At 47.3% G+C, this 70,691-nt stretch overlaps 4 protein-coding genes across 4 annotated transcripts in view; 2 read left to right on the top strand and 2 right to left on the bottom strand.

Moving 5' to 3' along the window:
- The first annotated feature begins 18,737 nt into the window (after positions 1-18,737).
- LOC124670332 lies at positions 18,738-24,451 on the top strand. Its single transcript, XM_047206847.1, has 7 exons — positions 18,738-19,506; positions 19,851-19,979; positions 20,444-20,580; positions 20,743-21,333; positions 22,270-23,041; positions 23,531-23,916; positions 24,058-24,451. The coding sequence occupies exons 5-7, from the start codon at positions 22,401-22,403 to the stop codon at positions 24,189-24,191; spliced, it is 1,161 nt and encodes a 386-aa protein (XP_047062803.1). The 5' UTR covers positions 18,738-19,506; positions 19,851-19,979; positions 20,444-20,580; positions 20,743-21,333; positions 22,270-22,400; the 3' UTR covers positions 24,192-24,451.
- A 3,299-nt stretch (positions 24,452-27,750) lies between these two features.
- Positions 27,751-35,424, top strand: LOC124677891. Its single transcript, XM_047213837.1, has 12 exons — positions 27,751-27,877; positions 28,780-28,932; positions 29,016-29,186; positions 29,399-29,481; positions 29,582-29,780; positions 30,362-30,483; positions 30,999-31,065; positions 31,142-31,192; positions 31,380-31,432; positions 31,745-31,955; positions 32,231-32,401; positions 35,124-35,424. The coding sequence occupies exons 1-12, from the start codon at positions 27,797-27,799 to the stop codon at positions 35,214-35,216; spliced, it is 1,455 nt and encodes a 484-aa protein (XP_047069793.1). The 5' UTR covers positions 27,751-27,796; the 3' UTR covers positions 35,217-35,424.
- Positions 35,425-35,715: 291 nt separating this feature from the next.
- Positions 35,716-38,047, bottom strand: LOC124677890 (two-component response regulator ORR1-like). The gene is made up of 6 exons (XM_047213836.1): positions 37,917-38,047; positions 37,551-37,609; positions 37,013-37,090; positions 36,837-36,907; positions 36,214-36,415; positions 35,716-36,115 (listed from the first exon to the last, which is right to left on the bottom strand). Exons 1-6 carry the CDS (start codon positions 38,038-38,040, stop codon positions 35,978-35,980), a joined length of 672 nt encoding a protein of 223 aa, XP_047069792.1. The 5' UTR covers positions 38,041-38,047; the 3' UTR covers positions 35,716-35,977.
- A 29,741-nt stretch (positions 38,048-67,788) lies between these two features.
- The window catches only part of LOC124670252 (chloride channel protein CLC-c-like), an 8,488-nt gene continuing 5,585 nt past the window's right edge, over positions 67,789-70,691 (bottom strand). Inside the window, exons 5-8 of the mRNA XM_047206747.1 lie at positions 70,563-70,691; positions 69,447-69,716; positions 68,232-69,363; positions 67,789-68,078 (exon numbers count right to left, since the gene is read on the bottom strand). The exon at positions 70,563-70,691 is cut by the window's right edge and continues 134 nt beyond it. Coding sequence (XP_047062703.1) covers positions 67,989-68,078; positions 68,232-69,363; positions 69,447-69,716; positions 70,563-70,691 — 1,621 coding nt within the window. The 3' untranslated portion in view covers positions 67,789-67,988. The remainder of the gene's footprint in view (positions 68,079-68,231; positions 69,364-69,446; positions 69,717-70,562) is intronic.

The following is a 70,691-nucleotide window of genomic DNA, read 5'->3' as shown; positions in this document are numbered from 1 at the left end:
GTGGGGGTCGACCTTGAACACTTGTGTTCATGTCTGCGAAACCAAAACAATTCTTTCCATGGAAGCTTTTCATTAAAAACTTGTAAATTGTGTATATAGTGTATATAGTGTATATATCCCGCTGTAAATAGAATGTATAGATAACCCCTAGTTTTTTATGCAAGTTTGTCACTATGCTGCGTAGAAAACAGATTTCCTGTGCTCCACTGTAGAAAATTTTAAAAATCACCAGAATGTGATCTTGATCTGAAATTTCTTGAGTGCATAGTTGTGCTTGCTATCTAACTTTCGTTAGTTCTGACTTTTCTGATTTGAGGTACGTAGACAGATCTAATAATTCAATCTTTACGGACTGATTCTGTTGAGACAGATTTCCTGTGCTGTGCTGCAAAAATTCATGAAAAATCTCAGTATGACATTTTGATCTGAAATTTTTTGTGCATAGACCTGAGGTTATGATCTGTCTTTCATTAATCATGAGTTTTTCGATTTGAGCTACGTAACTATCTCATTGAGTGACATCTTTACAGAGTGTTCAGTTTTGACAGATTTCTATTCTCTTTGTTTAAATATTGTACTTAGGATTCAAAAGTTTCCTTCGTTTTCGACGTACGATTGAAATAATAAGAAACCTCAGTATTAAAGTGGCTAAATATTTGATAGATTTTATAGAAATTAGTGATACTTGAACACTTATGGATTTTATTTAATGAGTACTAACCTACTAATGAGTTTTGTGAAGCTTTATGTGGATGCAGTTTTTAAGTTCCAATCAATATGGTGATATGAGATGAGCAAGAGGTTGCAAGAGCTCAAGCTTGGGGATGTGTAGATGGATCCCAAGAGAATATTCAAGAAGATGCAAATATCTAAGCTTGGGGATGCCCAAGGCATCCCCTATTCATCAACCAACATGAGGTTGTCTCCTTCAAACTCAATATTACCCATCCACATGTAAGCATTGTATATAGTTGCTTTTATTATCTTTAGTTTTATCCTATTTAGTTTTATTAGGTTCTTTATTTGGTTCTTGTTTCTTTGTCAGTTTCACTTATAATTGGAAAACAACAAAAAAAGGGGGTTTGAGAACTCCATCAAATAATCATGCCCATCTTAAATGGCTATAAAGAAAGAGCTTTATGGGAGACAACCCAATATATTTATATTTCTGTTATTTACTACTTTGTTGAGTCTTGGAAGTCATTACTACTGTAATGACCTCTTCTTATCATGTTTGTTTTATTTTTGTGCCAAGAATTGCCTCTAATGGTAAGAAAGTGGTATTTGGGAGATTTGCAATCTTGTTTACTGTTTCTGGTTCGTCACAAGAAAAATCGCCAAAAATCACCAGAACGTAAGTTTGAGCTGCCAATTTACGATCATCTTCCCCAGGTATTTATCTAACTTTCATTAGTTCAGAGTTTTTCGAGTTACGCAGCGTAACTATTTTAAAAAAATCGATTTTTACGAACTGTTCTGTTTTGACAGATTCTTCCACTGTTTTGCATTTGCATCTTTTTGCCCACCTTTTTGAGTTCTCTTGATCAAAGAACGTTATTGAAGTTGTGCTACAGTAGCTAATGCTTATTAAATGCTTTTCATATGTCATACTGAACTTTGTAGATTTGATTAATATTATCATTGCACTAACGCTGCTAATGAGATTTGTGATGAGTTTTGTATGAATGAAGTTTTCAAGTGTAGGAAATAAGAATGGACAAAAGCTCAAGCTTGGGGATGCCCATGTCACCCCAAGATATATTCAAGAAGTACAAGCGTCAAAGCTTGGGGATGCCCAAGGCATCGCCTTCTTCATCAATAAAAATATCAGGTCCTGTTTCTGTTCACTATATTTTTATTGCTTCATATACTATGTGTTATTCTTGGAGTGTCTTTATTTTATGTTGTGTATTTTATTTTCAATAAAGTGGGCACCATCATACCATGTTTGTTTGGGAGAGAGACACGCTCCGTTTTAATTGTATGAACGCTCTAGTTTTCACTCTTATTGTTCAACGAGCGTTTTATTTTTGCTAGTACTGCGTTTAGCTCTGTTTTTTCACTCCTATTTTGTTCAGAGCTTGTTAGAATGCTTCAGTTATATATGATTAGCTCTCTGATCTTTAATGAATATTATAAATGAGAGTTGTTTCAAATAAGTTGATTGGTGTTGGATACGAGTAAAAAGGTTTCATATTAATAGTGATGCAAATGGAAGATCTCCTCTGATGTTTCAATTGGGTTGAATTGATCATTTAGTTTAGACTTTTAATATCACCATATGCTTTAATTAATAAGTTTTGTCGCTATGCATGACCATTATTGCTCTCTTAGTTGGTCGCTATCTTTCTTTTTGCTAGCCTTCATTCTGTAGTGAGTATGATCTCTACTCGTGCATCCAACCACCAAAAACCAAAATATGCCAAAAGTGTCCACCATACCTACCTATATGTGGTATTTCACCGCCACTCCAAGTAAATTTACATGTGCTACCTTTAAAACCTTCAAAATAATTCCTTGTTTTTGCAATACATAGCTCATGGGAAAGTAGCCTAAAAAAATATTATGGTGAGGAATATGTCACTTATGTATATTAGTTCTTATAAGCTGCTTGTTGCGTGGCAACCATGCTGACATGGGGACACCATCATCATATTTTTGATAAATATCATGTGAGTTACTATGCATGTCCGTCTTGTCTGAAGTAAAGAAGATAACCATGATAAAATATTAGAGTATGCATATTGTTAGAGAAGAACATTGAGCCGCTAACCAAAGCCATGTTTACATGGTGGAAGTTTCAGCATGGACATTAAAACCTCAAAAATCGCTTATGAGAAATTTATGTTGCCAAAAGCTTTAAGCTTAAAGAGGAGTCCATTTGTCTGTTGTCCATGTTGTCCCGGTATGGATGTCTAAGTTGAGAATAATCAAAAGCGAGAAATCCAATGCGAACTTTCTCCTTAGACCTTTGTACAGGTGGCATGGAGGTACCCTTTGTGAAACTTGGTTGAAACATATGTAATGCGATGATAATGCATGGAAATCCGAGCTAATTAGGACAAGGTGCGGGCACTATTAGTATTCGATGCATGAGGCTTGTAACTTATAGGAAGTTTTATACATAACCTATATTACTTATTGCTACCGTTGACACAATTGCCTCTCTTCAAATTTTATATCTCTATGTTTTCAAAATAAAAAGCTCTAGCACATGTTTAATCTCTGCTTCCCTCTGCGAATGGTCATTCTTTTACTTTTATGTTGAGTCTTCATCTTCTAAGTTATATGCACCGTCTTATGAGAGCATAGTTGTCATTCTTAGTTCTATGTGCATGGTCCCAAAATTATTATTGATTGAATCATGAATGTGTTATTAATTGTTCTTAAATTATTTGTATCTAGTCATCCTTTGAACTTTGAAGGTGCATGTCACCTCAAAAATTATTCTTTTTATCACTTACCTACTCGAGGACGAGCAGGAGTTAAGCTTGGGGATGTTGATACGTCGCAAACGTATCTATAATTTTTGATGTTGCATGCTTGTTTTACACCAATTACTATATTTTTTAAGGGACTAACCTATTAATAGTTGCACAAGTTCTTGGTTTCAACTTTGTTGTGCAGGAAATAGGCAAATATGGAAGGAAATAGCTCATTATGGTGAAATCTGGAATTTCCCGGAATCTGTCCCTGCTGAACACTTTTCAAAGATCGCTTCGAAACTCCATCAAAATGACGTCCAATGGAAAAAGTCGTAAACTACAAAGTTGTAGAGAATTTCAAGACGAACAATTTGAACATCTTATTCGTTCAGAACCGACAACGGATGCATCCGGCAGAGCAGAATTACTGCGGAGGTTCGTGCAGTTTCGGGAGTCCGAAAGTTGGTGACGTATTTGACACAAACTCTTTCCATACCTGGATATTTCGGCCCAGCCACGAGTTGTGAGGCTCATGAAGGACAGAGGGAGTCCTAGGAAGGTTCTAGAGATGCCCAAGAGCCCTTGGATCAAAGGGGCATCCATCACATGGCCTAGATTGCATCACCAACACTATATATTGATGGGAAACCCTATTTTTGAAGGCCCCCAAGCATTGTCACGAAAATCCTCCTCCTTGGCAGCAGCCAAGGAGGGGGAAACACTCATCTACATCAGCACCAACTCAATGAAGAAGAAGGCTAAGGGCCGGCGCTCCCCCATGATGCCGGCGGCGGGGAAGGAGTCCCCCGCGCCGCTGCCGGCGCCGCCCACGCCTCCGCCTCCCAGCGCTCCTCGCTGAGCCCTTCAACGTCTTCACCGCCATCTCCATCACCAACTCCTCATTATATTCAGTGGTCCATCCTCTCACAAACCTCTGTACCGCCCTATGTAAACATGGTGTTTGATGCTATAAGTTATAATCCTATGATCTATGTCATGTTGCCATAGTTTATTTGTTCTTTGATTGATTGGTTGTTTATTTTTGGTTCATTAGAGTTGTATGTTGATATGTTACCGTCCTTGGTGCCCAATATATTTGTGCGCGCATGGATCAAGCACCATAGGGTTGGTAGTACTTGTATACTAAAAGTGGGAAGTTCTGCCGGAGTGACAGAAACCTAAGGACGCGAACCGGATAGTTGCATGTATGGGAGCAAGAGGACCATTTACTTCAGGCTATGGTTGGGGAAACCTTAATGCTTGCTAGTATTTACGGATGTTTGCTAGCAAGCCAATCATATAGTACTTGTAATCCCGGAGGGAGAGCATGTATATTTAGCCTCTCCTACATAGAAAGCTGCATCGAAGACATTGAACCCAAGATCTTCACTAATTGATCTTGGACAAAGCCACCACTATTACCACCGCCTTTCCACACTCATGGTACTGTTAGTTTAGTTTGTCTTATTGCTGCAGCACTAACATTTATTCCGTGTATTTTATTGTTCTGCAAATTCACCTCTCATACCCGTTATCGCTCTAGTTTTATTTCCTAGATATTGCAAACGCTTAGTGTGCGTAGAGTTGTATCGGTGGTTGATAGAACTTGAGAGAATGTTTATCCTACCTTTAGCTCCTCGTTGGGTTCGACACTCTTACTTATCGAAAAGGCTACACACGATCCCCTATACTTGTGGGACATCAATGACTACTATGAGATTTAATCAGGGCACTACGACAAAGTACATAGACCGCTATCCAGCATGCATCTATGCCTAAAAAGTCCACCTTCGGGTTAGCATCCGCACCCCTTCCAGTATTAAGTTGCAAACAACAGACAATTGCATTAAGTATGGTGCGTAATGTAATCAACACAAATATCCTTAGACAAAGCATTGATGTTTTATCCCTAGTGGCAACAAGCACATCCACAACCTTAGAACTTTCTCATCACTCGTCCCGCATTCAATGGAGGCATGAACCCACTATTGAGCATAAATACTCCCTCTTGGAGTTACAAGTATCAACTTGGCCAGAGCCTCTACTAGCAACGGAGAGCATGCAAGAACATAAACAACACATATATGATAGATTGATAATCAACTTGACATAGTATTCCATATTCATCGGATCCCAACAAACACAACGTGTAGCATTACAAATAGATGATCTTGATCATGATAGGCAGCTCACAAGATCTACCATAATAGCACAAGAGGAGAAGACAACCATCTAGCTTCTGCTACGGACCCATAGTCCAAGGGTGAACTACTCACACATCAGTCCGGAGACGATCATGGTGATGAAGAGTCCTCCGGGAGATGATTCCCCTCTCCGGCAGGGTGCCGGAGGCGATCTCCTGAATCCCCCGAGATGAGATTGGCGGCGGCGTCTCCGGAACTTTTTCCGTATCGTGGCTCTCGGTAATAGGGTTTTCGCGACGGAGAGTTTAAGTAGACGGAAGGGCAGAGTCGGAGGAGGCACGAGGGCCCCCCCACTTCGTATGCTCTTCGGTCTTCTGGAAGCTCCGTGGAAAAATAAGACCCTGGGCGTTGATTTCGTCCAATTCCGAGAATATTTCCTTTGTAGGATTTCTGAAACCAAAAACAGCAGAAAACAAGCAATCGGCTCTTCGGCATCTTGTCAATAGGTTAGTGCCGGAAAATGCGGAATAATGATGTAAAGTGTGTATAAAACATGTGAGTATTGTCATAAAAGTAGCATGGAACATAAGAAATTATAGATACGTTTGAGACGTATCAAGCATCCCCAAGCTTAGTTCCTACTCGCCCTCGAGTAGGTAAACGATAACAAGGATAATTTCTGAAGTGACATGCTATCATAATCTTGATCAATACTATTGTAAAGCATATGAGATGCATGAAGTGATTCGAAGCAATGGTAAAGACAATGATTAAACAACTGAATCATATAACAAAGACTTTTCATGAATAGTACTTTCAAGACAAGCATCAATAAGACTTGCACAGGAGTTAACTCATAAAGCAATAAATTCTTAGTAGAGAGTTTTGAAGCAACACAAAGGAAGATATAAGTTTCAGCAGTTGCTTTCAACTTCAACATGTTTATCTCATGGATAATTGTCAACACAAAGTAATATGATGAATGCAAATAAGCAAGTATGTAGGAATTAATGCACACAGTTGACACAAGTGTTTGCTTCTAAGATAGAAAGAAGTAGGTATACTGACTCAACATAAAGTAAAAGAATGGCCCTTCGCAGAGGGAAGCATGGATTACTATTTTTGTGCTAGAGCTTTTCATTTTGAAAACATAGAAACAATTTTGTCAACGGTAGTAATAATTCATATGTGTTATGCATAAGATATCCTATAAGTTGCAAGCCTCATGCATAGAGTACCAATAGTGCTCGCACCTTGTCCTAATTAGCTTGGATTTACATGGATTATCATTGCATAACATATGTTTCAACCAAGTGTCACAAAGGGGTACCTCTATGTCGCATGTACAAAGGTCCAAGGAGATAGATCACATTTGATTTCTCGTTTTTGATAGATATCAACTTAGGACATCCATACCGGGACAACATAGACAACAGATAATGGACTCCTCTTTAATGCATAAGCATTCAACAACAGATAATATTCTCATAAGACATTGAGGATTAATGTCCAAACTGAAACTTCCACCATGATTCATGGTTTTAGTTAGCGGCCTAATGTTCTTCTCTAACAATATGCATACTCAAACCATTTGATCATGATAAATCACCCTTACTTCAGACAAAACGAACATGCATAGCAACTCACATGATATTCAACAAAGGTGTAATAGTTGATGGCGTCCCCGTAAACATGGTTACCGCTCAACAAGCAACTTATAAGAAATAAGACACATAAGCTACATATTCAATACCACAAAAGTTTTTAAGGCTATTTTCCCATGAGCTATATATTGCAAAGACAAGGAATGAAGTTTTAAAGGTAGCACTCAAGTAATTTACTTTGGAATGGCAGAGAAATACCATGTAGTAGGTAGGTATGGTGGACACAAATGGCATAGTTTTTGGCTCAAGGATTTGGATGTACGAGAAGAATTCCCTCTCAATACAAGGCTTTGGCTAGCAAGGTTGTTTGAAGCAAACTCAAGTATAAACCGAGTACAAAGAAACTTACATAAGAACATATTGCAAGCATTATAAGACTCTACATTGTCTCCTTGTTGTTCAAACACCTTAACCAGAAAATATCTAGACTTTAGAGAGACCAATCATGCAAACCAAATTTCAACAAGCTCTATGGTAGTTCTTCATTAATGGGTACAAAGTACATGATGCAAGAGCTTAAACATGATCTATTTGAGCACAACGATTTCCAAGTATCAAATTATTCAAGACATTATACCAATTACCACATGAAGCATTTTCTGTTTCCAACCATATAACAATGAATGAAGCAGTTTCAACCTTCGCCATTGAACATTAAAAGTAAAGCTAAGAACACCAGTGTTCATATGAACGAGCGGAGTGTGTCTCTCTCCCAAACAAAGAATGCTAGGATCCGATTTTATTCAAACAAAAACAAAAATAAAAACATACAGACGCTCCAAGTAAAGCACATTAGATGTGACGGAATAAAAATATAGTTTCACTAGAGGTGGCCTGATAAGTTGTCGATGAAGAAGGGATGCCTTGGGAATCCCCAAGCTTAGATGCTTGAGTCTTCTTAAAATATGCAGGGATGAACCACGGGGGCATCCCCAAGCTCAGACTTTTCACTCTTCTTGATCATATTGTATCATCCTCCTCTCTTGATCCTTGAAAACTTCCTCCACACCAAACTCAAAACAAACTCATTAGAGGGTTAGTGCATAATCGAAAATTCACATATTCAGAGGTGACATAATCATTCTTAACACTTCTGGACATTGCCAAAGCTACTGAAAGTTAATGGAACAAAGAAATCCATCCAACATAGCAAAACAGGCAATGCGAAATAAAAGGCAGAATCTGTCAAAACAGAACAGTCCGTAAAGACGAATTTTTCGGGGGCACTTAACTTGCTCAGATGAAAAAGCTCAAATTGAATGAAATTTGCGTACATATCTGAGGATCACGCACGTAAATTGGCATATTTTTATGAGTTACTACAGACGGGGCTACTCAATTTTCGTGACAGCAAGAAATCTGTTTCTGCGCAGTAATCCAATTCTAGTATCAACCTTACTATCAAAGACTTTACTTGGCACAACAATGCAATAAAATAAAGATAAGGAGAGGTTGCTACAGTAGTAACAACTTCCAAGACTCAAATATAAAACAAAAGTGCAGAAGTAAAATAATGGGTTGTCTCCCATAAGCGCTTTTCTTTAACGCCTTTCAGCTAGGCGCAAAAAGTGTGAATCAAGTATTATCAAGAGATGAAGCATCAACATCATTACCAGGGGAGTTGGGAGTTTTCTCAACAATGCATTGCATCTTATCTATGTAAGTTTCAGAGGCTCCTCTTTCATTACTCTTAGGCTTGCTATTTTCATCAAACAAATTTTCAGGAACAAGCCAATAAAAATTCTTTTCTAGTGCTTCATGCATTCCTAAGAGCTTACAAGGTATTGGTACTTTAATCTCCCCCTCACAATTAACTTTATTAGTGTACTTTAATCTATCTGTTTCCATCTTTTCAAGGGTATTTGCAAAATTGGTATAAAAGCCAAGCATCTTATGTTGAATAAAGACTTTCCTAGCTTCTCTTGCTACATCACCAAATTATTTAAGAAGGGTTTCTAAAACAAAATCTTTCTTATCTCCTTCTTCCATATCAAAGAGTGTAAGAAACATATGCTGCATTATGGGGTTGAGATTAACAAATCTAGCTTCCAGCATGTGTACTAAAGAGGCAGTAGCAATTTCAATAGTAGGAGCAAGTTCTACCAAGTGTCTATCTTCAAAATCTTCAACCATACTAACATGAGTGAAAAATTCTTATATATTATCTATTCCAATGATAGACCCTTGTCCTACCGGTATATCTTTCAGAGTGAACTTAGGAGGAAGCATGATGAAATAAGTAAAGTAAATGCAAGTAACTAATTTTTTTTGTTTTTAATATAGAGAATGCAAACAAGACAGTAAATCTAGTAACTATTTTTTTTGTGTTTTTGATATAAAGAACAAACAAAGCAGTAAATAAAGTAAAGTTAAGCAAGACAAAAATAAAGTAAAGAGATTGGATGTGGGAGACTCCCCTTGCAGCGTGTCTTGATCTCCTCAAGCAACGGCGCCGGAAAATATCTTGTCGGCGTGTAGTTGACACACGTCCGTTGGGAACCCCAAGAGGAAGGTGTGATGCGTACATCAGCAAGTTTTCCCTCGCAAGAAACCAAGGTTATCGAACCAGTAGGAGTCAAGGGCCACGTGAAGGTTGTTGGTGACGGAGTGTAGCGCGGCGCAACACCAGGGATTCCGGCGCCAACGTGGAACCTGCACAACACAATCACAATACTTTGCCCCAACTTAACAGTGAGGTTGTCAATCTCACCGGCTTGCTGTAAACAAAGGATTAAACGTATGGTGTGGAAAATGATGTTTGTTTGCGAAGAACAGTAGATAACAGAGTTTGCAGTATATTGTATTTCAGATGTAAAAGAATGGACCGGGGTCCACAGTTCACTAGTGGTGTCTCTCCAATAAGAAATAGCATGTTGGGTGAACAAATTACAGTTGGGCAATTGACAAATAGAGAGGGCATAACAATGCACATATGATACGTCCCAAACGTATCTATAATTTCTTATGTTCCATGCTACTTTTATGATGATACTCACATGTTTTATACACATTATATGTCATTATTATGCATTTTCCGGCACTAACCTATTGACGAGATGCCGAAGAGCCAGTTGTTGTTTTCTGCTATTTTTGGTTTCAGAAATCCTACAAAGGAAATATTCTCGGAATTGGACGAAATCAACGCCCAGGGTCTTATTTTTTCACGAAGCTTCCAGAATACCGAGGGAGATACGAAGTGGGGCCACGAGGCGACGACACGCCAGGGCGGCGCGGCCCAGGCCCTGGCCGCGCGGCCCTAGCGTGTGGGGCCCCCGTGACTCCTCCGACTCCGCCCTTCCGCCTACTTAAAGCCTTCGTCGCGAATACCCCAGTACCGAGAGCCACGATACGGAAAACCTTACAGAGACGCCGCTGCTGGCGTGCAGTTGACGTGGGAGTTAGAAATCTTTGTGGAGTAACTTTTCTTCAGTTCCCCGGCAACGGCGCCAGAAAAAGAGCTTGATGGCGTGTAAGACACACGTCCGTTGGGAACCCCAAGAGGAAGGTGTGATGCGCACAGCAAGCAAGTTTTCCCTCGCAAGAAACCAAGGTTATCGAACCAAGTAGGAGTCAAGGAACACGTGAAGGTTGTTGGTGGCGGAGTGTAGTGCGGCGCAACACCGTGGATTCCGGCGCCAACGTGGAACCCGCACAACACAACCAAAGTACTTTGCCCCAATGTAACAGATGAGGTTGTCAATCTCACCGGCTTGCCGTAAACAAAGGATTAGATGTATAGTGTGGATGATGATGTTTGTTTGCGAAGAACGAAGAAAGAACGAGTTTGCAGTAGATTGTATTTCAGATGTAAGGAATTGGACCGGGGTCCACAGTTCACTAGTGGTGTCTCTCCCATAAGATAAATAGATGTTGGGTGAACGAATTACAGTTGGGCAATTGACAAATAAAGAAGGCATAACAATGCACATACATATATCATGATGAGTACTATGAGATTTAATCGTAGGCATAACGACAAAGTACATAGACCGCTATCCAAGCATGCATCTATGCCTAAAAAGTCCATCTTCAGAGTTATCATCCGAACCCCTTCCAGTATTAAGTTGCAAACAACAGTACAATTGCATTAAGTATGGTGTGTAATGTAATCAACACAAATATCCTTAGACAAAGCATCGATGTTTTATCCCTAGTGGCAACAAAGACATCCACAACCTTAGAACTTTCCGTCATCGTCCTGCATTCAATGGAGGCATGAACCCACTATCGAGCATAAATACTCCCTCTTGGAGTCACAAGTATCAACTTGGCCAGAGCCTCTACTAGGAACGGAGAGCATGCAAGAACATAAACAACATATATGATAGATTTATAATCAACTTGACATTGCATTCAATATTCATCGGATCCCAACAAACACAACATGTAGGATTACAAATAGATGATCTTGATCATGATAGGCAGCTCACAAGATCTAACATGATAGCACAATGAGGAGAAGACAACCATCTAGCTACTGCTATGGACCCATAGTCCAGGGGTGAACTACTCACACATCGATCTGGAGGCGATCATGGCAATGAAGAGACCTCCGGGAGATGATTCCCCTCTCCGGATTTAATCAGGGCATTACGACAAAGTACATAGACCGCTATCCAGCATGCATCTATGCCTAAAAAGTCCACCTTCGGGTTAGCATCCGCACCCCTTCCAGTATTAAGTTGCAAACAACAGACAATTGCATTAAGTATGGTGCGTAATGTAATCAACACAAATATCCTTAGACAAAGCATTGATGTTTTATCCCTAGTGGCAACAAGACATCCACAACCTTAGAACTTTCTCGTCATCGTCCCAGATTCAATGGAGGCATGAATCCACTATCGAGCATAAATACTCCCTCTTGGAGTTACAAGTATCAACTTGGCCAGAGCCTCTACTAGCAACGGAGAGCATGCAAGAACATAAACAACACATATATGATAGATTGATAATCAACTTGACATATATAGTATTCCATATTCATCGGATCCCAACAAACACAACGTGTAGCATTACAAATAGATGATCTTGATCATGATAGGCAGCTCACAAGATCTAACATGATAGCACAAGAGGAGAAGACAACCATCTAGCTACTGCTATGGACCCATAGTCCAAGGGTGAACTACTCACACATCAGTCCGGAGGCGATCATGGTGATGAAGAGTCCTCCGGGAGATGATTCCCCTCTCCGGCAGGGTGCCGGAGGCGATCTCCCGAATCCCCCGAGATGGGATTGGCGGCGGCGGCGTCTCTGGAACTTTTTCCGTATCGTGGCTCTCGGTAATAGGGTTTTCGCGACGGAGAGTTTAAGTAGGCGGAAGGGCAGAGTCGGAGGAGGCACGAGGGCCCCACACCACAGGGAGGCGCGGGCCCCTCCTTGGCCGCGCCGCCTTGTGGTTTGGCCACCTCGTGGCCCCACTTCGTATGCTCTTCGGTCTTCTGGAAGCTCCGTGGAAAAATAAGATCCTGGGCGTTGATTTCGTCCAATTCCGAGAATATTTCCTTTGTAGGATTTCTGAAACCAAAAACAGCAGAAAACAACAACTGGCTCTTCGGCATCTTGTCAATAGGTTAGTGCCGGAAAATGCATAATAATGATGTAAAGTGTGTATAAAACATGTGAGTATTGTCATAGAAGTAGCATGGAACATAAGAAATTATAGATACGTTTGAGACGTATCAGTCAGCAGCTTACTCAATGTTTCCAAGGCGGCAGGGGATCAAAAGAAAAAGGAAATAGCCAAAAATCAGAGGGTGAAAAAAACCCAAGAAAATAAACTTTTATAGCACATAGAGGATGACATGCGGGTCCCATGAGCCAGCAGGTTCCTCAACGTTTCAAACGTGGCATGAGATCGAAAGAAAAATGCAAGTGACCGAGCCAAAAATAATTCAAGAAAAGAAACTTGATTGTACATAGAGGATGACATGCGGGTCCCATTTAGCAGCAGCGGTATCACCGTTTGAGAAGCGGCAGGGGATCGAAAGAAAAAGGCAAGTGACCAAATATGAGGTGCCAAAAAAATCTAAGAAAAGAAAGTTTTATAGTACATAGAGGATGGCATGCGGGTCCCATGAGCCTGCAGGTTCCTCAACGTTTCAAACGTGGCATGAGATCGAAAGGGAAAGGCAAGTGACCAAATATCAGGAGCCAAAAATAATTCAAGAAAAGAAACTTGATTGTACATAGAGGATGACATGCGGGTCCCATTTAGCAGCAGCGGTATCATTGTTTGAGAGGCTGCACGGGATCGAAAGAAAAAGGCAAGTGATCAAATATCAGGAGCCAAAAATAATTCAAGAAAAGAAAGTTTTATAATACATAGAGGATGACATGCGGGTCCCATTTAGCAGCAACGGTCTCACCGTTTGAGAGGCGGCAGGGGATCGAAAGAAAAAGGTAAGTGACCAAATATGAGGTGCCAAAAAAATCCAAGAAAAGAAAGTTTTATAGTACATAGAGGATGACATGCGGGTCCATTTAGCAGCAGCGGTATCACCGTTTGAGATGATACCGCTTGAGAGGCGGCAGGGGATCGAAAGAAAAAGGCAAGTGACCAAATTTGAGGTGCCAAAAAAAACTCCAAGAAAAGAAAGTTGATTGCTCATAGAGGATGACATGCGGGTTTCAATTAGCAGCAGCGGTCTCAACGTTTCCAAGGCGGCAAGGGATCAAAAGAAAAAGGAAGTAGCCGGAAATCGGGGGTCAAAAAAATCCAAGAATAGAAAGAATTTTGGTTCATAGAGGATGACATGCGGGACCCATGATCATGTATCGTAAACGGCTCGATCGGAGAGCGTTGAACGAGATGGCGCGATCGAGAAAAAAAACAATGCCAGAGAGGCTGCCATCTGGGCCCTACATCCCTCGGCGGTGCGGATTTGCGTTGACTCGGCCGGTGAACCCGAGAATTCGAGATGCACCACGTCCCGGGCCACCATACGCGACGTTTTGGCCGTTTTCGTGGGGCTAGGTGGCCTCAAAAACGAGAAAAAAACGTTTTGACATGCACAACGGAGAGACCAAAAATCGTCGGCCATGGTGCACCAACAACCACGGCGCGACTTCAACTTCGTCGGCCATGGCAACTTTTCTTGTAGTGGTCATTTTTGGGCAAAATACGTGGGTTCGCGAAAGAATCAGGGCAATCAGACGATCGATGGCTGAAAGAGGGGGGCGGTGGTGCGCCCTAACTTACTGGGCGCGCCACCTGGCCTCTTTTGGCCCCAGGCCTCTCCAGGTGTGCTTCCAGGGCCGAGGGTGCTTCTCCCGATGAAAAAGTGACGCTCCAAAAATCCCAGGTCACTTTGACTCGTATAGGTCTCTGAAAGTGAAAAATACACAAAACAGGATTTTCCTATCCTGAAGTGTTATAACCCAAATAAAGGAAATAATTGGTAAATCCCCATAAATCAATGTAAAACATGGTATTATCATCATATATGTTGCAAATATCTGGAAATTTAATATGATAAAGGACAAAGTTCATGTATGCATTTTACATGGATCGTCACCCGACGATGCAATGATAGCCAACCTCACCGACGTCAGGGACGACGCGGGGGTTCGCTAGAGTTGGAGGTCAGGAGTTAGAGGGATTTAGAGGGAGTTCGGGTGGTGGTGGACCGGCGGTGGGAGACGGATCAACGAGGGCAGGCGGCGAGGCCGTGCTCGCGCCGCCGGTCGCGAGTGTCGCTAGTAGGCAGCCTGGGTGGCGGCGGAGGCGGGGTACTATTGAGGAAGAAGAAGGTGGGCCGACCCACAATGCGCTTCAATGCGTGCGGTGTCTTCTTTCGGCGCTGGAACGCGCGGTGTATAGGTGCACCCGGGACCAACCATATGGGACGGTAAATAACCAAACAACCCAAATTTGCATCTGCAGGCCTCTCGGTGGGCCACAACACTCCGCGTTCACTGGAAGCGTCCACGATGCCCGCCCGTTCTGTCGGCCCCGTTTCATCCCTTCCCAGTAGACCTAGGCATGGGTAGGGGTGGACACAAAGCTCAAGGCTCGAGGCTCGGCTCGAGCTTGACAAGGCTTGGCTCGGGCTCGACTCGGCTCGAAGAACGGACAAGCCAAGCCTAACCCTCCCGATCAAGGCTCGAGGCTCGACAAGCCCGCTCGATGAAGCTTGCAAGCCGGCTCGAAGGCTCGGTAGAATTAAAAAAATCGTAATTATAAGCAACAATTGAACAGAAATACATTCATAACATCGTCTAATAAGTTTCAGAAAGTAGATTCATGAATGCATACACTTAGTCCAATAAAGTGGCATACATCACAGTTCACAAATACATACAGTTAGTTCAACAGATAATAGAACAAGTAGATCATGAGCCATTGCTCAATCAAACAACAAGTTTTAACACACAGAAGAACCACCGCTCCATCATTGCATCTCCCCCGACCCTCTTTGCTATCACATGTCACTTAGTAAATCGCCATATGAAATCTGCACCGCATAAACAAAATAGAATCACCATTTTTTCTTTAGCTTTGATGTTATAACAAGACATTCCAGCAACTAAAGACATGCCGATCCTTCACTATCCCGTCCTGGTTGCAACTTCAAAAACAACAACTAGCAACTACAAGAATTCAAAAACATGGCAGACTGTGTATTGACTACAATATAACAAGAACATGTCGGCAGATTCATGACAATTAACAAAAATCAACACAGAAGCTTACTAGAAAAGACAAGAAAGAAGCTTACCTTTGGTGCCGTGGTGGTCTGATGGTCTGATGGTGGTGCCGAAGTGGTCTGATGGTGGAGGACAGCAGGAGAGGCAGATCTGCGGCAGGCGGAGGTCCCAGGTCCGGCCGGCGGAGGGCCGACGGGCAGAGAGCCGGCAGGCCGAGGCCCCAGGTCCGGCCGGTAGCTACCGCCCGCTAACCCTAGGCAAGCACGACCACGCCGCGTGTGTCCTAGGTAAGGTCCGGCAGTTGGTCCTGCTGGTCGGACCTGAGGTCGACGGAGAGGAGGCTGTGGTGGCCGACGTTAGGGGCGGCGCGGTGGCGGGCTAGCGGCGCCGGTGCGGGTGCGGGACTGCGGGCTGACCGAACGAAAATGGGAGGTGGAGGGGATTTGGGGGATTTTGGTGGACGGCTCGTGAGCCGGTCGAGCCGAGCCTCGAGCCTACTTTTTAGGTTTCAATTTGGTGCAAGCCGAGCCTGGCTCGGCTCGATTTTCCTCGAGCCATCACGAGCCGAGCCTCGAGCCGGCTCGGCTCGGCTCGATTTCACCCCTAGGCATGGGCAGCTCGGCCTGGACGGCGGGACGGTCGAGGAGGGCCGAGCCTCGGGCCAAAGGAATTTGCATTTTACCGAAGGACGGACGGGCTAGGCTTTATCAGGCTGCTGGCTGTGTTTGGGTCTATTCTCGGCCCGACGGTTGGGCCGGGCCAGACTCAGTTCTAGACATTCAGCTTCGGGCTTTTTTGGCCCGGCCCGAAGCCCGGCTCGGCCTGGAAAATGGCCAGGTATCCCAGGGAGCGTGGCTGCGGGCCCGCGGCCCGTGCCTACGTCTCTTCGCTGCAGCAAGCCATCCAAGGATACAACGAGTCTCCAATGCCCACGTCCCACTGTACCCTCACTCCACCTTCCCGCCGAGCTACTCTCCTATGCTCCTCCTCGCAAGGCTGCGCAAACCAGGATGCTGCTCTCCAACAACATCTTCCCGTCTCGCCCATGCCGCTCTCCGCCGCAACCATCTCCACCTCCACACCGGCGACGCCCACAACCTGTTCGACGCGGCGCCTGCGCCGGACCACAGGCAGTGCAGCGCGCTGCTCAGGGCGCGCACCGCGAGCGGGGACCACGCCGGGTCCGCCTCCCTCCTCCGCGGCATGCTCCAACAGAGCCTCCGTCCCGACAAGCTCGCGCTCGCCGCCGCGGTCAAGTCCGCCTCGTCCCTCCCGGACCGCGGCGCCCTGGGGAGTTGCCTCCACGGGTTCGCCGTCAGGGCCGGGCACGCCGCGGGCGCGGCGGTGGCCAAGGCCGTCATGGACACGTACGCGAGGCGCGGGGCTCTGGCCGACGCCCGCCGGGTGTTCGACGAAATGGGCTGCCCCGACGCCGTGTGCTGGAACATCCTCATCACCGGGTCCTCCCGCGCCGGGCTGTCTGCCGACGTGTTCCACCTCTTCCGGTCCATGGTTGCTTGCGGCGCGGACGAGAGCATGCCGACCGCGGTGACGGTCGCTGTCGTCATCCCGGTGTGCGCGAAGCTGAGACATCTGACGGCCGGGAGGACTGTCCACGGCTACGTCATCAAGACTGGGCTGGAGTCTGATACTCTGTGCGGGAACGCATTAGTATCCATGTACGCAAAATGCGGCGGTGGAAGCGGAATCACAGATGACGTGCCTCGAGCGTTTTCCTCGATTCGCTGCAAGGATGTTGTTTCATGGAATTCGATCATCGCGGGATACTCCGAGAACGGGTCGTTCGAGGAAGCGCTCGCGCTATTCGGTCAGATGATCTCGGAGGGCTTCCTTCCGAATTATTCAACGGTGGCTAATATTCTCCCTGTATGCTCATTCATGGAGCGCGGCAGGCACTATGGCAAAGAGGTACACGGTTTCGTGTTCCGGTCTGGCTTACACACGGACGTATCTGTTTGCAACGCGCTGATGGCACACTATTCCAAGGTGCGTGAAATGACGGTCGTGGAATCAATATTCACGAGTATGGGTTCGAGAGATATAGTTACGTGGAACACAATGATTGCTGGGTATGCGATGAACGGGCATCACTCTAGGGTGCTAGACATGTTCCGTAGGCTTCTGTCCACAGGCATGGCCCCGGATTCAGTTTCATTCATCAGCCTGCTCACTGCTTGTGCACAAGTAGGTGACGTGCGAGGAGGGATGGGGGTTCATGGTTATATTTTCCGACGTCCAGCGCTTCGTCAGGAAACATCCTTAATGAATGCTCTTGTTAGTTTTTATAGCCAGTGTGACAGGCTTGATGATGCTCTTAATTCCTTTCACGATATCTTGGACAAGGATTCAGTATCATGGAATGCAGTTCTATCAGCCTGTGCTAACAGAGGACACCATATTGAGGAGTTCATCAGGCTCTTCAGTGAAATGTGCCGCAAGGTAACTCGGTGGGACTCGATCACTATCTTGAATGTTATCCGTGTGAGTACCTCCTGTGGGATTAAGATGGTTCGGGAAGCTCATGGATGTTCCTTGCGAGTTGGTTACATTGGTGATATTTCTGTTGCAAACGCTATTATTGATGCATACGCAAAGTGTGGCCAGCCACAGGATGCAGATATACTTTTCAGAAACCTTGCAGGTCGGAACATCGTAACAGACAATACAATGATTTCCTGCTACCTGAAAAATAACAGCGTAGAGGAAGCTGAGATGATCTTCCACCAGATGTCTGAGAAAGATCAGACAACATGGAATCTCATGATCCAGTTGTATGCACGTAATAATATGTGTGATCAAGCTTTCAGTCTGTTCCATCAGTTGCAGTGTCCTGATGCTGTCAGCATTACAAATATTCTCCTAGCTTGCATCCAGTTGAGTTCAGTACAACTTGTGAGAGAATGTCATGCCTACATGCTCAGAGCATCCCTAGAAGACATTCATCTTGAAGGAGCTCTTCTTGACGCGTACTCGAAGTGCGGGAATATAGCCAATGCATTCAACCTATTTCAAATCAGCCCTAACAAGGACATTGTCACATTCACTGCCATGATAGGAGGTTATGCAATGCATGGAATGGCAGAAGAGGCAGTAGAGCTGTTTTCTGATATGCTTACACTTGGCATCAAACCAGACCATGTAGTTCTAACTGCTCTGCTGTCAGCCTGCAGTCATGCTGGGCTTGTTGACGCAGGAATCAAGATTTTCAAGTTTGCCAGAGAGACTTACAGAGTTGAGCCGACAGCAGAGAACTACACATGCATGGTTGATCTTCTTGCCCGTGGTGGGCGTCTCCAAGATGCATACAGTTTTGCGTTGGATATTCCCTCTCACTTGGCCAATGCCAATGCATGGGGCTCTCTGCTAGGTGCGTGCAATGTCCATGGAGAGGTCAGAATCGGCCAGCTCGCAGCTGATCAGTTGTTCGCCATGGAGGGTGGGGACATGGGGAACTATATTAGCGTTTCAAACATCTATGCAGCTGATGAGAAATGGGGCGGTGTTGAGTATGTCAGGAAACTGTTGACGTCCAAGGATATGAAGAAACCTGCAGGATGCAGCCAGGCACTTGTACATAGTCTGCAATGTTAAACACAAAGGTTGGTCTTTTATAATAGGAAGTCTGTATCAGCAAATGAAAGATGCATGCACAGAACATTCAGTTATGAGTTTCAACATTGGTGCAATCAAAGTGGTCACAGGTTGCAGAATCTTGAATCTGAATTTTTCTTCCCAACCTTTTCTTTGATAGCTTGCTTGCCATCCATAGTATTTATTTTCCTAAAGTATGCAAATAAGCAGTTACCTAATCACATTTCTTGATATGCATTTTGTGCATTCCCATCTGTCTCGTGACATCTCCGTGTAGTTGAACTGTGCATGAACTTCATAACTTTATATCCATTGCTGCTTAATTATACTGACAAATTCATCCTACTGGCAGATTTGAGGTAAATAAGTAACATGCTGCCATCCACCGGATCACAGCATGCATCTTGTAACTGAAGCAGGAGGCAATTAAATTATGTGCTATCTCCATTGGAACTCTCTTTTTGGTTTTCTACAAAACCAGGTTCAGTAACATCTCATTTTATTCATGCCTTTCATCACAAATGCTGTTTGTTTTTGGCATCTTGTTAATATTTAATTATGATACTGAACTACTATGAGACAAGGGTTCCTGCTGATTTACCTTAGCTCCAGAGAAAGCTCAACTATGTAGTGATTTAGGTGTGACTCGCGAGAAAGCGTTCTTCTTCATCTGGCTGCGTTCTTATCCTTAATACCTGTACCTAAATCCTGCACGCCTTACAGATCTACCTCTCCGAATTCCTGATAATCATTACTTCTGTAAACAAGTAAAATTGTCATGGCCATCATATCAGACAATGGCATTATTTTCTTCATAGTTTCTAACTGTTCCTAGTATACAACTCTTATGTGACAAGATATAATATCTCTCAGGTCAAGCTAATAGACTAAGGAGCCCAATGTGACCAAGGTCTTGAAAGAATAAACTTTGCTCCTTGATGACAGGTTTACTCTGGAAGTCTAGGTAACAGTTTCTGGCATCAGGAATGTCAGCAATGTCATCTATTTGAGCAACTCTGATTAGAGCTCTGCTTAACGGTGTTAGTCTGGCTGGTGAAACACCACAAGCAGAAGGAATCAGAGTAAGATCTTGTGTTCCACTCGCTCGCTGTCGATGATATCTTTGTGCAGTAACTCACCTTGCTGCTTTTGTCGATTTCCTTACATATAAATCAATGAAAAATTTGTATATGTACTGTACCTATACTGTTTAACAATGAGAAACCCTTCTGCCGGATCTCCAGGTACATCATCGTCAGGTGGCTGAAGAAAAGAGACAGATTAACATACACTCGCTGCAAGGCAGGTGCAGCCCGGCCTGGATCGGCCAGCCTGAACTGCCCGGCCCAGAACACCTAGGCCCAGCAGGCTGAACGGGAACGGGCCCTCGAGGAAATAGTAGAAAACTTGGCCTTGCGGGTAACGGAAACGGAGACCGAGTCCAGCACGAACTTTACCTCACGAACGCTGCTGGCACGCGCTTTTTATGCCCACCGTCCGTGTCGGAAGACGCCACCTACCTACCAGCCTACGACGGCCATATAATAAGGGCCTTCGCCTCCTACCCACGAATTTGTTCCCCTTCGCGACCGCGCGGACAGACAGAGAAAAAGGAAGAGTCTCGCACGCTTGCTCGCCGGAATCCTCCCCCCGACCACACCGCCGCCGCCGCAGCAGTTGATGGATTTCGGAAGAACCGCCGCAAAAACCAGCAAGAACGAATTGAAGAGCAGTGCCTCCCTACGCCCCTCCGGCCTGCCCTTTCCAGCGACCCCCTCCACGCCGTGGTTCCGGGAGCTGTGGGTCAACGCCTCAAAATAACAGGCTCTGCAGAGGTACGTACGTGCATACGGGTATGTCAACTTCTGTTTGAATTATTATGGGTAAAGATTATGCTGTCTTAAGTTGTGCTTCGGTTGAAGCTTGATTCTCTGTGCTGTTCGTGTAAATTCTGTTGGGAGGGCTGTTAAATCTCTGAGAGCGGGTTATTTGGGATAAATCATAAGAGTTGGACTGTCGGACAAGTGGATCCAGTGAAAAAAAATATGTGCGCAGTAGATTTATTTGTCTGTTACTCTACTTGTTTGTGAATTGCTGTGAAAAAAGGAGAGCTCCAAATTGATAAAGAACGACTGTACATATCAGCAGAAGCTTCAGGACGGCCGTAGTTCCTGCAGTGTTTAGTTGTTAGGAGCAATAAATATGGGTCCATTCAGCGGGGCTTTTCCCCAATTCCCTATGAAATTACTTCGTTCCAATTGGGGCCTAAATTTTCGATCAATAAAGCACTGGAAACAGGCAATATCAACTGAAAATAACTTCAAGATTATACTTATAACTCAAATTTTATGTACATGACAGTGGTTTCCTGTATTCTGCAGTGTGACAGTTTTGTTCCTTAGTCAACAAACACGCACGCATACATCACTATCTTATTTATTTCTACTATAAAGCTGGCTCAGTGTTACTAGATAAGCATCAGCCCTTTTGAAATAAATGTTGGGCTAATTCCCACACATTCAAGTCAAAGTTTAAATTACAACTAGTACACTACTACTTTTGCTACTTTTGATACTAGTATGATCTAATGCAGAAAAACATATTAGGCTCCGAAAGACCTTGTTATGAAATTATAAAAATGTTGGGTTGGATTTATCTATCTGTTAGTAGAGATGTGTTCTATTCCACTTTTCCCCACTTATGAAATGTCTTATATTAAAAGAATGCATTAGATTAAGTGATTTGACATCTTTGCCCACATTATATGAAAGGTTTGGAGCAATTCTTGATTGATTCAAGGAAGTAAAGCAAAGGCAACCCAGCATCCTTTCGACGAGCATTGGGGTCTTATCTATTTTTGAGCTAAAATAAGACCATTAGAAGAAGGCTGTGAACTGTAAACATGCATAGGCAGAAGATGTCCAATTCTGGGTGGGCTGCTTTCGATCGCAAGTTGCGCAGCACAGCTGATGGAGGGGAAGATGTTGATGCCAACAAATTTCCTGCTCTCTCGGGTTCGAGGGGCTCCAGTTTGGCTAGCAGCTCAGTTGCAGAAAGTAATAATATGCCAAAGGCAAAACCTTTTGCATCAGTGATTCGCCCCCCTGTTGAATGTGCAGCTGTTAGTAATGACAAGAGAAATAAGCATTTGATGGACCACACACAGAAAACAAACTTTGGTGTAAACTCTGCATCTGACAATATTAAGCTCCTGAAGGATGCTCATAGTTGGGCCGACAGTAATTTAATTGAGGATGTATTGGCCGGTGTGAATAATGATGTAGGCCAAGCATCTGTTTTGTTGAAAGCTATGGTCTCTCCTGATTTGTTACCAGAAGAGGGTAGAACAACTTGTCAGCCTGCTTTTGAGATGAATAAAGCACACGGTTTAGCGTCGGAAAATGCTACAGCGGGGAGTAAATATCCAAATGAATCAAAGTTGTTACCAATGCAAAATTTTGTCCCTATACCCCTGGAACCTGAATTGGAAGAGTTTGATGATGATTACTTAAACCACCGGAAAGATGCACTGAAGATTATGAGGTATACTCCAAATTCCTGTTCATGGTATGACTTTAACTAGGTTATATGCATATCAGTCTAATTCAAATAGTACGATAAAAAAAAGTCTAATTCAAATAAAATTATAGATCAAACCTAATTTCTTCCACTTAGTATGCATTTGACATCTTAAGTAAGATCTCATGGGCAATAAGTGCATTCCTGCATACTCAGACAAATGTAGGTCTAATGAATGCAGACTTTGTGTACAGGCTTACTTTTGTAATTTATATCTTGCATGATCGTGATGGTTGTCGTAGATGTCCGCAGCATCTTAGTTCATTTAGAGAAGGAAGAGTTAACTTTCTTGAAAATTCATTGGTTAAAACTTAGATATAACACATATGTAAAGTTAATGTGTTACTACTAAATGATGTGTATATCATCTAATGATAAGAGATTCATGATATGACCAAAGCAAGTTTAGTTTTTTTCTGTGTAACTGACCCATTGTGTTTCCTTTTGGTATAGGGCTGCCACAAGGCATTCTCAGGCTGCCAGTAATGCATTTCTGAGAGGTGATCATGCTGCTGCCAAGGAGCTCTCCCTCCAAGCTCAAGAAGAGCGGTCCGCTGCTGAGAAGTTAAATAATAAGGCAGCAGAAGAAATATTTCACCTCAGGAACAGAAACAACGGGATCTGGAAGATTGACATGCATGGTCTACATGCATCAGAGGCTGTAGCTGCATTGGAGAGGCATCTGCACATGTTAGAGTTCCAGCCACCAGGAAATAGTCCATCTTCAACTGATGAATTTGATAAGTCAGAACCCACAATTGCTGGCTCAGATGAGGTTCCTGCAGATAAGGTGGTGGTGCTTCTTCGTCCTAGACAGTCTGTGTTAGAGGTGATCACAGGTAATACATGCCTCTCTATTCTTTTTGTATTTATCAAGCTTTGCGGTTTATCTTCATAGTTTCTTATTACTCTTTTTAGCTGTTCCTTTGGTAAGAGCAACACTGAACTTAGTGAGAGCTTGTTTGCTTTGCGTTGTACAGGGATTGGCAAGCACAGCAAAGGACAGGCTTCACTGCCTGCCGCAGTTAGGGGCTTCCTTATTGAAAATGGGTATCGATTTGATGAGCTGAGGCCTGGTGTCTTCAATGTTCGTCCTAAATTCCGCCGCCGCTGAACCCTGGGAAGACTGAACCATTATATCAAGTTGTATTAGTTCGGCAAATAAATATCTGTGAAATATGCTGCCAGCAAAACAAAATAATAGAGATTTGGCTATTCATTGTTCATGTATCTTGCATGTAACAAATTTATACAGCTGTTAATATTATGTTGTAGCCACCTAATGAGAGATGCAAACTGTACATAATGACAATATGGTCACGTTGTAATATATTTTGCTTAGTGCTGGAACATGATTTGTGGTTCTCTATGGTACGAATGCCTCAGAGTTTCTCTTGTGCATTTTTTTTCCTTTCTTTGGCTTCATAAACATTGCATTGACAGTCCTTATCTTCCAATTATAATGCACTTTTTTGTTTGTTATGTAGCCCTTGATACCCAAATGTACATGCATCACGCAAGTTATTAGAAGAAAAATAAATTAAAACTACTCCGTACAAGAAGGAAACTGGGATTGAAATTATAATCAATAAAGCTCTCAGTTCCATGAAAAAAGGTACGGAGTAGTAAGGGCGATTTTGATAGAAAATAACCCATTGGATGAAAGAATGCACGAAATTATCTCCCGGCGAAACTATTCACTCCACTAACCCTTTTATGTGACGCGTATGTGACCAGCGCCATACATCTTACCTACGTGGCGTGTACGTGCGTGCGTGACCTGCAACTGCCAACGTGGAAGACATATGTGACGCCTAAACCAAAGGTGACACGCTACTATTTATATATAGTGTTTATCTACGGTTATTATGGTAGCTCAGTTGGCGAATCCTAGATCTTGAGTTCAAACCCCCACACCACTTAATTTTATTGGAACATACTACAATAATATAAAGGACAATTCTTAAAATAAAAAATAAAATCAGGTGGTTTAAATTTGTGATGTCAACCATATATGTGCTTTATGTGACGCCTATGCGACCGGCGCCATACATCTTGCCTACGTGGCGTGCACGGCCTGCAACTGCCAACGTGGAAGACATATGTGAACCTTTATTATGGTAGCTCAGTTGGATAAAACCTTTGTTGGTGAATCCTAGGTCATGAGTTCAATCCCCCACACCACTTAATTTTATTGGAACGTACTACAATAATATAAGGAAAATGCTTCTTTACCTCCAGAGGTTCAGAGGGACGGTGCCTCCGGACCCACCGCGCGCCACGCGTCCCTTGAAAACTGACGTGCGCATGGGTCCCACTACTCCCTTATCCTACCGTGAATCGTTCTCCTCCATTCATTCTTCCTCTCTTCTCTCTCTCTCTCTCTCTCTCTCTCTCTCTCTCTCCCTCTCTCTCTCTCTCTCTCTCTCTCTCTCGTACTCTCGCATTGCAGGCCGGCCGCCCCGCCATTCGTTGGTGCCGCCACCATCTTGCCACACCGGCCGCCGCCGCCTTTCCTATAGATTCAGTGGCGCGCCATGGGACTCCGGCGCTTGACTTCCCTGCCGCCAAGCACGCGCCGCCGTCTTCCTCCAGCAAGGAGCGAGATGTGAGCGGAGGCTATCTCAGGGGAGCGAGTGTGGCGCCCTGTAGGAGCATGACGTCGGTGCTCCCTCCTCGACGGCCGCGAGGATGAAGGCCGGCTCGCCCGTGCGCCATCTGGTGCTGCGAGTGGTGGACGGCGGAGCTACCAACGACGGCCACCGATGCTTCGCAACGGTGTACGCCTGGAGCTGCAAGGGAAGGCGGGGCTCTCGCCGGCGACCGTGTACCTCACCGCCATTGCTGCAAAGGTCGGGATCTAGAGCTACAATTCCCCACCGGCGGTGCTTGCAAATGCCCGATGCGCAAGCCGCAAGTCCCCATCGCCCCGGCTGTCCGCCGTCGAAGCTGCAAATGGCGCAAGCAGGAGCTTCAATCCCCTACCGTTGGTGCTACAAATGCTTGCCGGCCGAGCCGCAAGCCCCGCCGCCGGAGCTACAATGTATCACCGCCGGTCTGCCGCAAATACGGTTCTTAGAGCTTCCATGGGCTGGCGCCGGTGCTGCAACTACCTTTCACCGGAGCTGCCATCGGCGGCTGCCGGAGCTGCAAACCCCCACCTCCGCTGCTGCAAGAGCCTTCCGCATGCACCAGCAGCAGTGCTGCAAGCGCTACTGCTAGATGACGGGTGGCGCCGGCGACGACCACTGGTTCTACGACCAGCACCGTCGGTGGCCACCAGTGCTGCGACTGGCGTCGCCGTGGTTAACGGTGCTGCTAGTCGGAGACCGGGATGCTGCAAGGGGATCCGGCAGCGCGATCTTCTCCGGCGACGAGGTCTTCTCCGGCGTCACCGTCTTCTTCAACGACGGGGGCGGGATGTGGCGGAGCTCCAAACGGGGGAGTCGTCGGTGACCTGTGTACGGGGTAGTTGGGGATGGGGGCGTTTGGAGATGAGGACGGGATATTTTTTTCTCTCTAGTATATTTACACGTGTCAAGCAGGGAAGACGGAGGCTCGGAAGTTTGGAGCCTCCAAAGGATTCTCAGCAGCGTCCATAATATAAAGCATGGAACGTACTACAATAATATAAAGCACAAGTCTTAAAATTAAAAATAAAATCAGGTGGTGTGGGGGATTGAACTCACGACTTAGGATTCGCCAGCAAAAGCTTCATCCAGCTGAGCCACCATATTGTTATATCAACATTGGACAAATACTATGGGTGTGTTCTGTTTGAGAACAAAGCAGTGGCGGAACCAGAACTTAAACTCTCTGTTATCATTTTAAGTTTGTGATGTCAACCGCATGTATTTTGACCTATTTTAAATATTTTTGTACTATTTTTATACCAAAACACATATCGTCAATTGATCACACAGACCACAATGTGTCTACGCCACTGGAACAAAGTGGAATGTAATGTCATGGTTCCATTCCGGAAAAATGGGTTGACTTCATTCTTGTGTTCAGCTTGAGCTAAAATATGGAATGGGTTGGTCTCGTTCTTGTCTTCGGTTGGAGAGTGAAATGTAACGGATTCGCGGGAATACAATATGTGAGTATGCATGGGGTGCGTTAGCAGAATAAAGTTATGAGATAATAGAGAAGTTGAGTGAGTGTCGATGACTTTAGCATAGAGGAATAGGGAGATTCCATAAATTTTGATGAATGAGTACGTTCCGGATCTGGAGGTCTCTTTCGATGAACCACCTCGGTCCGTTCTATTTTCCAAATGAACACCGGAATGAGGTCTAGGTGCGGAACCATCCCATTACGTTTCACTTGGTGACACCAACCGAACACACCCTATTTATAAAGAGTAGTGTGCCCTTTCACGTTAGTCACATACAAAAGAGTAAGTGGAGTGAAATAATTTCGTCGGGAGGTCATTTTGTACATTCTTTCGTCTAAAAGGGTTATTTCTGTCAAACTTGCCGAGTAGTATGTTTTACAAAAAAAAAAGTTAAAGAGAAGGAAAAGAAGAGAAGATAAAATGAGAAGAAGCGATTCATCGTTCCAGAATGTGCCACGTGGCTGCTGTTTTTACGACAAGCTCTGTTGATGCCCGGGCCTGGCCATAGCCTTGCGTGCTGGGTCCCAGGTGTCAGCCCCCACTGCTCGGCCCCTCCCCGAAATTCTCCACTCTGAGGTCTCGGAGGCAGGCACTAGACAGCCATGGCCTCGCCGGCGGTGGCGACGCGGCGCACGTCCCCCACGTTCCTGGCCTCCGGCCCTCGCCACCGTCTCCGTCGTCACGTGAGTGCCCACTCTCGTTGATCCCGTCCCCCCCGTCGGCCGAAAAATTGTAGCCCTTATCTGTCCGTTCTGATTTGGTGTCCCGGCCTAATTTCTGCGTTTTGCTGGAGGAACCCTGCACTTCCATTTGTGGATTGTGGAATCCATCAGCTAGTCTAGCCAGCGCTCCGGAGTTTGGCTGCCGCACTCTAGGCGAATTAGAAATATTTAGGGGAATTCTTTGCCCATGAATTGGCTCCACTTGGGTTGAGGTTGGTATGATTTGGCTTGTTTCACAAAATGCCTGGCGCATTGCTAGCTAGAGAGTTGTTCTTGTAAGAATTTATACGTAGAGCAGACACCGATATAATGTCTTTCGTACTTATAAAGATTAAAGATTTGAGTTGGTGGTCAGACGCTCACTCCATTTCTAGCCTTCCCCGGCTTAACCCTGACAAGTGCGACCATACAATTCTATGAGCATAGCAGCAAGCTACTGTATCAGCTACTGCCCCCGATAAATGGAAGCATCAAAATGAGATTCATTAATTTGACATATAACTAAGCTGTATTTCACATTATTATTTTTGGTTCTGTAGCGTAGCAAGGCATCTTGCTAGTAACTTGGTAAACTTAAGACCGGTGCCAGTTCGTTTTTCGGTAAAGCAGTAAGTATCTACACACCTACACACATAGACCATGGGATTCATAAAACATTGGATAAATGAATCATATATACACCCAAATCGGTCATTACACTAACTTCCTGCCCGAGTCTACAAATGGTATCCATTCTGGAAGCTGTGTAACTTCACTTTTTGTGTCTTCCGTGTGTTTCTGTTCCTGTGTAATGTTTTTTTAATCTTGTGCCAAATTCTGTTCTCAGGCCATTGATTATTCTTTGCATCCACAATGATTTGTAGGAGTACTCACCTTCCAAGTTGGGTTCCCCAAGCTTGGCCTCACGGTTAAGAGTCACTGCACTTTTGGATTGGATTAAGGGAGATAAACTTGCGAGGACGCGTGAATTGATCCCCTCTGCCGAACCGTACGCTCTCACAGGGTCAGCCTCAGAGGTGTTTTGTGTTTCTTAAGTGAATTTCTTTTCCGGGACTTGTGCTCCTCATTCCTGGCTTTCTTAACCATTTCTTGATTTTAGGTGGGCATGAAGCCACCCGAGGTATCAATTTCTGTTGTCTCTTCTATCATGGACATACCTCCAGCAGAGTGGGATGCCTGTGCAGTTGACTCAGCTGAGCCTGAAAAGCTAAATCCTTTCCTTACCCATGCATTTCTCTCAAGCTTAGAAGAATCAGGTTCTGCAGTGAAGGTGAGCACATAAAGCACCATTTCTTGATTCCTTGCCTCCGTAATCAGACTTTATACTTAATGCATGGTTCATTTTATCCATGTTAATGTACTTCCAGATATTTCAATACCTAGTATTAGCACCAACCCTTGTTCTGTACCAATAAGCACAGGTGCTACAATTAAAATAATCATGAACCTCCTTGAAAACGTCATGTTCTGGACTGATTTCAGGAAACGGGATGGCTACCTCTGCATATTGTTGCACGGGACGAGAACGAAGATATTGTGGGTGTTGTTCCGCTTTACCTTAAAAGGTTTAATATAATTAACAAAATATCTAATATTGTTTGCCTACTTGCTGTAAACTTCTCTTCATCTTGTTTATTGGCTGAACATTTGCAATGTGCATTTCAGCCATTCTAGGGGCGAGTTTGTATTTGATCAGTCATGGGCAGAAGCTTACTACAGTTATGGACTTGAATATTATCCAAAGTTGCAGTCTTGTGTGCCTTTTACTCCAGTAACTGGTCAAAGAATATTACTTCGAGATACATCCTACCGGGATCAAGTTTTTGATGCTTTAGTAAAAGCTTTGAAGAATTTGGCTACCAAGGTATTGAAATCAGAGTACTGGCAATATTTTGTTAAGTCAACGATCTCTTGGCTACCGAATAATGCTACTGTATGTTTGTACTGTTTTTATTACTCTAGTTCTGTTTGCACTTTCAATGAATATAGCAGAGCACTACGGATGGGCAAACACGGTTTGACCGGTTTTAGCTTAGTTAATTTTTTGTGCACTAAAGTGGAAGTGAAGATTTAATTTGTGAAAGGAAATGAACTACTCCCACTAACCGGTTTGAAACGGTTTCAATTTTGCACACCCCTACAGGGCACCAAGTTTATTTCACTGAATTAGAAGAATTCTGTTGTCCGCTTGCAGCTAATGTTTTCAAATTGATTCTATGTCTCTATTGAATCATGTAACAACGCTAAGTTAATGTGAAAAGTAATAAAAGTTTTATAGTCTGACCTCTTAAGATTTGAGTTTGTGTTGTCACGATGTAATAATAGCATGTAAGTTGCCTATCCATTCTTGGTTTCATTGATTGTTTCTGTGACAATTAAATAGGTGGATAGCCTTCAGATCTACTGAACAAACTGACAATCTTATTGCTTTCTGCTGCATTTCAGCTGAACGCGTCATCACTGCATATAACTTTCCCATCAGAAGGTGAATTCAGCAAGTTGAAGGATAGGGGGTTGTTGCAAAGAATTGGGTTGCAATACCATTGGAGAAACCGGAACTACAAAAGGTATGCTAACATGGGATCTATAGTACTTGTGGATTATAATGCTTTAAAGTCCCCTTCTGACCATATAAGACTATAAGTAAAGGCTCACTTTGTGTCATAAGAACGGACTTGTAGACATATTTACAGCACAAACAAGCTCGCATACTGGGGGTACCTATAATTTTATTCAGAATAATGCAAACTCCAGGGTTTACCTTACAATAACCTTCAACAACTTAACACATCATGATGCCAGGTTGGTTATAACTTGATATACCTTTTTGTTTCCTTTTAGTGGTGGAGTTTATTTGTGTAGATAATTGTAGAGAAGAGAACCTATTACGTCTAATCTTGTTGACCATAGCCAGAAACAGAAATTGCCATTAGAAAAGCGTAAACATTATACCTTGTGGACGTTATGATGGAGCCATTGCCCTTATGTGCTTATTTTGAAAAATTTATGAGCTGGCATGCTATTAATTATGTGATTATAATATATCAATATAAACTGATATCTCTTTGTCCCACCCCTTCAGTTTTGACGATTTTTTGATGGATTTGAAGCAGCCCAAACGGAAGAATATCAGACAAGAACGCAAAAAGGTTTGCCTTTGTTTTGGATCCCTTGGTTTCAATCTTGGGTGTAAATAACATTTATATTTTTTGTCCCATTTTCCAGATTCCTGCTCAGAACTTAAAAATGAAGCGGCTCCGCGGAGATGAAATAAAGGTACTTACAAAGTTACAATGGTCAACTGCTTATTTGTACTCGATATTAGTTTTCTTGACATCATCATATACTTTCATTAATACCTTCTCATCCTTCTTTCTATCTGAGTTGCTTTTAAGTTTTAAGTGTATTTTACAAAATAATTACGTATATTATTAATTTATAATGATTTTCCCTCGCATTGCAGAGCAGCCACTGGGACACCTTCTATAAATTCTACCGCAACACAACTGATAATCAGTTCGGTCCAATAACACTCTTCCCTTGTAACTTACTTTCCGTATTTTTTTCATAATAAACAATTCCCAAGTGGTTCTGTCCTAAAAACATCACAAGGGCTTCTTGAAATAGTTGTCTGTTCTGTTGACATTATATTAAACCAAACTTTGCTAACTGAGTAACACATCTTTATCAATAACAAGAATGATCACAAAGTTGAATATCCTTTGTATTTTGATAGAATTCTCCCATAGTTTCTATTTGAATCTGGGGTACTTGCATATAATTTGTTGTGCCGTGATTTTTTCACTTAAAGGATATTTCTGTTTGCAGCTGGGGCAGAGCGTACTTGACACGGGAGTTCTTTCACCTTTTGGGAGAAAAGATGGGTGACAAGGTAATGCTTATTGTTGCTGAACATGATGATAAACTAGTCGCTGGAGCTCTTAATCTTATTGGAGGCGATACATTATATGGCCGCTTATGGGGATGCCTACCAGATGTTCATTTCCCCAATTTGCATTTTGAAGCTTGCTATTACCAGGTAATCGACGCATCTTTGCACAAGAATATGTATTGTACTAAATGAGAACTAATGCATCATTACAATACTGTTCCCAACTTTTATTGGACACCCTGACTTGACCATTCTGCGAAAATGGTGGGCTGTCCAATTATCCATTAATTGCACTTATGCATCTCATCTGTGCATAAGAATCAGCCGTTTGAATTCAGAAGTATCTTCTATTTGTAATAATCATATTATATATGAGTGGTACTCTGAACAATATGGTCATATGGTCCTTCTTACGTATTCAGGCAATTGAAGCAGCAATAGAACTAAACCTGAGTAAGGTGGAAGCAGGTGCTCAGGGAGAGCACAAGATCCAGCGTGGTTACCTCCCAGTGACCACATACAGCTGCCACTACTTCTTAGAACCTGGTTTTGCGACAGCTATAGGAAATTTTCTTGTACATGAGACAGCTCAGGTATTCCACATGAATACTCAATTTCTAGGGATTATTCAAAAGTACATTCTTTTAAATTTGGATGAGCCATCTATTTCTGTTCGCTTCAATATGTGCCTCATATAGATCTTCTCTAATGTGCCTTGTCAGATAAATTGCATCCACAATTGCTACTCAGCCATTTGCATGCATAGTCTGCAATTACTTAGTGTGAGAGCATCTCCAGTCGCGTCCCCCAAACCGTCCCCCAAAGGGATTTGGGGCGCGCCGGACAAAAAAAGCGTTCCAGCCGCGTCCCCCAAAGCCCTTTTTTGTCCGGCGCGCCCCCATTCGGTGTCCGGCGTCCCGAGCCCGTCCCCGTCCCACGGGGACGCACCGGGCACGCCGGACACAACGAAATGAGAGGCGAGGAGCGCGGGGCCGACCCGTCGGCGGCTCGGACGCTCAACCGCCACATACGTAGCGACGGTGCGGTTGACGAGGAAGCGGAACCGTCGCATTGGCAAGCGCGTCGACGAGCGCGCCAACCCCGCCGGAATGGAGCGCCGACTCCTCGGAAGAGCAACCGCTGCTCTCTTCGACTTCTGCGCCGCCGTTCATCCGCGCTCAATAAGACCCGTACGTACGCCGTACGCACGCCACCATTCATCCAAGCCTTCATCCGACACCTCCGGCGACGATGAGCTACATCTCCCGGCTCCCGTCCGACACCTCCGGCCGAGGAAAGCCTGCTGGCTGGCGCCATTGGTGGGAGAGAGCCGGGACGCCGAGCGGCGGCGACGATTCCCCGCCGCCCGGTTGACGGCCGAGGAGGAATGGCTGGGCCGGGAGGAGGAGGAAGAAGAGAGCGAGGCCGCGGCGGCGGCGGTGGCCCGTGCGAGGCGAAGGCGGCCAAGGCGAAGGCTTCCAAGGCGAAGGCCGCCAAGGCCAAGGCCAAGGCCAAGGCCAAGGCGAAGGCGAAGGCCAAGGCGCAGCCGACGAGCACCGGCGACGACGACGCGTCGAGCGCCGACACCGCCTCTTCGGAAGAGGTGACGAGCAGGAAGCGCCACCGCGATGACGACGACGAGGCGGGGCCATCGGCGAAGAAGAAGAAGTAGATAGTTTATATGTATTTAATTATATTTTTTCGAAGTTTTATATATAATTTGTTTATGTTCAACCGATTTGAATATTATTAAATAGTTTCTTTCAAGCTAAAAAAAATACTTTAAATGTTTGGGGGCGGCGTTTGGGGGACGCGGCTGGGGAGCGACGTCCCCCAAACGCGGCACGAACGAAACACGTCCCCCAAACGCTCGATCCGGCGCGGTTTGGGGGACGGTTTGGGGGACGCGGCTGGAGATGCTCTGATGTTATCATGCGAAAACCAAACTCATAGCCGAAGACTACTATCCAGTTTTATGGCTGATAGAAGTGCGCATATATGTCATACATAGCTCTAGGACCTCATACCAAGGTTTAAAATAGCGTGCTAAATGAAATAGCGTCGGTCTCCTTCAAACGCTATGGACGCTATATCGTGCTAATTGCGTGCTATATTTCAAATAGCGTTTTGAAAAAATATCAAATATAGTCTAAAAATAAAGGATTTCGCTAAAAATGTTGGATATTTAGTCCAAAAAATGACTGAATCATACATACATAGCCACATACAATAAATAGATCTCGAATTTTTCATAAGGCTAACATCAGTATTCCACAAAGCAACAACATAGTATAAATTATTTATTAAGAAACATCAGCATTACCGATATTAAGTTCTAATCTAGAAGAGGAACCAACATATTGCACTTCATCACCACGAAAAAGTGAAAGTAACTTTGCTTGAAAAAATAGCGCGCTAATGCTATGAAGTTTTAGCACGATATATCATGCTATTTCACAAATAGCACCATAGCGAGCAAAATTACTAAAATTTAGCGTAGACCCTCCAAATATGCTATTGCGTGGTATTAGCGGAGAAATAGCGCGCTATTTTAAACCTTGCCTCATACTCATATATACACACTCATAACAATGGCTTCATGTTAGTATGCAGATTGAGTGCTCAAGTTTGCGCTGCGTACACCACCATTAAAGCTCATATAGTTCTCTGGCCCACAGTTTTGTATTTTACTCCCTCTCTCACATTGTATGCTGAGTTATGTACACATGGCCAAGGAATTTATTGTTTCTGTTGATGATCCTCACTTTTTAGAGCTAAATGCTAAACAATAATGACTAGTGCTACTGCCAAGGAGTGCATGCTTTGTTGTGCACTCAGAAAAGATGTATGTTAATATACTAGCTAGAATTAATTGAAATGATAACATTTGTCTTAATATGCATTTCCCACAGAAAAGAATATTGACACTTTGTGCTGTCCCTCTTCTCATTTATTTTCCAACTTATCACTAACGAGCAAAAGGAGAAATATTTTAGAATTTCCGTCTTAGAAATGTATTAACCAGTACTGACTACGTCCATTTCTTTATCGAAAAGACTACGTCCATTTCATGTTGTCGTGAGTTATTCCATGTTTTCTGGTAAACATTTCTTTACTTTTATCTCCATACCTTTGCAGGATTAACTTTCTCTTTGCTAAGTCCACGCTTTGGAATATAGGGACACATATTAGAGAATGCTTATTTTTATGCCACTCCAGTTTTATAGAATCCTTTTATTCTCCAAGGGGTGCTTATCTACCTGGTGCCATTGCTCACAATTCCAGCTAATGTTTGTCCTTTTGCGTTTGTATCAGGTTAAGCATGTCATCAATGTCCTGCGCGATTCAGGTCCATACAAGGAAGACATAATGAAGGAATTTGCAGCCCAACAACATGATGAAATGTAGAACAGTGAAGTGCAGCTATGCATATGACCCTACTGCACGAATGAAGTAGCAATAGGAATACGGGTGATCCCTTTTCCCCATGAGGCGATATTGTGATATCAAAGACTCGGATCCCCACCTTTGTACATTATTACTAGGCATGTAAATAGCAAATATTCTGCTTCATTTTAAATAGCAAATGTTTTAATCTGAAGTCGTCCATTTGAAAGGTCGTGTCTGAAAGGAAACATCCGTGTTCTATGATGCAACTTCGCTGTCTGAACTACTGTATGAGCGCAATTACGACTAGGAAACTTTGAGGCGAACCTTCTAATAGTGTCTGCATTTTCTTTCTTCCATCAGAAGAAGTATCTGATGCTACTTTAAGGTCAACTTGTGCTGTTATTTTCTCACGAGATCTGATCTGGACTACTACTATGAAACAGGTGAGAAGTCGGCGTCAGCCAATCGAAAGGCGAAGAAAAGATCCCTGAATGTCACATCATCAGATCGGCCAAGATCCAAGCCAAAAGGGACATGAGATACTGCCTGCCTCATTGTGCGTTTTGTACAAGGATACAGTACAGGGGGTTGTTCCTCAAGTCACTCATCAGCCGAAGGCCAAGAACCAACGCCCGGTTAGCATCATCTCAAACCAAACAAATTCTACCTAAAAGCTCTCTATCCATGGTTGTTGAACACCTGGGGTGTTCACTGCTCACTGCAGAAGCTACAACTCCTTGCTGAGCTGCGGCATGTCCTTGGAATGCACTGCAGCACCATCACCACATGGAGAGGAAGGAGCCGTTGGACCATCTGTGCAGGAGCTCGCCCAGGCACAGGATGGTGTAGACCAGCAGGATGAACTTGAAGAGGAACGGGAAGTAGTGCGAGAGCCCAGCACTTGACGAATGCAGAATCTGAAAAGGCAAAACAGCAAGAGAAAGACGATGAGTTCTTGAACATCGGATGGTTAGATGATGTTTCGATATGAATTGTGGCAGGAGCGGTGACGTGCCATGGCGATCTCGGTGATGTGCGCTCGCCGCCCCGGCGACGACGCGCCGTCGACGACGATATGGTCTGCAGGCAGCTTCCTGTTGCTCACAGTATTGCAGGAGGCGTCCTTCGATTTCGCGTTTGAGCAGCTCCTCAGGCGCGGCACGTCCTTGGTCTGGAGAGGCTTCACGATGTAATCTTCAGCACCGGCTTTCAGGCATCTGCTCCCAGCAAAAGGTTAAACCGGTTACTATCACAAGGTATCAGCTGCAGGATTCTATAGTACGTTCAGAATATTACGAAGACACAATGAATGCGCATGGAAAAGCGAGATCTCCATCAGAGTACTACCGCTAGTTGAAACAAAGTTCAGCGGGACGATTTACTGAAGCGGCACATAATTGTGAGGATAAGTACAGGCAGCATAATGAACCGACTGACAGGAGTATTTACTGAAGCAAAGCACCGTGGTCGCGAATCCGTGTTTTTAACCGGCTTTTAACCCCATGAATGAATGATGGTGTACTACCGCCTACTGTTACAGCAAAGACACAGCCTTTTGTTTGCTCTCGTACAGCCGCATCAACTTTGCACAGAAATGGGTACTCAATGTGAAGGAAAGGGGAAAGGGCAAATGCTCACCTGCTGATCCTCTGGGGCTCGTTCTCCGACGACATGACGATCACCGGGATCGGCTTCAGGAAACTCATCGCCTGAAAACATTCATCATGGAAATTATGGAATTGCAAAAGCAAATTCTGGGAGCATCTATCAGATTACAAGTCTGAACACAAACTTGGTAGGCAGGTGAGATGTACCTTGATGGCTTTGAGGAGGTCATAGCCGTTCATCTCGGGCATGCAGTAGTCGGTGAGCACCATGTCGATGGCCTGCTCCTGCAAACAAACACCACAGGTGAGGTCAGACTAGTAATTAAGTTAAGTTACCCTAATCCAAGGAACAGCTTTTTCTAACCATGCCTTTAACTAGAGGTTTGGTGTCATGTAGCTAGCAGAGCAGACAGCCGGGGCAGGCCGCTGTAAACATGGCAAGTTTTTATCCCTTTCTCCCCATGAAAAAGTGTGGACCTTTTCTGTGCTCCTCCCAATGCCAAGAACACAAAACCCTCACGCGCGCATGCGCGAGCCCACCCCGTACGGTACGGCGGCCGGCCGGCGTGCCACCGACAAGTGGCGCACACCGCCGTGGTGCCGCCAATGGCGAAGCAAAAAATATGAAAAGATGTAGTAATACTAAGTCTTGCTTTGCGTTTTGATGATTGCTGTGTGCTGAATGCGAGGGGGGATCCCATGGAAAGAAAGCTCATGAAAGGGCGGGCTAAGTTTTTCTTTTTACCTTGCCGTCCTTGAGGCCGAGGAACTCCATGGCCTTCTTGGCGCTGTCGACGGCGGTAACTGGATGAAAACAATAAAGATGACGTTCAGGTTCTGGAAAGAATTCAGTATCATGGTGATGGAAGCACGCAAGAAGAGACAGCAATGAGAAGGCAAGAGGAAAATGATGTGACGAAAAACAGGGCAGACATGCTATTCGGAAGACGGGAAGCAAAGAAACGGGACGAGCGAGCAGAGCAAGAAACGTGAAAGGGGAATCGCAACATAGGTGGGCAGGGAGCAAAGAAATTGAACGGCCGGCAGCCATGGAAGAAAGATGGAATGAATGGAGGAAGGAGGGGGCTGGCTGAGTGAGACTGAGACTGACCGTGGAAGGAGCCGGCGAAGGTGTTGCTGCCGAGCACGAGCTGCACCACCTTCCTGTCCACCGGTGAGTCGTCCACCAGCAGCACCCTCATCACGCCCTCCTCCAAGCCTCCTCCTCCTTCCATCTCTCGCTCCTTCACCAAACAAGAACCAGTCCAGCAGGAGAAGCTCCTCCTCCTACTAATGGTAAGATGCTAGAATTGTGACCGCAGGTTGTTGTTGCACCCAAGTGAGGTCACCGCGGCTACCTTTTTAAGCAGCCGGGGAGGAAGGAAGGTCTGGGGGAGGACAAGCATTTGATGACCCGGTGCACCTGCAGCCGAGTGATGAAGGCTCCTCTCCCTCCTCTTCTTCTTCAGGGACAGAAGGGGTGACCGCCAGCGTGGGAGAGAGAGATAGAGAGAAGGCGCCGGCCGGTGGGGTCCCGCCATGGCGGGCCCCGCCGGCGGTGGCCAGCTCGTGGGGCACGGGGGAAGGAATGCTTTTCCCCTCTAGATTTTGCTGTCGGGGAATCTCTCGCTCTCCACCTCCTCTCCTCTGCTCTCCATTTCTCCTTTTTCCCTTTTCTTCCTCCACCCCCGGTCCTTTCCGAGGATTTTTGCCAGTACGAACGACGGCGATCGGCCCCGTCGTGGAGCGACGCGTGCGTATCACATAAAATCTCGCTAATTACTAGTAGTATCATCAGCAGCGTCTCCCTTGTAATTATGCGCACCGGTGGTGCGCCGGGATTAAGAACCATTTGACCTGCGCCGGGGTCCGATCTCGCTTGATCCTTTCTGCTAGTCCGCGCGCGTCGCCACCATGATGACCAAGGTTAGCATATGTATATATTCCACGCTAAATTTTAGCGCTTTTCCTCCCTATGAAACTATATAAGAAACATCATGCTATATCGTGCTAAAGTGTTACAGCTTTAGCATGCTATTTTATCGTCCTATTAGTTTAAGGACCGAGATTATCTTCTTAAGAAAAAAAAGATGTTGCTTTTTGTTTGTTGTGATGGTGAACTGCAACCTGGTTCCTCTTCTGGATTAAAAAGATAATATCTCTAGTGCTGGTGGTCCTTAATAAATAACTTATACTATAGTGTTGCCTCGTGAAATGTTGATGTTAAGCTTTTATAAATGTAGAAAACTATGTGTGGTTATGTATGTATGGTTCCTCGAAATAAGCTTGCTTCCCGCTATATTAATATAGCAACCACACAATACAACAACATGTTGGGACCACGGCACAACCAAACCTAAAAGAAAAGACAAAGAAAGATAAGAGAAACAAATGCCGACATCAGCAGATCGACGAAAAACGAAGATGATCGGTCACCGTTCCGCCCTTCGGAGAAGTCCCACCATGCTCCTAGCACACCGAATCGCCACGTACAAAAGCAACACCTTCAATAAGGAAAGCGACAACGACACCGTTGCTGCCCGGACTAGTCCTAGGGTTTCCCTCGATACGCGGAGGAGGGAGGAGGAGGTACACTCGACGCCCTCCAGGAAGGCAAGATGGCACCCGTAGGCATCACTGCGTCGGTGCCGGACGAGCCGACAAGGATTTCTCCAAACCCCCAACAACACCAACACGAATGATTCAAAGTGCTCCACCCAACCTACCGTCCACCAACACGCGCCACCATGGCCTTGGCTCCATTCTCGCCGTCTCACTGTGGTCACCATTGCGAGGCCTAGAGGAACGGAAAGGAGGACAACGGCTTCGGGGGTAGCAGCAGATCGCAGCCACGCGGGAGGGAACTACCTCCACCGCCTTCGTGGAACGCTGCAACAGAGACACACCAGGCCGTACTGGCTCGGCCGACCCAAACTGGCCCGCAAAGTCCCCACCGCCGCGCTGCAGCAGACCGGATGACAGCGTCACCACCACCCATCCCCGTCGATGCACCATCCTCTCCCCCCGGGGGGGGGGGGGGTCGCTACCACGCCTAGGCGGCCCGCCTAGACCCGAAGGGAGCCCGACGGACTTAGATCTGGGTCGGGAAGGTGCTGCCGGCCGCACACCGGCGACCAGCCGGCCGGCCCAAGCTACATGCCACCCGCCGCCAAGAAGCTACGACACCGCCACCGAGACCATCCGGCCGCGCCAGACCGCCATCTGCCGAAGAACACCGCCACGGGTCGCCGTGCGGCCGCTGCCGCCAGCCCGCGCAAGCGGTGGTGGAGAGAAGAGGAAGCAAGGAGGGGACGTGAAGAGGCGGCGCTAGGGGGTTGGGGGAGGTGCGGGGCCACAAAACATTTTTCGCATGTATGGTTGTGTCACTTTAGACAATATATATCTTTTTTCTAAAATCCATTATTTTTAGCCTATATGTTGTACTTTTAAAATATGTTATTTAAAATATAGCATAATACTGAGCTAATATTAACATAATATAGCGTGTATTGCATTTAAATAAGGTTGACGCTATTTCTAGACTTGGTATTTGTATTTACCTGGATTTATTCTAGGATTTAACCGGCATGCTTTCAGTTGTAGGTGACGTGTTCGTCAACAGCGAGACGCCAGTGGTGACTTCGTCAACCTCAAGATATGCCGGCTCAGTCCCTCGGAGGTGCTCGTAGGGGTAGGGTGTGCGTGCGTGTCTTAGCATACTATTGTAAACGTCGATGATGACACGACGGGCGTTTGGTTGCGGTGGGACTAGAAAAGTCAGCACGTGGATTCGGTTCAGGATACGTCCCAACCGTTTTCATCACTCGTCCAAGCGGATGTTTATTCGCGTCATGTCTGTGCCAACTAAATCGTGCTCACCTGGATGCGTATCTTGATGATTATAAACTTTGCGATCGAGTGGCCCGGATATGGTTTGATATGCAGTGGATAGTGGTAATGTGTATGCGACGATAGATGAGACAATGTTTGACATGCTCTTCCACTTGCCGCCTTGTTTATGTTGATGCAAATATGCACAGCTCAGACTCTTCAACCTATATCTGCATTGAACTTGTTTAGAGAGAACTAGAACTGGTATTGATCTTTGAGGGTGGTTTCAACTTTCAACCAGTAGGTAAGGGCATCTGACAGAATTCCAAAAATACGGGTGCAACACAAGCCATTTATGTGAAATCTCGACGGACTACGCTTAATATGACATGTATTAATGAATTTTATTCTTGAAATAGGTTTTCGTCCCGTTATATTAATATCACAACTGCACGGTACAACCAACTGTTGGGGCATCAGCACAAACACGTCCAAAAGAAAACATAAAAGAAAGAAAAGAGAAAAAGGCGAAAGGTCGGATCGACGAAAACGAAGGTGTTCCGTAGCCGTTGCGCCCTCCGGATGATTCCCACCACCCTCCTAGCACTCTGCAACGCCGCGTACCAAGTAGCACCTTCAAGAAGGCATGCGACGACGAGGACGCTGCTACTCGGACTGCTCCTAGGGTTTCCCCCGGTACGCAAGGGCAAGGAAGGAGAGCTTCACCCAACGCCCTTCAGAAAGGAAAAGGTGGCACCCGCGAGCGTCACCGCGTTGGTGTCGGTCAAACCGATAGAGATTTCTCCCGACCCTCGCATCCTCGCCCCGGACGCTCCATTGTGCTCCACCAAACTCACACCAACATGCGCCACCACGACTGCAGAACCACCATCGCCGCCTCACCGCGACCAACGAATCGAGGATAGCGAGCTGAAGGAGGATCTCAAAGCCGAGGAGCAATGAGGTAGTGGTCACGTGGGAGGGACCCGCCTCCATCGCCAATGGCGGTACCCGTCCGGACATGCCAGCAAGGGGAACACCGGGCCCTCCTGGCCCGGCCGAGCACAGACCCACCTGGTCCATGCTCGTGAAGCCCCCGTCGGGATGCTGGTAGACGCGCGCCTCCACCTCACCTACCTCAGCTCCGGCCACCTCCCCTACCCGCCAGAAGCAGTCCAGCTGCGCCCGAGCCCGGCCCACCTAGCCCTAGATGGGCCCCGAGGGCCTGGCTCTGGGACGAGAGAGCCCTGCCGTGCGCCACCTCGCCGCCCCACCGCCAAGAAGTCGCGCCATCGCCAGCCCGCCGCCCGTCGCTGTGCTGCCCAAAGACCAGAGCCGCCACGGAACCTCCCGAGTCGAGGAGCACCATCGCTGGAGAAGGCCCCGCGCTCCACCTCCAAACGCCTAGGGAAAAGCAGCTCCGCTGCCGCCGGCACCGCCCGGGGCTTGGCCCGGACGGCATGCGCCGATGGCGACGAAAGGGGAGACCGAAGGAGGGGTTCGAGGGGGCGCTAGGATCTAGGGGCCCTCCTGTCGCCCGCGGGGAGCTACAACGAGGGCCGAGGGGGAGGAGGTAGTCGGGGACGGAGGCGGGGGTGGCGGCGGCGGCATGGGACGAGGCGCTCGGAACCCTAGTCGCGGGAGCTCACTTTATTTCCAACGGCGCACCCATATTAATGAACTTCCAGCAGAACCGATACAGTTAATTTTTTTTTTTTTTTGTATTGCACGTTAAACCGGAACTATCATGTTGCTGTCCTGGGCGATTAAATCTGATCCTACGTACAATAATCCAGTGCCAGCAGCTGATGGCAACTGTAGGTATTTTAGCGAATCTTTGACCCCGTACATGAGAAGAGTCTTAACTTCGTAGGTACGCAAGTTTTAGCAAGTACCTTTCAATAAAACAGAACTTACATCTCTAGTCCTTCTATTATTGCGAAGAATTACATTTGTCCTCAATTCCGGTAACACACATCTTATTAGAATCTCGCTTGTCAATATTGTTCAAATTTTCTCATACGACTCACTAAAATCAGACTCCGAGAATGTACCAGCAATTTCACACACACATGACAACCTAGTTATCACAAAAATAGTAGGAAAAAACTAAAGTGACAATGAAAAACTGGAAAAAAAGAAATCTAAAATTATAAGAAGTTACTAAAGCTTCTTGTAATTTTTGGAAAATGCATCAAGTTTGTATTTATCGTGGAATACACGTTCTTTTTTACCAAACCATAAGATCCCCTTTTCAAAGAGTTTTAAATTCTTGGATCTTTTAACTTCTTTGGAATACTTGTGAGTTTTCCAAATTCCATGGGCTTTTATAATTCTTATATTACTCCATATCAACCTTTCTCGTAAATCCCATTTTAAGTATATCTTTATATGATCCTACTTCCTCTGAAAATATTTGTTAATATATTTTATTTAGCTAATTTTCACCTAGAAAATGCAATATTACATTTTTCCAAGTTTCTGAATTTAAGGTGAATGGTTGTCAGCTGGAGAGATAGATAATGTTTGCTAGGGTAGAAATGATATTTTAATGATGGTAAGACCAAGGTTTGTTCGGAGTTTCGTATGGGATCCAAGACATCACAAGAAGCTTTGGAATGGTCTGAAGATTAAGAACCATATATGGGAAATTCATTTTAGGGTTTTGGACAAGTTCAGGATTTTGTTGATATTGTATCGGGAAATTCTAGAAGGTTCTAGAGGGTCCCACAATGGGCCCCACCTATCATGGAGGGCCCACATAGACCAAGGGGTTGTGCACATGTCTACATGGGGAAGCACACCTGCCTCACTTGGCCCATGCAGTTTGCCCAAAAGGAGGGGGGGGACTATAGACCACCGATTGGTGGAAGAAATCTCCCCCACTTGTGCGCTGGCCCTAGGGCTTGGAGGGACAAGTCTGGCCACCCCTCCCTACCAATATATAAGTTGAGGCGCGCAGGGGCATCCAACCCTAGCCGGCCATGTCTCCTGTGCCTCTCTCTTCCTCCTCTCATGAGCGTAGGTGAAGCCATGCCCATGGAGTTATCCATTGTAGCCACCACCACCGTAGCACGGCTAGTCATAGATCTCATCTACCACTTCCTCTCTCTTGTTGGATCAAGGAGATAAAATCGTCATCAAGTCGTTGATGCATGTAATATGCATGAACTTTGTACTTTATTAACACATATTCTCACATATTTGCAACATATATGATGTTATTTCCATGTTTTATATTGATTTATGGGGATTTACCAATGATTCCCTTTATTTGGATTATAACTCTGCAGAACAGAAAACTCTTGTTTTGTGTATTTTTCATTTTCAGAGACCTATATGAAGTCAATCTAAGGTAGAATTCCGGGGACATCATTTTTTATCCAGAGAAGCAACATGGACACTTGGACTAGACCTGGAGGGCCTGGAGGCCCAAAAGAGGGTAGGTGGCGCACCTAGCGAGGGGCGCCACCCTACCTCATTTCGCCCGTCAATCGTCTGATTCGGTTAATTCTTTCCGAACCGACTTCTTTTAACCTAAAACCCCATATATATAACCTCCGAGGGTTCTCGGAAAAGAGCGCCACAGAAACACAGAAACACAAAAACAGAGACTGCGCCAGCGAAGATTGGAGGGGAAAACTCCGCCGGAAGGATCTCCACCTTCTCCAATGTCTTCCTCGGCAATACCATGATCAAGCGGGGGTAGTCCACCTCTGAATTATGGGTTTAGAAAAATATGAAAATAAATTATGATGTAACTAATATTGTATCCCACAAACGTGTAAACTTTCAACTTGAAATAATGTGTATTTTGAACTACACGAAAATAACAAATCCTACACATCTGTTATTTTTATGTAGCTCAGAAAAAAAAGCATTTGTAATTAAGATTTTGTACGTTAGTTGGATACATCATCAGCTCCTTTTAAAATTTTGTTACATTTTTGAAAAACACATATATATAATTTTAGAATTTTTAAATACATAAGAGCACTAATGCCTAGGATCCAAAATGACTTTTCGCGACCAAGGGGATTTATCTTTGACGCTGAGGATGGTGTTTCTAAACGTGGGGTACCGGAAGTGCTCCAATCCTTGGAGTAGCTGATATGCTCTCCTGGTTTGGAAGACTGTATCTTTTTTTTTGTGGGGATAAAGAACGCCGCTAGGTCGATCTCACTCGACCGAGAATTAAATTAATTGTTGGCCAGATGACGTTAGCCAATTTCACGCAATTTATGTACAATCGCAAAACAAATGTGTAATTTTTGGGTGAGCAATTCCACACCCCTGCGTAAACGAATGTAACGCTTCTACAGCGGCTAACTTAATTCTCGCCTAAACTGAAACCAGCAGACGTGGAAAAGCTACTGCAGTTTGGACGACGGAAGACCAAGGCGTCGGAGCAGAACGGGGCTGGGCAGTGGTGTGGTGTCGCGTGGATTCGTGGTAGTAGATGAGAGGTGGAAATACATGTATGTCTGAGCGTTGGCGTGGCGCAGGGGCATCCTCCTGTCCTGGACCAGCAATGACTAGGGCTAGTTAAACAGTGCGTGTACCAGACTCGTAGTAGAGTATTCCAGTCTACTACTTTCAGTAGTAGTAGAGGTCAGAGGAAGATTTCCGACATGACTAGGCAGGCAGGCGCTCTCCTCTCCGAATCACGCCTAGTTGCACCGAATCAGCAACTAAGAAGATCTCGACCGACGCGACCGCCGGACGGCGACGGAACGGAGGAAGCCGATCTCTCGGACAGCAACCGGTCTACGACTGACTGGCATCCATCCATCCATACATCCATTAATACATCAATATACCCTGCACGTACGCACCTCCAGCAAGAAAGATCGCCTCAATCACGCAATAAAACCAAATCCGATCGCAAATGACAGTCTGAGACGATGGATCGACACCCAAATCCGATCGACCGATCCTCGTGTAATCCGATCAAATCTCGCGCGTTGGGTGCGCGGTCTCTTCCAGGCCGAGCATCGTATCCCGGATCGCAGGCAGCTACCGGAAATCAATTCTGCATCAAATGGCTAGCTGGCTGGCTGGCTTCAGGAAATTCAATGCGGGGTTCAGGTTCTCTCACTCGTCAGCGCGCGTCTGGCCGGCCGGCCTGCCGGCGGCGAGGAGCGGCAGAGTTGTGGTGGGGGAGCTCTACTCTGCTCGGGGCCTTGGCGACATGCGCATGTCCGCTTGCGAGCCGCGGGAATATGGCGCGCAGAGGCCTGGTTTGGCAAGATATCCGCTGCCGCTTCCGGTACAGAGCTGTGTGCGTAGCGCTGGACAGACCAAATCTGCTTCTGAATTCTGATGCATGGTTGTCTTGTCTTGAATGAATGAGAGCACACAGAGGGAGAAGATCAATCCGCAGAGGATTCATTTTCGACGCAGACATTCGTAACTGCCGTGCGTGGGGAACCGGGAATGTATCGCAGCTCCGCCGATGACTGCTGGATTACAGTATCTCCACCGGCGGCTCGGTAGCACCCCGATAGTATTTTAGGGGTCGATATTGAAAATGGATTCACATCGATGCGTTCGTCGACGCTTTTTCGAGCTCAATAGAAGCGTCGACAACCTCATGCTGGCTCCTTGGTCAAGGACACGAATCGGGCGCGCCGGCGCCTCGCGGCACGAAATTTTTTGGGCGTGAGAGCCGCCTGTCAGTTATCACTCACGACATGGCGCCTCGTGGGAGATTTCCCGCCACGACGGCGGGCGGGAAACTCTCCCGCCACGACGTCGCGCGGGAGGTTTCCCGCCTCGCCACCAGTCTATATTATCCTTCCTTCCCCGCCTCTCACTTCAGTAGTGCAAAAATTTAAACCCACAATGTTCGACGTGGGAGGAGGCGGCGCTAGAGGCGGCCGTAGAAGTCGTGGATGAGGACCCGTAGCTCGCAGAGTACGAGGCGTGGGAGGAGACGGCGCTAGCGGTGACCGTAGATGCATTTGCTGTGGACGAGCGACAGCTGCTGGAGGCGGGGCGGCGTCACCGAGAGGCGGAGCGGTATAACCGGTGGGAGGTGCGCTGGAAGTAGGGTGGGAGCAGCTTGCGCTGCGACGGGAGATGCGGGAGGAGCAGCAGCGTCAGGATGAAGTCTACGAGCGGTGGTGCTTAGCGGAGATGCAGCCGCGGCTATGGAGGCAGGAGGTGGAGCATCGTCGGCGGGGGCTGGAGCTGAAGCAACAGCTGCGTTAGGAGGCGGCGGTCGCGGATAGGGCCGCCTACTTGACGTTCGTGGCGGAGAGAGCAGCGGGGGATCGACGACGGAGGAGCAGCGGAGAGAGCAGGCGGCCCAGCAGCGGGCGGTCGTCCAACTCCATAGAGTCGGGTGGCCAGTAGGTAGTAGGCTAGAGATTAAGCAGGTTTCACATATCATCGGGGATCGAGGAGTGAATAATGTTTTACTCGGATTTTCCCTAAAATATTATTCATTCCTCGATCCTGAATGACATGAAAATGAAACTACAAGAAAATGTTTAGTTTTGTCTTTAAAAACTCCTATCGGGGCAGCCTGTTTGGGGGCACTGGTGTGGGAACAGCACCCCCAAATAGAGGATGCAGTGTTGGCGCCCCCATACGGCTGTGCTGGCGCCTATTTGGGGGGCACCGGTGGAGATGATCTAAGGGCATCTCCAATAGGGAGACCCAAATCGGCGCCTGGCTTGTCTGGTTGTGACCGTTTGGGTGGCCGCGCAGATACACGGCGGGCGGGAGAACGCGCGAGAAAGTTCCCGCGCGCGAAAAGGTACTAGGGCGCGCTCTCGCTCCCAATTTTCACGCCAAGGCCGCTGGCCATAAAAGGGGTCGAGCACGGCCTCGTAGATCTCACAGTAGCCTCCGCCGCCCCACTCTCTCTACCTTCTCTGGTTCCCTCTCCACCTCCATCACCATGCCGCGCAGCCTGTAGACCACGTGGGCGGAGCTCTCCCTCGCCCCCGCGCTAGGTTCCCGCAGACGCCGGAGGAGGAGCGGAAGGATGCACGATGGGTCATCGACGACGAGGCGATCCGCGTTGCGGCCGAGGGGGCGGTGAAGGAGGCAGAGGACGCAGAGAAGATGGAGGCGGACGAGGGTGGCTGGTATGAGGCAGAGGGCGGCTGGTACGGGGCCGCGGAGGAGGCGCCTGACCCCGGGAGGAACGCGGCGCGGATCGCGTTCCACAACGCCGCCGAGGAGGAGGCGGACGTCGTCCAGCACCGCGACATGGCGGAGCTCAACGCTACCATCGAGGAGCATCTCGCTAAGATGACGCACAAGAGCACAGAGCACAAGGCCTCCGTCCGGGCCGGTCGCCGTCGTTTAGGCGACCTTATCGAGCGGAAGAACGAGCTCATCGCCCAGGTGGCTGCCCGCCGCCTCCTCCAAGTGCCCTCACCCGATCGGCATGCCCACGAGGTGGGTGAGGAGGAGATCCGCCTCAAGGCGGAGTTAGGCCGGCAATAGCGTCAGCGTCGCCATAGGGGAACAAGGAGGCCCGGGACGCTGGCATCGCCCGCCTCGAGGCACGGGAAAGTTGTGGAAGCGCCGTCGCACGAGCGCGAGATAAGCGTACAACCGCACCATCACGCCCGCGAAGGCCGAGCGCACCCTCGCCCTCGCAGCAAGGACGGATAGGAGGAAGGCGACCGCGGAGGCGATCCAACTACTAGAAGCTGGAGTTAAATACTCGCCCATAGCTAGGCCACCGGCATCGAGTGAAATCCATGGCTAGCGTCCTGGATAGCTAGGCAATAGTATTAAGGAAAAATGTAATATATTTAATTTCAATATAATATGAAATATTAGCCTATGACACGCGGCCAAGGGAGGACAAGGGAGGACGCGAGAGGCCAGCTCTCGGCGTCCGCGGCCACGCAAACCTAGTCCAAATTTGAGCTGACTTTGGGTCGTCCTGGACTCCGCGGCCATCCATTTTGGGATGCGTTCGCGCGCTGAGCTACGAACGCGTGGGCGCGGGATAGATCGCCCCGTTCGAGATGGACTAAGTAGGTCGTGGGCCACGGAACATTGAAGGGTATCCGTCCTTTGACTATCTAGTCTCTCTCAATATATATTTTTTTCGATAAAGAGAATATATTAATATCAGAAGATACCAATTACACCTAGCCTCTGCAACAACGCAATGTCCTAATAATATTACGAATGCACACATCCAAAAAAGAGAAAAAGAAAACTAAGAAATAAAAGTCTCGCTACAGTATCCCAGCCCTAGCAACAGTAATACATCCACCACCAAAACAACACCTGAAATTCAGACTTTTCAAAAGCAACGCCTCCAAGAAGGAAACAGTGCACTAGCGCTGTCGTCGTCCGATCAAAGATCTTAGGTTTTCACCCTAAAGATGGTCTCCGCTCTCAAAACAATGCCTTGAACAAGGACATTGTCATGCACAAACAGTTAAGGCTAGACCTTGGGTTTTTCCACCCTGAAAGGTAAGACTTCAAACTTCAGAAGTGTTGCCGCCCCCACTTTCATACCACTGTTGTAAAGCCCATAACACCAAGCAAGCTCCTCAACAGCGCAAAGACTTGAACCTCCATTAGCTAGTCCTCCAAATCCGATCTTCATGATATTCTCTTTTTCTGACTTTACCATGGATCAGCTGTCACTTGGTGTCAATACAGAAAAGAGGGCAGCACCCTCCAAAACCAAACGCTCGAAATAAAAGCATGGGCGCGCACGACCGAATACCACCGATCCAGTAAACTCCAGGCAATAGAAGCCCCTCAACATATATATAGGTCTTGGCCTCTTGGGATCACAACTGGTTTAGACATTTCAAATACATCAGCAACGATGAACCACCACTTTGAGCAAATCTTAACACCTTCGTCCCTTCAGGAAAACAAACTCATCTCATGTAAAATGCCTACCGATTAAGGCAGCTATAGACACTTCGGTTCTCCTATCTTGAAATAAAAAAGGTGTCATCGTCGTGGTTGAAGCGCGCTTACCAACAGAGTCGGACTTGGAGGCCGTCTCGTCAGCGAGACCTATGAAATCAGCTTTTTTATAAACTAGGTGAAAACTTCTAAATTTTAAACAAAAAAAATCCCAGACATGTCATTGGGTAGAAATAAACTTACTCTTGTAAAATTTCATACTTACGAAGTTACGGCTTCTTTTTGAGTTCCTAACGTTTAACTTATTCTACAGCCAGAATCACTTTACGATTTTGTACAGATAATAAATTGTCATATTTAGATTTTAAATTTCAAGTACATACTTGTATCCATTATCTACATGCATGATTGCGTTGTATTTTTGTGAAATTTAGAAGTACAATTTTCACTTTACGACACACTAGTAGGGTATATAGGGTCTGATATGGGTTCTTGAGGGCTCAAAAAAGAAGGCACCAGAGAAAACTTACGCCTTCAAGTTTTGACGAGAGGGGGACAACCGAAGCAAGCCTCATGTTCTTAAAACAGAGCAAACTTCTCGGCGTGTTCATATTAAATAAAGAGAATGTACTTACATTGTACTGAAAAGGCGCCACAAAAGGAACTACAAGGATTACTCTCCAAGTATTTTTGGATTGGTTTGAAGCTTAGTGTTCTACACATTAATTGTAAAATTAATTGGGCGTTCCTATTTTCAGAAAAAATGGTGTATATATGTAGACCCATATCTTTTGCCCCGTTTGATAGTCTAGAGTTTCTCTCGTTCCAAATCTCCCATCATGTTAGCACCTGCGCATTGCGGGGATGCCATAGCCTTCCCCAAAATGCCGCTAGTGATGTTAGTGTGTGGTTTATGTTTTGAGTGTTTTGTTTGAGTGTTCTCTCTCCTACTACATCCATTACATAAACAATACATATAAATTTATTCAAAATTCAACGTCTACAAACTTTGACAAATAATACAGACTACCATACAAATATTCATGATACAAAATCAATGTCACTAGATTCACCATAAAATATATTGTCATAATATAATTATTCAACAGTGTAGATGTTGATATATTCTTCTAAATGATTGATCAAACATAGAGTATTTTAACTTTTGACTAAACTTATATGCCTTCGTTTATGGAATGGAGGTAGTAGGATCCAAGTGATTGCTACAAAGGAGGTTCTTTAGCATACGAGGTCTCTCACCCGTTTGGTCTCCTACATATATCCTCTCTCATTTTCTTCTTACATTTCATGAATTCATCCATAAGATTTAGATTTACAAAAGTGGAACCATCCATCTATCGACCGGGATCGGGGGCGAGGATGGCTTGCGGGAGCTCCTGCGCTCGTCCGAGCGCCCCGCCGCCGCTCGACCCCTCGTCGACCCCTCCGGTAGACTCGTCCCCAGCCACCACCGTGCTAGCCCTAGGCTCCCTTCCCCTTAGTCTCCTCCAAGCCTCCACCCACCTCCAGCTGCCCCTCTCTCTGCCGGCTTGGGCGCGGGACGCCGCCGTCAGCTCGACGGATGGTGCGCCCGCGGCCGGACCTCCTGGCGCCGACACCGCCCCTCCAAGCTTCGACAACGCTCCTTCTTCTCAACGTGGCTCGGGCGGCGCAGCCCCCGGACGCAGATCCTCCCGCGTCCCCGACAACGCCGGCGCGCCGCGCCCCTCGCCAGGTGCGGCTTTCCTTGACTCTGTGCTGCTCATGTTTCACTCCATGGTCGCGAGTTCGGTCGGAAGTAAGCACAAGTTCGCTCGGTTCTGGATTACTCCGACGAGCCTCTCCCCCCGTTACAACTCGCACTGCGTCGCCAACGCCCTAAACTACTCTTTCACGTCTTCACCGGATTCCTTCATCGTTGCCTCCCATGGTGGTGCGGTTTTCTCTACTGTGGCTTCGTCGCCGTCCGTCCGTGAGCTCATCCTTGCTCGCGGGACAATCCGCCTCGGGGGATCCTCCTACCAGCTGCACCGTTCTGCCGCGGCGGCGGCGGCGGCGGTGGCGCGCCTGCCGGCATGGCCGCCATGCCGCGACCTCGTCCTCTTCAACCCTCACGGCCGTCGTGAGCTCTCTGCATGCGAAAACCCTAACGGCTGTGCCACCGTGGCCGCTGAACGGTCGGCGGAGTCTGCTGGTGGTTTTGGTCAAGGTGGGCCCCTTTCGGACCAAACGGTCAGCTGCCCCGTTTTGGACAATTCTTGCCCCCTTTTCCCTCTCCTCGCGGCCCACTCCGCCTTTCCCCTCCTGCGCCGACCCGCCTAACCCTATCCTCGCCCATCCCCTACCTCCGCCCGCCGCAGCCTTCCTCCCCTAGATCTGCTGCGGCCACCGTCCCCCTCTCAGACCGCTGGTCTGAACCAGCTCCTGCTCAGTCCTGCGTCGCTCCTCGTCGCTGTCCCGTCCACCCTCGCCTCGTTTTCACCTCCAAGGGATGAGAGTTTGGAGCGGGAGGCCAGGATTCCCGGCGAGCAACCGCGCACGCCTAGCGTGGGCACGGCCACCGCGCCTGCGCCCGCACCTCCTCTCTCTCCGTCCTCGGCCCCCTGCACCACCCTCCACGCTCTTTTAAGGACGTGCTCTGCTCTCCTCCCCTTCCCCAACCCACGGCTCTCCTCCACCGCGCCGGCTCTTCTTCTCTCCCGGCAAGGAGCACAGGCTGCGTTCGAGGTGCCTCGCCCCCGAGCACATCGTCGGCGGCCTGATCGGGGCCCTCTTCGGTGCGCTCGCTTGCGGCCGTTTCGGTCACAAGAAAAGAGGATGTGAGCTCCCTCCCCTCCCCTACTCCCCGATGCTGCTCCTCGCCATGCTTGCCTTGGCTGATTCCCCTCCCCCTCCTCCCCCGGGTTGCACTACGGCCCGCCGCCTCTCCCTCTCCGTCAACGCCGGCGGAGGCGGCAGCGGACGCGAATGCTCCTGCCGGCGGAAGCCCTCCTCGTCGTGGGCTGCACGCTCGGGTGCCAACGCCGTACCCCCGCGGGCTACACCGCCTCCTCTCCCTCGCCCACCCCAAGGGGCTCGCCGCCGGGCCGCGCGGGTGCGGTTGCCATGATGGGGATTGGCCCCGTGGCGCGCTCCGGCCACCGTGGCCCGCCCACTTTCGCCCCGCCGCCGACCGCTCCTGTCGTGGATGTGCACCGCTGCCCCGAGGTGTCACATGCCGAGGGTCGCCGATGCTGGCTCGGGGCGGCGTTTCGCCTTCGCCATCCCGGAGCCGACGGCCGAAGCTCCTCGGTTTCGTCCTCCGGCGGGCCTTGGAGGAGCGCGCTGGCAACCCGCCGGTGGTGCTTGCTGCAAGCGACTACGGGGCTATGCTGCTTGCCTTCCCCTCGGTTGAGATCAGGGAAGAGGTCCTGCCCCGTTTTCCCCTCTCCTTTGCCGGCCACCTCATCTCTCTTGAGCGTCCCGAGGATGGAGCAAACAGGGCGGCCTGGGGCTCGTCGAGCTTCGCCATGCTCTCGGCCTCGGGCTTCCCTCACGAGCACTGGGACGCGGAGGGGATTCGAGTGGCTTTCTCTCCCATTGGGAGCGTCTGTTGCATCGACCCCTCCTGCCTCCAGGAGAAGGACTTCTCCGCCGTTCGGGTCGTCGTCAAGCTCGCCGGCCCCGTGAACTTCCCCACCAACCTGCTCCTGCACGACGCGTTCGGAGAATGCACCACAGAGGTCACTGTGCGCCTCGTCCGTGCCTGGAGTGCTGCGGAGAACGCCGTGGCGGAAGCCTCCCTTCACTTCGACACCGACGGTGACGGCGGCTCGTCCAGGGCCCGGCAGCCGCGCCTCAGCGACATTGACGAGGGCTCCCTCAACGGCTCCCCTCCGTCTCCTCCGGCTGCCCCTCCTGCCCCCGCCGCGCCGGTCCTCGACCTTTGGGCAAGAATCATCGCCCGGCGCCGAGCCAATCTTGTCCACGGCCGAGGCCACGGAAGGTGCCGATGGCCTCCCCGCTCGATTCCCTCTCGTCCTCTCCCGCGGGAGCGTGCCACGCCCACGGATACTTGGGACCGCCTCCTCGCAAGGAGGATGGCGAGACCAGTTCCCCGGCCGCCGGCCTCGACGCTTCTCGGGTGAGCGATGCCGAGCCCCTCCTCGCTTCCCCTTCCCTCGACCTCCCTTGTCTCAAACGGACCCCTTCTCTGTCTTCGGTGGTACGACACGATTGCTGCACCCGTGCCCGTCATGGAGGACGACGCGGAGGATGCAGGCAGGGACGCGCCGACGGAGGCGGTGGAGGCTGCCGACCCTGCTCCGGATTCCCCGAGCATGGAGTTCATGGCGCCTGACCCCCTCCACGAAGACTCTGCCGGAAGATGCGTGTCCGTCACAAGCGGGCGGCGGACTCTGCCTTTCGGGCACGCCGGAGTGCTCGCCTCGCCGCCAAAGAGGCTCCCACCTTCCTCACCATGCTCTCCAAGGCGAAAGCTGCCAAGGCCTCCAAGTTCGACCTCTCCGGCGGCTCCACACGCTTTCGCGCCGCCGCGGAAGCCGCGGGTTTTGGTGGCTCCGCCGATCCTGGCCCGATTCCCGTCCCTCGCCTCCGCGAGCTTGCCTCCGTCTGCGGCGTCGACCCTGACGCCGTCGACGGCTCCTCCGAGGTGCTGCCCCTGTCCGAATGATCGGACAGGCCTTCGGCGCCGTCTCCCCGCTTCCGCCACCGCCCCAAGCTGTGACGGAGGATGCTCTGCCGGCGTTGTTCGGGCCTCCTGATACGAGGCCTTCCTGCTGCAGCCAAAGACCCAGCGACATGTGCTGTGGCTTGGGCTCGTGCTTTCTGCTCTGTCCTGTTCTCCCCCCCCCCCCCGCGTCCCCCTCCTGGGCACTAGGCCCATGTCTTGCAGCAGTTTTTTTGGTTGTGTTGCCACGGTGCCTATCCATGTTTCAATATGAATGGCCTTATTTCGTTTTCGGTGGCGTCTTGGAACACTCGTGGGCTTGGCGATCCGATCAAATGTGATGTTGTACGAGCCGATCTCTCTCTCCAGGCCCAGCATCGTGGGCCTGCAGGAGGCCAAAATCGAAAGCCTCTCATCTCAAAAGTGTGCCTCCTTCCTCCCCTCCAACCTGCGCTCCTTCGAAAGTGCAGGATCTGTTGGCGCCTCCGGTGGTTTGGTTACTGCCTGGGACACTAACCTTTTCTCCCTTATCCGCTCCGTCCCCTCTCGCCATACCCTCTCTCTCGACCTCTCTATTGCAAACGATGGTAGCGTCTTCCGTTTCTCTAACGTTTATGCCCCTTGCGATCGTGCCGATAAACCCCTCTTCCTCGAAAACCTGGCCCTTCATGACCCTGGGGACGACACCCCTTGGCTGATTGCTGGCGATTTTAACCTCACTCGTGATCCCGCTGATCGTAACAACGCAAACTTCTCTGTTGCCGAAGCTGAGCTCTTTAACGAGACTATCAACACCCTTGGGCTCATTGAGCTCCCGTTGCGTGACAGGTGTTTCACCTGGTCCAACGGGCGCGCCTCTCCCACCCTCATTCGTCTGGACAGGGTTTTCATTAATCACGCCTGGAACGCCCGCTTCCCCTCTTCCTCCCTCGCATCTATCCCCAGAGACACCTCCGACCATGTCCCTCTGCTTGCCACCATCTCGACTCGTATCCCCAGAGGGGGTACTTCAGATATGAACCGGCCTGGGCCTTTCACGAGCGCTTTCGGGCCTCCATCACTACGGCTTGGGGGGCCACCTACCGCTCTGACCCCACCGCTAGGGTGGTTGCTCGCCTTCGCCTCTGCCGCTCTTCGTGCAAGCGCTGGCAAAGGCGCTCTCCCCCTTGCGCCCAGAGGGAAAAAGACTGCCGCCTCCTCATAAACCTTTTGGACCTTCTCGAGGAAGGGCGTCCCCTTTCTCCGCCTGAACACCGCCTTCGTACGTTGGCTATGGATGCCCTGCATCTCTCTATCAAGGAGAATGCTACTTACTGGAAAACCAGGGCCAAAATCCGTTTTGCTCTGGAGGGGGATGAAAATACCAAGTTCTTCCATGCCTCCGCCACCTGCAGAATGCGTCGCAACTCCATTCCTATGCTCTCGGTGGATGGAGTTGATGTCTCTGAGCACTCGGAGAAAGCCTCTATCCTCAAAACCTTTTTCACCGGCCTCCTTGGGTCCGTCACCCCCCCCTGTCTGGCGTTTCAACCTTGGCTCTCTCTACCCCAGCACTCCCACTCTTGTGGGGCTGAGTGCGCCCTTCACACTCGAGGAAGTCAAAAATGCTTTCCTCTCTATGAACAAGCTCTCTAGCCCTGGGTCCGACGGGTTCGGGCCTGCCTTCTTCTCGACTTTCTGGGCCACTGTGGCTCCGGATGTTTGGGAGCTCTTCACTTCCTTCTACAATGAGGACATTGATCTCGCGCGAATCAATCGCGCCTTCCTTGTCCTCCTCCCCAAAGTGGAGGCTGCCACCCACCCCTCCATGTTTCGGCCAATCTCACTCCAGAACTGTGTCATGAAAGCCATCTCAAAAGTGCTTACTACCGGACTCCAGGCATCTATCCAGTCGTTGGTTGATGCGGACCAAACTCGGGTTCCTCTCCGGGCGCCCGTATTTCGGAGAATATTGTCTACGCGGCCGACCTCCCGAGATGCTTGTCATTCGCGTAAAGCGCCTACCATTGTCTTCAAAATCGACTTCCGGAAGGCCTTTGACTCGGTCAACCGGGAAAGCCTCCTCTCTATTCTTGCGGCCAGGGGCTTCGACGACAGGTGGTGTAGATGGATGAGAAAAATCCTTCACTCCGGTCTCACAGCTATCCTCCTCAATGGGGTCCCTGGAGACTGGATTCGCTGCAGAAACGGCCTGCGATAGGGAGACCCCCTCTCCCCCTATCTCTTCATCCTTGTTGCTGATGTGCTCCAGCGCTTAATCCGCCAGGCTTGGGCCGATGGCTTCCTATCCCACCCCCTTGCTGCGGATATTCCGTGCCCCGTCTTGCAATATGCGGACGACACCTTGATTCTCTGCAAAGCCTCCCCTGGCGCCGCTGCGTGCCTCCGCCAGGTGTTGGATGACTTTGCTGCCGCCACTGGTTTGGCCATAAACTTCCATAAGTCCTGCTTCATCCCCATGAGTGTCAGTCCCCCTGAGGCTGCAGACATGGCCGGCACTCTCGGCTGTCCCATCTCCACCTTCCCCCAACCGTACCTGGGTCTCCCGCTATCCCCAACCAAACTTCCCAAGTCAGCCTATGCTCCCCTTCTCCTCTCTTTCGACCGTCGTCTCTCTGGTTGGCGTGCTCAGCCGTTGTCCTCCGGGGGAGGCTCGTTACGTGTAATGCGGTTCTGAATAACCTTGCTACTTACTTTATGTGCTCGTACCGCTTCCGCGTGGGGTCATTGACAGTATAGATAAAAGGCGCCGCGCGTTTTTTTGGACCGGGAAGGATTCTTGCTCTGGTGCTCGCTGTCTAACCGCTTGGGATAAGGTTGTTTTGTCTAAGCAGGAGGGCGGCTTCGGCGTCAAGGATCTCCACCGGAAGAACAGGTGCTTGCTTTTAAATTTTATCCACCAACTACACAATCCTATTATGTTGCCTTGGAAATCTTGGTTTTTTGCTCACTCAGGTCGTGATTTGGGAGAGCTTTCGGCGGCTCCCTCTTTCCTGGAGAAGATCGTCCGCGAGTGCCTTCCCCTGTACCGCACGATCACCCGTGTCGGGCTTCGGGATGGGCGATCCACGTCCTTCTCGGATGGACAAATGGCTGCCGGGCAGCCCTCTAGCCGAGCGCTTCCACGCCCTCTTCTCCCACCGCACCCGCCGCACACCACGGTGGCGACCGTGGTTACTCGGGGCCTCGGACCTGCAGCCCCGACTCACTCTCGCTGCGGACGCCGAGCTCCTCCAGCTCCGCCGGATCATCGACGACATCCGCCTCACCCACCTCCCCGACGACCGCGTCATCGACTCCGCCTCGGCCCCCGCTTCGCTCGAGGGAGGCATATAGGATGCTCTCCCCCGGCGCCCCAGAGACGAGTCGGCGTGCACTGCTTGGGCTCTTCGCCTCCCGTCCAAGATGAAGATTTTTTCGTACCTCCTCGACATCGACCGCCTGAGCACCCGTGCTAACCTCTTCCACAAGCACTGTGCGCCCTCTGAGATTTGTGCCTCCTGCCCCGTCGCTGAGACTGGGAGGCACCTGTTTTTCGACTGCTGCCTGGCCGCGTCGATCTGGACCCGTCTGGAAGCCCCAATCCCGGACGGGCTGTTCTCCATCTGGGACATCCGTTCCCTCCGCGTTTCGGTCTCCGCTTGGCATATGGGAGTGGCGACAACTCTCCGGGCCATTTGGAAAAGCCGGAATGATCTTGTCTTCAACGGGAGACCCTCGACCCCGACCTCCACGTTGCTCCGAGCTTGCGACGACCTTCGCTTTGGCGGCATCGCCTACCGCCCACGGACCGAGGAGACCTAGACACGCTGCGGGCTTATATGTCGGCCGCAGCGTGATTTGTTCTCTGTTCTCTCTCCCCCCCTGTAACTCCCTCCTTGTATTCATTGACCGGCTGCTTGGCCATTCGAGATAATAAAAACAAACGGTGGGGTTTTTTCCCCCCGTCAACCTCGAAAAAAAAGATTTACAAAAGTATTTGTGAAAATATGACCGTATATGCACTGCGCAATACAAATAAGCCGCCACGGACATGCAAAATTTTCTTTGCGTGCAGGGAACATACGAACATATTTTTTGCTCAAAGTGTTACAAATGTGCATGTTAGAACATACTACATGCTTCTTTCCAAGGAAATCATATTTTTTATGAGTACAAAGAGATGAAAAAGAATATAGGAAGGAGATTCAAGTGGATAGAGATAAGCATTTACCGGGTTCTCTAGTGTTAGAACAAGTGTCCCCTCTCCTAGTCTAAGGATCGAAGTGCTTGCTAATGACGCATGCATGCAAAGGAGAGCCTCCCTTTAAAACTTTCTGTTGACGCTGTTCCTCGAAAGCGCAATCATAGATTGATGGCACATGTCGAGCCTGCATCAGGAAGGAATGATGGATAGGCAGAGGAACTAGAAAAGGCTTTGATAAAGTCAATCGAGGGCAAGATGCGCCATCAAACCATGCTTTAAGATCTCACCGTTTTGACCTAATTGAGCAACCCTTTAAAGATTTCCACTTGACCCTCTTTTGACCGATCCACCGACTGTGAATCAATAACAGCCAGAAGATATCCACGGCGATTGTGCATCTCTCTCTCTGATGCATGTTGCTTGCATATCACCCTAGAAATCTTTTAGCTTTATTAGGAAGGAATGGTGCAATGGGAGTTGAGCATGGGGTACATAACATGGCCTACCAACTCGATGGTAGAGGAGGAGGTAGATAACACAGGGATGGGTTTGAACTTTTGAGTGGCCCTGCCAAGATTTGAGCCACCCCACCGGGGGGCCAACCACAGATTACAACAAGATTGGTGGTGGTACAGATTCTGAAAACAAAAGGGCATTGCCAAAAAGAAAGCTCTGTTAGTTGGCCGATAATCATTTTCTCCTACGTTTCCATGAGAAACACCAAACGAAATGAAAGTATCTAATCCTAGCTAAAAGGATTCTTGAATGAGCAAGAGGCACCGGAAGAGAGTGAAAGACATCTAGCGGTACAAAAACAGTAGGAGCAATAATTGTGCACACATGCATGATCGAGCTGGATCTTGTTGAATTGACCAGAAGCATAGTGCACTCTAGAAATTCCACAAGAAAATGAAGTGCATCTGTCACACATCTTGAAGCATGATGACCGGCATTGTCCTCCGTTTTCTTGCGTTCTGCCATGTACCTCAGTTTGACTGCTTTTTAGATCATATTGTATCCATTATTTACACATGCATATTGTCTCGTTAATTCACAAATTAACTTGGTGACCTTGTTAGTGTGATTTAAAGGATTCGAAAAGCACAAGAATAGGAAAAACATAGAAATAGTATATCGTGGCATGTGAAATTCTACATCAATAAAAAAATGCAGAAACTAGTTGTAGAAGTCGTTTGATTGCACCACAAGAAAAACACACGAATTCTCTGTAAAGATTGAATTCATGTCATAGTTGTCATAGACCCATAGAAAATTTACCAAGAGGTCTAACCTCTTTTTTAAAATCCTATGAAATTGTAGTATGAGAAGGCAATCCATATGAATTTTGGAAGATTCACTCCTTTAAATGGCCTATGTAGGAAATTTTCTATTGGTAAAAATCTTACACAATTCCTTTAGAAGTCCTTTGAAACCAAAGAGGTGTTGATGCGATCTCTTTCATGTATATTTTCTTCCCGAGAATCTATGTATGCATATATCCAGATATCCTTGACGCGACACATTACCTACCAAATCGCTTGTATCAGTGTCCTGGATCGATCCTGGGCGGGACAGATTAAATGCTCCCTCACTGTCTTGGCTACGTTGTTCTGCGGGTGACGTCGCCTGCGGGCTGTTGAAGACGGGTGTACGAAGGTTTCCGCAGCAAGGAAGAAGGGAACAAGAACCAAATCTCGAGCTAGCGAGGCTTAGCTGTGGTAACGTGCGGCAGAATGCTAATGTGTGGGGTTAAGCTAAGCCCCAGCCCCGAGGGTCTAGCTAGGAGATCCGAGAAAGATCCTAGCTCGTCCTTGATGACCCCACCATGCAGGCTGCCACGCCTGGCGATGGTAGTACGCACGTCACATGGATTCATGATTTGTTCTCACCTGCAACCGCACCAGCTAAGCTATGCTAGGTTATCTACAGACATGGCTAGACTCGGCTCCAGGAATGCAACAATGAACGGGCTAGCTGTTGGATTTGTCCAACTTGTTTACCTCTAGCGTACTTTAGGGATCAGAGGAGATTATTCTCGATCCTGAAAATTCCCCAATGAGCCGTTTATTTATCTGGGTTTTGATAAAATAACTCTGAAATATTTTGCTTAGATTAAAAACTCTCGTCATACTAGTATATTTTGGTGGTGGGTATTTGAGGGTATTTGTACAGATTGGGTGAGTAGATTACTTGGTAGTTTTTCTTCGAACCTCGTAGCTAACCTAATTTCAGCATTTAAACAATAGCTCACCCACATAGAGACTCAATTAAATATGGAGCCCAAACTTGTTACTAAGATATTGAGCTATTAAAGCATGCGGCGGTGTTACCCTAGTCTTGTTATTTTAATTATTTTATGTGTGTTTTCTTAAACTCTGTTTATTAATTATCATCAACGATATGGTTTGCAGACCTACTACTACTCTATTAATGCACGTTCATCTTCGATTAATTGATTTTTTTGTCACGGGTATGTTTGGTTTCCCTTCTGAATCCACGGTCTCGGGTATCTGTATTAGATTCGTAACCGTACATTACCGATCAGTTTCGAATTGGTCGGAAAAATATAGCATAGTACTTCGTATATAGTAATGGAAAAAAATTCGACCTCGTCCTATTACATCACTAGTACTCTCTTCGTTTATATATGTAAGGCCATTTTGTACTTTGAGCCTCAATTTTTTTTTCAATAATTTGAGCAATATAATATACGTCACATGATACCAAATATGTACTATTCCTCCGTTCCATGAAAGTTTTATGAGATTTGTTGAAATTTAGATGTATCTAGATGGTATTTAGTATCTAAATACATCTAAATTTTGATAAAAAAATTAGACAATATTCGTGGGAAGGAGGGAGTACTTCTGTTTCGATGAATAAAACACACACGTATTCCAAGGCGAACTTTGATCGAAAAAATTAAGCAATAAAATCTTGATTGTATTATGCGTGATTAGTATCGTTGGATTCGTATTGAAAACATTCTCTAGTTGATGTTAATGGAGGGAGTAATTTTGATCAAAGAAAACAATACGAAAAACGCGGGTGTCTTGTTCATTGAAATGGAGGGAGTATTGTTGGAAACATCTTTCAAACATAAATCCAATGACATGCTTCTGATGACAAATAACTCATATTTTTACGATCAAAGTTAAACCTCAAAATGCATAGTGTCCTTATATTTTAGGGCGAAGGGAGTATCTAACACTTTTTTTTTCTTTTGCGAAACAACACTGGTGTATTGGTGTATTGATGATGGTTGTGTATGAACCGAACTTGAAATCGTAGTTTTACGGCAGCCTATGAGAACAATGCCGATTTGCACAACTTCAGGTGTTTTTTCATTTGGCACCGAAAATTGCCAGTCCACCTCGGCCACGCACGGTCCACGGAGGGGATCTCGGATCGTCCGAATCCCGCGCCGCCCGGCGCTTGACCAGCGAGACCGCGACCCGGGGCACGGGTTTCACCGGCGTCAGGGGACTCGATCGGGGAGTACTGGTGCGGGTACGGTGGCGGTGGGTGCATGCGCAGCTCCGGCCGGCCTCGCATTCAAGCGCCGAAAGGGGAGGCGGATCGGTACAAGTGTACGGGGAGATCCTGCCTTGCGTACGGGGGACGACGGTTCAGTCACCGGCGAGGGGATCTGTCCGTCCGCCGCCGCGGCACGCAGTCTACTACGCTTTGATTTGACCCGTACAGCCGTACTCCTCGGCGTCCTCAGTCCTCACCACGGGGAGGCCAGGGCACGGAACCGGAACCGGAGGCTGAGATGGAGTACGTGGTGTATGGTCGTAGCTTTCGCTGCTTCTTCTTCGGTGACGGTGAGTGTATGTCTAGTCTATTTGGCAGCTCTGGTTTAGATTTCGGCCTTCGCGGATCCTTTGCTGGATTCTCCGGCCATCAATGGAGGTCCTACTAGGCTACTAGTAGTACTGCCTGCCTGCCTAGTCGACCACTGAATGTAGCTGCTCCTTAGTACTCCCTCCGTTTCAAAAATAGATGTCACAATTTTATTTAGATACGGATATATTTTTATTTTAGGTAAATTTGTATATGTAGCAAAAGTTGTGGCACCTGCTTTCGGAACCAAGGGAATATTACTTTGCATGTTAGATTTAAACATTCTTGTTCACTCTCCCTTGAATACGTGTGAACTAGCATTTTTAGCCTATATTATGCCTAAATCCATGATAAGTATTTAGAGTGGGATGTAATTATTCTTTTCCAAAATGGGTATAAAAGCATATATAGCAGCTGACATCTCCCAGTCTACTAGTACACCGCTTGTAGCTATCATGAGCAATTATCTGTAAATCTGTTGCATCTAGTAACCACAAGCTCCCGCTCGTACTCACGAAGAAGGGACAATACTTGGATCCACTGTGTAGCCATAGGAATAACCCGCAAAACAATTTAAAATCCCAGCTTTGCTAAAAAGATATTGTTCTTACAGCTCCATAACCACCGGCATAAAAGGAGAAACATGTATTCTATGTTTGGTTTTCTTATCGATTCCATTTAGCAAATTCTCAAACATATTTTTATAATTGTAGGTGGTGGAATGTTGTAGACAAAAAAGAATTCACAATATAATTTTTGCAAATAGACATGCGAGAAATAAATGTTCTATTGCCTCTCCCTTCCTCGATTCACATAAGCAACACTTGTAACACCCATTCTATTTTCGCTTCAACAAGTTTCTTTTGTGAGTAATACCATTGTATTCGGGAACCACATAAAAATTATCTTTAGTGGCCGTATGCTACAACAGGGGGAGAGAGAGAGAGAGAGGAAATGCTCCAAAAGAAATCTAGGGCTTCGTCCCCTTAGCCGGTGATGCCACCGGTCCGCCTCTCCTCCCCCGCCTCTGGGGGCCTTGGAGATATGGCGGACCACAACCTCTCGCCAGCACGAGGTTTTTGATATATTTTTTAGGTATTTGCAGCATCTTCTTTAGGATGGTGAGGTGGCTGCTACATTCCGATGTCAGAATAAGTTTCTCCTCGCCCTATCCTCGTACGTGTCTTTTCACGTACCTCCTAGGATTCGGTCGGTCTTCGTGTTAGTTGGTGTGGTTGCAAGTCTAGCCCTTCCAATTTATGAGAATTTGCCCATCTTCATGAGGGAGGGGCAAGGACAATGGTGCCCTTCGACTCACTCTAGTGCTTGTAGTCTTCTGTAGGTGGTCCAAAAATATATTTGCATTTTTATTACTTTTAAAGATGTTTTTACTACGATTGATGTTTATTAATAGTTAGGCATACTTTTTGAAAAAAAATCTTTAGTGGGAGTTTATGTTTCCGCAGGTTGTGGGAAACGGTTATGTCCGTTCACTTAATCTTGTTCATTGATTCGACCAAAAAAGTTTCTAATTTAGTTAGCTTTCGAAGAAAATTATGTCGGATAAATTTACCATCACTAACGTTGACACAAATGGAGCCATGCGACCCATTCTGTTGCCGTTAGCGTCCCCTCTCTAAACATATGTTTAGAGGTGACTAAGATAAACCAGCGTTGAAAAAAATATTTTTCTGTTGTACTATATTATAAAGAGAGAGATATTTACTAGCAAGAGATATCTCTCCTAACCATACTCACAAAATCTATTAGTCCACACTAATACGTCGAGCTAGCTATAATTATTGCGGGAATAACAGAGGGGAAAATCATGATTTTCTTTTTTTCTTTTGCTTGCCCACCTTGCTTGGAAGGCAAGCTAAAACGCAATAGTGCATGCCTCACTCCGATATCATGACCCAAAATCCTCGCCTGAAAACACACCGTATCTGCAGTGTGTACATGATCTCATGCCACAACATGTTGGCCTGTTGCCACAATATGCATGTAACAATTCTTGCAACTGTCACAGAGAGCAGCAGAGCACAAACCGACCAAAAAGCTCAAAAGGTTTGCACAGGCACAAAATCTAATTTAATAGTGCCAAAGCAGATGAGAGTTTGTGCATAAAGTTCTTGGCATTTGGAATGCATGCATCACACACTGAAAAAATAACCTACACTGGTGACTGGGAGGTGCGAGACAGTAGCAACTAGCAAGCAATGACCACACATGCTGGAATCTACAGGGGCAGCATCATGGTGCCTGGCCTGTCACTGTTCCCCCTCTTTCTGTTCATGTCTGGAGTTTAACCAGCCACTGGCATGTAGGCCAATAAAATTTTGGTGATTATTAGGTCAGCAGTAGATGCCACCAGGGTCGCTGTGGAAAGGATCCTGGCGATTTTTTGTGGATCCTTCAAAGCAAGAACCAACACCGGCATGTGACAGCAACAAATGAGAGGCCTCCCCACTGACGCCTGGACAGGCAGCTTGTTTGGAAGCAACTGCATTTCCTTCATGAATACTTACGATTCAGATTGCAGAACCTTGTCTGCCGTCATCATTCTGTTCAGAAAAGATTACTACCGACAAAGTTTTGCAATCCAAGCTACAGGAACGGCAGATGAGAACCACCGAACAACACGGCAAAGGCACAGCTGAGGAAAAAGAGGGCGATTTACACAAAAATAACCCAAAAGTGGAAGAAAAGCACAGACTAACCCTCCGGCGAAACTATTTCACCAATCTAACCCTTTTGTGTGGCGCCCCTCTCAAGGGCGCCACACATGCCCATGTGGCGCCCCGGCGCCGGCGCCACACACCCATCCTACGTGGCCCGTCGACGCCGAGCCGGCGACCCCGATCCGACGTGGCGACACGAGTGGCGCCGCTCCGGCCGGCGCCACACTTTGAAAGTGTGGCGCCCCGGGAAGGGCGCCACACATTGACTTAAGTTTGGGCGCGCGCGCGCCCGCCCCGACCCTCTTCTTTCTTTCTTCCTCTCGTTCCTCTTCTCTCCTCCAAAGGCGCCCGGTTTTCTCTCTCCCCTCTCTCCACCCCACCAAATCAACCACCAAATCGTCGGATCCGTCCGTGGAGATCGTTCCCAACTCGTTGCTTGAGGTAATCTCCTCCGTTTCCCTCTTTTCATCCATTGATTTTGTGTATTTGCTCCAATCTATATGTGAAACCCTAGATGTGGATTTGGTTGATTTGAGGGTGGAGATGGATTTGGTTGGATGTTAGGGTTGTTGAAGTAGAAGAAATGGTAGTGTGCTAGTTTGTATGGGTAGATTATGTTGATTATGGTATCTAATGAACACATGTGTGTATGTGTTGTTCCCATTATGCTAGGGGGATGGAAAGAATTGTTCATGTTCATCATGTGGACAAGGATGCTTACTTGAAGGGAAACATAGAGCCGGACCCGGAAGAGGTTGACTTGGTGTTTGACGTTAGCCCTAGCTTTGCGGAGGTGGTAGCACAAGTTAGGGTTGAGTTGAATTGGAATGAGCCAAATGATGGTATTGAGCTAGAGGGAAGGCATAATGTGGGGTTTGGAATGCACACCCGTTGGAAGATAATGCGTATCAACTCCGAGCAACGTTGGTCCATTTACAAGGAGACGGTGGCCGGGTCACAAGATAAGGCTTTGGAGTTGTTTGCAACCAAGACGGTTGAGGCTCGTATCGAGCTTGACCTTAACCGGCCCTCCTCCCCCGTTCGAGAGAGGACTCCTCCACCCATGAGCCAAGAAGAGGCCACCCAATCTCCCATTGTCCAATCTCCCATTGCCCAACAACCTCCGTTGGATAATGAGTATGATGAGCACGAAGATGGTGATGATTGTTTCGAGATGAATGGCAACAATGTGGGTGATTTGGATAAATATTGGACGCAAGAGGAGATGGACCACTCCATTCCTTATTCCCGATGCTATGCGTCGGACTCGGATGATGATGGACCCGAAGAGGAGGTTGACGAGGATGGCTTCACCGCTAAGGAAGCCGAAAGAGCCGAGATCTTCAAGAAGGTAACCGGACGGGATATCCGGGTACCATTGTTCCGTGATGTTAGTCTTGCGGATGGAGCCGTGGTTGATGGTGGTAAAAGTTTACTTCTTGGAGCTAGGCCACTATCCAAGAGAGATGTGGAAGCTACGACGTCTATGATCTCTAAAGGGCTCACGTTTGATACCTTCTTGGAATTGAAGATATGGTTGAAGGAGTTCTCCATTAAGCATCATCGCCCTTACATCGTTGTTCACTCGGACTTGAAGAAGCGGTACACGCTAAAATGTGTGGATAAAAGGTGCCCATGGGTTGTCCGTGCACGACCTTTCAAAAAAGGGCCCTCTTGGCACATAACAAGTTGTCGTCGAACACCTTGACGATCATCTCGCCGTCCCCCTCGTACAGGAAGGTGAGCTGGCACCCGGGCTCGAGGTGGAGGTCACGGGCGAACTTGTCCCACCCCGTGTGCAGGTACATCTTGCCCTGCCCGTCGAACAGGACCTCCACGGGCCGGCGGCGAGGTTGCGGCCTAGCCTCCCGTAGCCGCAAGTGCGCCGGCTCGACGCCGTCGACGAACTCGGCGAACTTGTCCGGTAGCCGCTTGATGCCGAGTGGGTCGTCGTCGATGCGGAGGAGGAACTCGAGCGGCGTTCGTCATGCGAAGACGAGGGGGATGCAGGTGACGGTGATCGTGGGGCCCTTGCTCGCTCCACCGCGGCGGCCCTTCCCCGGCCCGGGCGCCAGGACCGCGGCGGCCGCCCTTCCCCGTCCACCGGCACCGGCCATCCTACATGTTTACGTTTTTGAACCATATTACGATCCATTCAACTAACAAATATGAGTAACTCCATCACAAATACTAGGCATACATGTGGGTTCATACACATACATACACATAAATACATAGAGTTCATACACATACATGTGAAATTTCATATGTAGATTTCTACACATCTATGGTTCAAACACATGCATACATGAGGCTACCATCTCCAACACAAACAATACAATATAGAGTGCACAAAAGAAAGAAAACATGTCTAGGGTTCATGTCCAAATCTAGCCCGATCTATGAAATTAGTGGATGAATGGAGAAGATTTGAAGGAGATTACCTTGACAAATGGATGGGGAACGATCTCCACGGACAGATCCGACGATTTGGTGGTGGATTTGGTGGGGGAGAGGGAGGAGAGAGAGAACCGGGTTGGGGAGGAGGAAGAGAAGAAGAGAAAGAAAGAAGAAGGGTCGGGCTGGGCGCGCGCGGCGCCAAACTTAAGTCAATGTGTGGCGCCCTTCCCGTGGGCGCCACACTTTCAAAGTGTGGCGCCGGCCGGAGCGGCGCCACTCGTGCCGCCACGTCGGATCGGGGTCACCAGCTCGGCGTCGATGGGCCACGTAGGATGGGTGTGTGGCGCCGGCGCCGTGGGCGCCACATGGGCATGTGTGGCGCCCTTGAGAGGGGCGCCACACAAAAGGGTTAGATTGGTGAAATAGTTTCGCCGGAGGGTCAGTCTGTGCTTTTCTTCCACTTTTGGGTTATTTTTGTGTAAATCGCCGAAAAAGAGACAACATGTACTGGCAGGTGTATTGTTTGTTACTACACAAGAGTATAATAAGCTACCAAAAAGAAATCCAATGAAACTGCTGATTGGGGAATCAAGTCTTTACAATACATATATCAGCTTATTCCATGATCCAATGAAGCATCTTCATGAGAAATGACAAGCCAGGTACAAAAAAATTGTATGATCTGCTGAGTGCTCTGATTTTGCCCCCTCAGTGTGACTTGCGGAGATTTGGGAACAGCCCAAGGATATGCTCCGGCATGAGATCGTGCCGGGTGAGAATCCCAACAATGGGATGTCTCTGCATGAAAACAAGAAGAAAAACTGTTACAGGCGTGTATTTTGGTGTTGAATATATGAAAATCCAGCTGCATCATCAACTTCATATCATGCAAAAAAAAAAAAGTGCAGTAAAATACTGATTATAGAAGGACTGTAGATAGAGAGGTCTCACCCCTGGGGTCTTTGGCACAACCAGGAGGTGTCTTAAGCCTAGTGACCTGAAAAGGACTGCAGCCTTTGCAAGTGACATTGTTTCAACCACCGTGTAGGGTGAGGTATTTGTGATAGGATGGAGATCAACATACATCTCCATTTCTTCATCAGTGAAATCCAGGTCCTCGACTTTCATACCTTTACCAGAACCAGCCTTGGCAAAGTCAAATGCACCAAATCTTCGCAGCACAAAGCTACCACTTGTTTTCACCTTGTCTTTCATGAAGTTCTTGCCATTCAGCAGAACCAACAGGTGTGATCTAAGCACCAGCCCAACCAGCTCTGGAGCTTCTGATAGAGGTGGCTCATCAACCACTGGAAATCCGTTGTGGCCCGTGATCCTTAAAGCTTGCACAATGTTGCCCACCTTCTCAACGCCTGAAAAGGAGATCAGTGGCCCGGACACGACATCACTAGCTACCAACTGCCTCATGTATGGTTCAGCATGCGCCTCCATGAATGGCAAACCTTTCATCACCACAATCTGATCATAGACCCCTTTGTTGAAGCAATCGGCTATGGTCTTCGATATCAGAAGGACAAGCATGACCAATGGGAGCATATGGAGTTCATTCGTAAGCTCCAGAAGGATTACGCAGACTGACACGGTCATTCTCATTGTTCCACCAAGGAAGGATGCGGCACCAAGCAGTGCAAAGAGGCCAGGATCAAGATCAGACATGGGGCCGAGAAGTGTCCCCACTATGCGTCCATACGTAGCCCCAGCAAGAATTACAGGGATAAAGAGACCAGATGGGACCGCAATACCATACGTCAAGAGGCCAAGGCAGTAAATAGCGGTGAAGAATACGAAAAGACTAGACATGTGGAACTCGTTCGCGGTGCCACGGCTGAAAAGATTGCGGATGGCATCATCATTTGTGTTGAAGAAGAGTGATGCAAGACCATTGTAATGACCAGGCGGGCACTGGAAGCTCTTATAATTTCCAGAACGACCAATGGTGGGGCATTCCTCCATGGAACCAACAGGGCATGGAGTGCACGGAGCAAGCCAAGGGAGCCCATAGGAGCACGCCGACGTGATAATTGATATTGTGATGGTGAGGAGGATCTTTAATGGAGCACCCCTCCTATATGGAAGCATGACAATGTAAATGAGATTTCGTTTTGAAATTGAAATATAAAATTTGGAAAACTACATCAATGTACTTACTCATTGATAATACTGTAGACACGGAGAATCCTATCCAAGAGAAAGTTGAAGAGGCCCCCGAAGACACCACCAATTATTCCAAGGATTATAATTGCGATGACATCTTGGGTGCCGTATGTCGGGATGTTTGAGCTAAGATCAAACATAATCAAGCCTCCTTGCCCAAACAGACCACATTTTCCACTACGACAGAACTCAATCAGGGCCTTCAACACGACAGCAACAACAGCAGTTGTAAAGAATGTTCTCCACAGAAGAGCACTTCGCCACCTGAATAAATAAAAGCAGAACCTTTGTCACGAAAAAAACTAAAAACATACGCAGTAAAATTAACATGTTCATATAATCATATTAACCACGTGCAGAAGTGAAAAGAAACACGAATTACATATTATTAAAATACCCTATCCATATTAAATAGGACAAATATAAGGTTTAGAAACTCATCGAATCAGTAGATCCTTCCCCCATTCGCATTCATATGGAAAACTATGGATGCAGATAAGATTTCAAGTTTTCCATCTGAAATGTTATTTCACCTGAAATCCAGTTCGAAGGCGATAATAAATCTGTATACATATTTTCTACCATATCTGTATGTAATTTGACAATTGGTCAAGATAGTGTAAACTTGATGTTTCGTTGGGTTAGTTCAAAATTGCAAAAGATAGTCGTTATGAGCATGAGCGAAAGTGTCATCTTGCATATTCTTTAGGCAGATAACACAATTCGACCAAATTCAGTAAAAGTTGGAATCACATTTGTATTTGACTTTAAAATATGGATCAAATGCCCACCGTCCGATTTGTTTGCACTCGCAGACCCACGTACTAATTTCAAAAACAGATTTGTTCATCTTTGACCAGTTGCCTTATGCCCTTATCAGCATACTGACCTGTGGTCTATAACAATTTCATGCCATTTAGAACTTCAGATTGTGCAGGTTAGTATAATACATACCCAGTGTCTATGGATGCTGCAGATGTTTTTTATTACTTAAGACTGCAAGTTTCAAAGCGGTAAGTAGAAACACAGTTATAAGTAAGAGCAATCTAACAAGATTATCATCTGCATTAAAGTACTAATGAACAGCTTGAGAAGGGACAGAGATGGTACCATGATGCTGCTTCCTCAAGAGCAAAGAGTACACCACCAACAGGTGCACGAAATGCTGCTGCTACTCCAGCTGCTGCACCACATGTAATCAAATCCCGCCTATCCCTATCGTTCTTAAAATATTTCAGC

Source organism: Lolium rigidum, chromosome 7, assembly GCF_022539505.1.
Source record: "Lolium rigidum isolate FL_2022 chromosome 7, APGP_CSIRO_Lrig_0.1, whole genome shotgun sequence".
Taxonomy (NCBI): Eukaryota; Viridiplantae; Streptophyta; class Magnoliopsida; order Poales; family Poaceae; genus Lolium; species Lolium rigidum.
This window is presented reverse-complemented; position numbering and strand designations above follow the sequence as displayed.

What these genes read in the sequence shown, in the direction of transcription:
- LOC124670332 (XM_047206847.1), top strand. Translation starts at nt 22,401, where the DNA reads ATGCATAGGCAGAAGATGTCCAATTCTGGGTGGGCTGCTTTCGATCGC. An exon ending in GATGCACTGAAGATTATGAG is followed by an intron (nt 23,042 to 23,530) that starts GTATACTCCAAA and finishes CTTTTGGTATAG; the next exon opens with GGCTGCCACAAGGCATTCTC. An exon ending in TGTGTTAGAGGTGATCACAG is followed by an intron (nt 23,917 to 24,057) that starts GTAATACATGCC and finishes TGCGTTGTACAG; the next exon opens with GGATTGGCAAGCACAGCAAA.
- LOC124677891 (XM_047213837.1), top strand. Translation starts at nt 27,797, where the DNA reads ATGGCCTCGCCGGCGGTGGCGACGCGGCGCACGTCCCCCACGTTCCTG. An exon ending in TGAAGAATTTGGCTACCAAG is followed by an intron (nt 29,781 to 30,361) that starts GTATTGAAATCA and finishes GCTGCATTTCAG; the next exon opens with CTGAACGCGTCATCACTGCA. An exon ending in CGCAACACAACTGATAATCA is followed by an intron (nt 31,433 to 31,744) that starts GTTCGGTCCAAT and finishes TTCTGTTTGCAG; the next exon opens with CTGGGGCAGAGCGTACTTGA.
- LOC124677890 (XM_047213836.1), bottom strand. Translation starts at nt 38,040, where the DNA reads ATGGAAGGAGGAGGAGGCTTGGAGGAGGGCGTGATGAGGGTGCTGCTG. An exon ending in TCGGCCTCAAGGACGGCAAG is followed by an intron (nt 37,091 to 37,550) that starts GTAAAAAGAAAA and finishes GTTTGTTTGCAG; the next exon opens with GAGCAGGCCATCGACATGGT. An exon ending in ACCTCCTCAAAGCCATCAAG is followed by an intron (nt 36,908 to 37,012) that starts GTACATCTCACC and finishes GAATGTTTTCAG; the next exon opens with GCGATGAGTTTCCTGAAGCC.